At 48.9% G+C, this 71,409-nt stretch overlaps 2 protein-coding genes and 4 long non-coding RNA genes across 6 annotated transcripts; 3 read left to right on the top strand and 3 right to left on the bottom strand.

Annotated features, from left to right (window-relative positions):
• The first annotated feature begins 16,001 nt into the window (after window positions 1-16,001).
• Window positions 16,002-24,915, top strand: LOC135374399 (uncharacterized). The gene is made up of 3 exons (XR_010416883.1): window positions 16,002-16,065; window positions 24,149-24,384; window positions 24,730-24,915. It is a non-coding gene; the product is annotated as an uncharacterized LOC135374399 (long non-coding RNA).
• A 3,784-nt stretch (window positions 24,916-28,699) lies between these two features.
• Window positions 28,700-29,434, bottom strand: LOC135374400 (uncharacterized). The gene is made up of 2 exons (XR_010416884.1): window positions 29,326-29,434; window positions 28,700-28,860 (listed from the first exon to the last, which is right to left on the bottom strand). It is a non-coding gene; the product is annotated as an uncharacterized LOC135374400 (long non-coding RNA).
• Window positions 29,435-37,593: 8,159 nt separating this feature from the next.
• On the top strand, window positions 37,594-40,219 carry LOC135374407 (uncharacterized). Its single transcript, XM_064607371.1, has 4 exons — window positions 37,594-37,631; window positions 37,689-37,788; window positions 37,841-39,280; window positions 40,197-40,219. Coding segments are annotated over exons 2-4 (1,464 nt in total). The 5' UTR covers window positions 37,594-37,631; window positions 37,689-37,787.
• Window positions 40,220-42,753: 2,534 nt separating this feature from the next.
• Window positions 42,754-43,494, top strand: LOC135374422 (uncharacterized). The gene is made up of 2 exons (XR_010416897.1): window positions 42,754-42,868; window positions 43,334-43,494. It is a non-coding gene; the product is annotated as an uncharacterized LOC135374422 (long non-coding RNA).
• A 9,484-nt stretch (window positions 43,495-52,978) lies between these two features.
• On the bottom strand, window positions 52,979-59,109 carry LOC135374406 (uncharacterized protein K02A2.6-like). The gene is made up of 3 exons (XM_064607370.1): window positions 56,224-59,109; window positions 53,403-53,599; window positions 52,979-53,279 (listed from the first exon to the last, which is right to left on the bottom strand). The coding sequence occupies exons 1-3, from the start codon at window positions 59,107-59,109 to the stop codon at window positions 52,979-52,981; spliced, it is 3,384 nt and encodes a 1,127-aa protein (XP_064463440.1).
• Window positions 59,110-69,230: 10,121 nt separating this feature from the next.
• On the bottom strand, window positions 69,231-69,692 carry LOC135374416 (uncharacterized). The gene is made up of 2 exons (XR_010416890.1): window positions 69,398-69,692; window positions 69,231-69,334 (listed from the first exon to the last, which is right to left on the bottom strand). It is a non-coding gene; the product is annotated as an uncharacterized LOC135374416 (long non-coding RNA).
• Window positions 69,693-71,409: the final 1,717 nt, after the last annotated feature.

Raw genomic sequence — 71,409 nt, 5'->3', positions numbered from 1 at the left:
TGAGATCATGCCGAGTATTTCCAGCAGGGCAATGCAATTCAGACAATTAGTTGTAAATGGTTTTAACCAGATTGAAAGCTAATCCCTGTATCTATTTCGCTGACCTGGAAGGTACCGTCGTGGGAGTGCATGTAGATGGCATCTTTATTGTTGCGGTGGGTGAAGACAAAGTAAGAAAGCTCAAACAAAGTACCGGAACCACTTTTGATATCAAAGGTATCGGGGAAATTAGCCACATTCTCTCTATGAGAATACGGCGTGGTGCTGATCTGCGGCATTTTTTTTTCAGGATAAGATAGAAGGGAAACTACAACTGCAGCACGTAAACACGCCTGCGCACCAAGCGGATATCATGACTAAAGTCTGAAATGGGGTGAAAACCAGGCAAGTCTGCGGCGACATGGGACTCCGAAATTGAGTACAGATGGGGCATTGAGCGAGGGTGTTAGATACGTGCAATATGCCGTCAGCTGTTTGAGGCGTTAGGTTTCGTTTTTTGTGTCTGTTCTGCACTTCCTCTGCGCGTCATCGCGTCTCTCATGGCGTGCCTTGTTGTTCCTTCTTATCTCTACGCCACTAAAGGCTTCTGCGGATATGTTGGCACGCGTCTCGACTGCTTGTCTCTCATACTGCTACACCTGCGGTTACTGCTTAACGTCACCCCACTGACATTGTTATTTCCCCTGATTTGCTGAAAACGGGGGTGTCCATTGCCATCAAGCAAGCGAACTACCTAACTGGGTGTTTTGTAATCAAGCAGGAGAGCTACCTATGAGGGTATGGAGCAAGAGAACGAGATGTGCATTGGCATCATCGTGGAAGACCAGAACGAAATAACAACACTTTTTTTTCTTACTTCATGCCTATCCTGTTAGCCAAGTGCAGTACGCCATTAGCTGTTTGGCAGTGGTAGTTATCCAACGTTGCCGGTGTGGTGGAAGCTTCTCAATCAAAGTATTCGCCATCCCACACCACTAAGCGGTACGCAATGAGGACGACGTTCTACTTTTGAGAACTGAAATAAATGTTGATCATGGTGCACTTTTAGAAGTGAACTTCACCACATAGCACGCCACTTAGCCAACCATCATTCCCAGTGGCATCGTTCTTTCCCCCGATTTGCTGAAGACAGGGGCGTACGCTTTTTTCCTTACTTCATGACAATACTCTTAGGGAATAAAGCAAAACAAAACAAAATGCTCAACAAAAGACAGAAGAGCCTCTACCTCTAAGCCTTTAGCCTCTAAGAGAGCAGCCCCTGTGAGCACTGCCGATGTCTGAAAACTTCCCTCGGGTGCCACAAAGGCCAGACAAAGCAAGGCAAGCACGACAGACCACAGGGCCACCGGTGTCGCTATTGTGTACAGGAAATGAGGCACACTAACGATGATTGCCCTGATATGACGGGGATGGAAAAACGTTGGCGAATCATGCGGATGACACACCCAGGTATATGTCGTCAGCTCCTAGGTCCAAGGGATATCTAAACCCAGCTTCTAAGCACACAATAAGCAGTGAACCTGAGGTAGCTCTAAAAAAAAAGGACACATTCCTAGACACGTTCTACAGTAATTTCCTGACTGTCGTACTAACTCAAAGCCCCCTAACCACGCCCTTGAGTTGCACAGTTCTACCGCACCGTCCTAGCGTGAGGCCACGACCATTTTCACGCTGGGGTTCCCAGCGGGCAGATGGTCGTGGCCTCACTAGGACGGTTCCGGTAGAACCAGCTGCCAGGCGCAGTTGCACGCGGTAGCAGAATCACGTCTCCATCGTCATCCACGGGCCGCCACATCACTCACCCCTCAGTCGCGGAGGGTGCATGCGGTTGAGGTCCGCGTCGATACTATGTTCGGCGCAATTCGGCCCTTGCACCATCCAAAATCTGCCAACCTTCCCGCTACACCGCGTTCGATGCCATCTCCGAAGGTACCGTGCATCGTTCTACCGAGGAACGGCTAGGAGACGACGTCAATTCACAGCGGCTCATTCAACGTACATCATGGCACGTCGCAACGTCTGACCGCTCAACACGATCGTTCACTCTCCCTAGCTCACGTCGCCATGGTCTCGCACTCTACGTCACATCGCCAGATGCTTCGCGATAGCGCTCCTCGGGCCTTCACCAGCGACACCTTCCCGAGCATCGCGCTCCCGTACCAGTCTGGTGACAGCATGGCCCCGTCCTCATCGCCATGACAGTACCAAGAACTCTGCCCGCCTCGCCTTCCCATCAGGCTTGGATACAGAGTGCTGGCAGCCCATCCAGTTGCAATCACGGGGCACCGGGGACCTGCACGGAGGCCACTTAGTTCTACTAGCAGAAAAATCATCTTGTATTAAGGGCCCAATATTTTGCGAACAAGGTAGTAAAAAAAAAGGTGTCTGTTTAACTTTCGCCACGTTGGGATACCCGGAAATGAATCCGCGTATGCAGCAGCTGCACTTTCTTGTGCACTTTTTGACAGTCCCTCTGAAGACCTTAGGTCCGTTCTGAGGAGGCAAGTATAATGTAAAATGGCAACAGGAATGGGCTACACGAGAAAACAACAAGCTTTGGTTGTCAAAGAAACACAATTTTGGGAAGCGTACCCAGTTTTAAGCAATCGTTTAGATTCAGTGGTTTTAAGTCGTTGACGCTTCCGTCACACATCTCACATCCGCTTTTTTCCTGCGCCGGGAGGAACCACAGGAATGCACGCACTGTAAGGAACAGCTCTCTGTGCTGCACATCTTAATCACGTGTCCTTGAACCTCATCGTCACTATCACTTTCACGAGTTTTACCTATATCAGTTGCCACTTCACCTAGCCTTGTTGCTGGGTGATAAGCCTCTTTCACCCTTCATGAGAATTTATAATTACTTTAAAGATATCTGCTGTTTAAATGCTATATAGTATTACCCCGCTTTGCTCATGTATCATGTTTTATGTATGAATCCTTCTAAAACGTTCGTTTAGTTTAGAAGACGTTTAGTCGTTTTGGTTTAATGTAATTGCGTTTACGTGTCACCACCAACCACCATTGTCTTTTCACCACAACTTTGGCGCACTATGACCTTTGTTTTACGTGCGCCATAAAGACCCGAAGCATCATCATCATCATCAGCGAACCTCGTTCGGTGTATTTCAATTGGGACATGGCAGTGTACCAAAGTTACATGGCCCTGCCGCTGCGGGAGCCACTCACGCAGAAACAAAACGGGATCTGGTAGGACGCGACCTACGGTTGCCTAGCGGGAGCTAGACGCAACTGTGCCGTGACGAGCATATTGAGTTCACCATATGAAAATCTGAATGCACAGAAAGCAACCTTTGCATGGACATTATTATTATTTTTTTGCTATGTGGAGTTTTTACTGCGATTTATCTGCACCCAAGTCGCGCACATTGTTTGCATGGCAACAATTTCACATGGACAAAGTTGTCTTTCCCAATGCAGAACTACATGCGTTGTGATTGTGTGTATTGTCACCGAGCAAGCTGCCTATGGAGGTAGCCCGTTTTACAAAAACTCTGTCTTTAACACCAGGTAACAACGCTACAAATGGAGATTGCTTTTTGTACATGCCATACCCTGCGAACAATTCTGAAGCTCCGGAAGAGTCGCTACGTGTGTGTGTGGCGGGGGGGGGGGGGTACAGTCCTATAGGACTTACTAGAACTTGATATGCCACTTACGTTAGATCATGATCTAAGAGCCGAGTCGCTGTAAGCCAACGGCGACAGCACTCCACCGACCAAAACAATAATTGCTCACGGATGACATATGCACGTTGCCCGGCTCGCACTGCCTGAAAAATATCCATGCCCCCAACATATGGGCTGCCAGAGTCCATCCGGCACCGGCGAATCCAAATTTGGAAGTTGATTTCCGAAATCGGCAATGCTAACTGCTTCCGCTATGACGACCGGCAACGGTTCCAACGGTGACCCAATCAACTGCTGGCAGCCCAAATATTTGCGCCACCCTACTCCACAGTAAAATGGAATATGGCATCACAAAAAAAACGATATTCTGCACTCTCAGACATGCCACAAGACGGACAACCGTCTGTGCGACATATCCGGAAGCCGTGCAAGCGTTCACGCAGTGGAAGGTCACCATGGGTCAACTTCCACTGCGCAGTAGCGCGCCGTACATCAAGACAGCCAGCAGTGATACGCTGCCAGTCGAATTTCGTTGGCACTGCTGGCCTTGCGGGACCCGGTCGCATCTCCTTGTACGCGACGTAGAAATCACGGACGCTCCAAAAGAAATTGTCTTCACCTGGGCATTGAACACGAGAGCGCCGCATAACAGCAACACAAGAACTAAAATAAGCAGGGAGTACTTCCGCCCTGGGGCGAAGCTCGGGACTTTCTAGGAACCACCTGGCGGGCGTATCCTAGGAAATACTGCACTAATGCGCTGGCCCGGTGCCCTGACGCACGGAGCGCCTTAAAGAGAATATGCGATTCAAGCGCAAAGTACTTTTCTTGCACAGCTGGTACTCCCAAGCCACCCATATCACGGTTTCAGTGCAGTTGAGACCTAAATATCCATTCAAAGGATCCGCCCCACAGAAAGCGGAACGCGTGTTGTGCGATAGCAGCTTGTATTACGGCGGAGATGAAACAGCCGCTAAAAACCACAAGCGACTGTAATACCATGCTGCTAACATCCGTGCCTGAAAAGTATTCGGCACCTCAACAAACTTAAGCTCTCGCAGCACAGCACTACGTACATCGGCTGAATACTCGAGGTCAGTTGACAGCTAAGTTCCATGCACTGTCAGAAGCAACTCCTAGGATTTTAACCTGAGGTCTTACAGGAACTTGAAACGGTGCGGCACAGGTTGACTGAACATTTAAAAAACGCTACATATTTAGATCTGTTCAATCTTGCCCCGGAAACTCTACCGCAGTCTTCAAACGCTTTCAACCATGGCTCTAGGGAACTCTCGCGCGTTAGTGTGACGGAGACATCATCAGCGTGCGCAAACAGTGGCGGTGGGCATCTATATGAGGTGCCCATAGTGTAACTGAAAAGGAACACAGTCTCTCGATGAGAGGGTTGATTGCAAGGGCATACAAGGTGGGGGAGAGAGGGCATACTTTTCGTACGCCACACGGAACGACAAATGAAGACGATAGGCCACCAGCTACGGAAACGACACTCTTTGCGCCTTTGTATAGAACCTCAACAAAGTGCGCCCAACCATCGGCGAAACCATATACCCTCAGCGTGCAAAATAGATACATGTGGCGCACACGATCGAAGGACAAGTGCTGCTGTGAGCAAACACATTATCCAATGGATGGCATCACGTAGCACTATCATGTGTAGGTCTGACAACCTGCCAGGGACAGAACACGCCTGGCACGGGGGTAGCACCGTTTTTAAGTGCTGCAAAACACGCAAACGAAGTGCCTTGGCTAGGAATTTCTAGTCGAATGCCAGTAGAGTCATAAGCCGGTATGCATCCGGATCTCGTTCGCTGGACGGGTCCTTGCACAACAGGACAACAACCCCACTCTGTATGCGAGAACAGAATCCCTCGGGACAGGCAATGATTAAATACTCGAGTCAAGGAGTTACCAATTACCCTCCGGAAACGTTTGTAGAACTCAATTGAGAGGCCATCAACGCCAGGACACTTTCCGTTCGGCATTGAGGAGACAGCTGCTAGAATCTCTTGTTGCGTGAGCGGGCCCGAGTGGGCACTCTCGGCTAATAACGGGCTCGTCGGGTATATGACTCCTCGTAAAGGGCAGCACAATTCTCACGCATCAGATCGAGCCCAGATTTCCTGCAACATAGCGCCGCAATAGCATGCGGGAGCAATAAGCTTTCCGACACCAGCGCTCGACGTTTCTCAGCGCTACGAACTCGCGTCAAAAGTGCATACGAAGAGACGCAAGGCGTCTTTGCACATCCTCTATTTCAGAGGCAGTATCATGGCTGCGAGAGCCAGGGGGGCGAAGAATAGCTATTACGTGCGTGAATACATCTGAACACTGCCGATGTTCACGAGCGCGCTGTCTCCCCCGAGACCGAAGGCAGTGTGGCCCAAAATCGGGCCAAGCTTGCATATCACTTCTGATTTCGGGATCCTCGAGCAAGGACACGTTCGGTCGCCAAGAACAGCAACCAGAGCGAAAATTGAGCAGGCCAGATAGGGACAAAAGAACGCCATGATAGTCTGTCACATCCCCAGCACGTTCGGTCGCACAACTACAGATGAAGTCTGCCAAGCCTGGCGAGATATAAAATCTGCAACGGGGCAAATGTGCTACGGTGCGATACGCATCCGGGTCCTGTCTGTATTGTCATCAGCAGGAGAGCTACCTATGGATGTGGGGGGGGGGGGTATGTTTATTAAAAATAGAGTAAAGGGGGGAAGGTCAGACAGGCCAAGGCCGACTTGCTATTCCCAAAAGAGAAAAAAAAAAGCAAAAAAGGAAAAGAAAAATTGGCAGGTGACGATGGGGTGGCTCATGGGACTGTCCTTCAGGCAGCGCCGGAGTGCTCGAGTGACTGCCCACTGTCTGGAGTGCTAGACAGGTCCCAGCAGCGTCGCCTTGTGGCCTAGGGAAGTGAGACTTGTGGCGAGAACTGCTCGGGGGACGGCGTACCGCTTGCAGTGCAACGAAAGATGGCATATGTTGCGACTGCAGCACAGCATGGACACATCGCGGACGTCATTCTATCCATCTTAGAGAGGAGCATCGGGGTCAGGGCAACATCGAGGCGTAGGCGATGGAGGATCGACTCCTCCTGTCGCGACAGCCGCTGGGAGAGGGTGAGTTCCATCCTCGGGTAGATGGAGTGGAGGAACGTGTTTGCCGCTACAGCGTTTGAGCTAAACGCGAGGGTGCAGCGAGACGTTTGGATGTGGATCTGTATCAGGCAGGCCGATGGAGTGAGAGGAATGGTGGTGGTCATAGTGGTGGCAGCTGCACCGTGCGCGCCTATGTATGTATGTAGGCTGGACAACACTCCTAAGGAAGATTGCTGTTCTGTTGTTGCCTGATTGCTGGGTCGTATTGCTGACTGAAGGGATGCTGCTATGTACTGTCATCAAGCAATAACATTTTTTTATTTCTGGAAACGTTGTATTCAGAGTGATTACTTAGGTGTCACAGACGAAAATCAATCGCCGCCTATTTACACGAGGGTGGCATGCCCGTGCCGTCAAAACTACCATTCTCCTTGGATTTCTTTCCTTTCTACGGTGCACGTTCGCATGCACTGAAGTTATGCCATTCTCGTTAGAAAGTTGTTAACAGTTCCACCCGGGAGTTAGCAACCTCGACTATGTTGGCACAAGTCCACGCAGACGGAACTGCTTTCTCACTTATCATCAGCAACTGTCTTTCGAGGTACTGTTTCACCGCACTTCCAACACGGTCGACCAACATCATCACGGAGCACCACTGCTTGGATTGTATGGCGTCCCTGCGTCGGGCCTTCCAAAGAGCTGGTTCTGGAATTGCTGTGAACAGTAGTGCATGTAAGGCAGTACGCCATCGCAGATCTCAAACAGAATTTGGTAGCCATTGCGGCGCGACGGCGTCTCAGCAGTATCGAAGACAGGGTTCATCTGGAATTCGGGCCATAACAAGCGCCTCTCATATTTTTGTTGGAGGCGTTTTTTTGGCATCGATGCCCTCTAGGCGTTGTATTGTGGAGTAGTGACCTAGGACAACAACGTAATGAGAAGCCAGAGTTTCCGCTTTAGAAGACATGTTCAAGGAAGACCGAACGAAGACATCTCGGCCAAGGGGCCCCGTTCAGTATGCCATTAGTCTTCCAGCCGGATGACCAGGTACGTCCGCTACACGCAACACCTGTCGCAGGGCTATGGTTTTAGCCACTTTCTCTATTTCCGGTAAACCCCATCCACCCGCAAAGCTGTCCGTGGAGTCCGTATGGAGTCCGTTCAGTTATTCCGTATGACTTCTGTACGTTTTTTTTTTCTGCTAGGATGAACAACGGAGATATTGGCGTGCGACGTAATGTGCTTGACCACTCCAGAATAATTTGATGAGGGCTGAATGTAGTGAACGGACAACAGTACAAGGGGGAACGCTGACATGCGAGAGGTGCCACTGACGTGTCCTGAACACTCCTCGTATCAGGTACCCGTTATCTCTGCAGAGATTGCGAACCTGTTCGTCTAAGCTACTACAAAGGTTGCTTGTGTCCAGTTTGACCGTGATATTCCCCTAGTGTGTGTGTTGAGATCAAGCAGGAGAGCTATCTGTGGAGGTAGGCTATTGCTACGCCTGATGTGTGTGTATTGTCCTCAAACAAGGGAACTAGCTATGGAGAGCTATGGAGACTAGCTTTTCCACAAACTCTATCTTACATACCAGATAACAACGCTCCAAAGGATGATTGCTTTTTGTACGTGCCATACCTTGCGAACAATCCTGAAACACCGGAAGAGTCGCCACGGGGTGGGGGTGGGGGTGGGGTGGGCACTACAGTCCTAGTAGGCTTATTATAACCTCATATGCTACTCACCTTGATTATGATCAAAGAACGGCGCCAGCACTCCACGGACCCATAAAATGACTGCTCACGGATGATATGTGCACGCAGCCCGGCTCTCACTGCCTGAAAAATAGCCATGCTCCCAACCTCTGGGCCACAAAACGACAACCGGCACCGGCGAATCCGAACAACAAACAACTTTATTTTGAGATGGAGAGCGGGGAGGTATCGCCAGAGGCGATACTCTACCCCATTGCTGGTGGGGATGTGGAGAATGAAATAATGAGCTTCTTCACGATAACGATCGAAGTCCGATGGTGTCCAGAAATGTCAAAAGAGCTTTGAGCGCAGATCGGTGCTGGGCTGGATTGGGCCAGGGACCAAGCAATTTCGATAGGGAGAAGAGGCGAGAGTCCAGCTGACGAAGAGACTCGGAGAGTGCGGTTTGGGAAGGTTGGTATGGGGGCAATGAAGAAGAATGTGCTCCAGATCCTGAAGAGCACCACAGTGGCAGCAGGTGAGTGAGTCAACTTGTCTCAAGCGGTAACGCCACTGAGCTGTAAAGGCCACATTGAGTCGCATTCGGTGGATTAATGCAGCATCTTTTCGAGAGGTGTTTCCTGGCATGCGGAAAGCGAGCGTTGGATCCACTCTGCTCAACATAGATGGGGGCGAATGTCGGTTGCCCATTGGCGGGAAGCCAGGGGTGTCACGAGGCGTCGCAGAACGGAACGGCGGTCTCCTCTCAGCAGAACAATACTGGTCCGTTTCCGATACGAGAGGGCTGCTTCTGCGGCGCTGTCGGCCTGCTCGTTCCCCACGACATCACAATGTGCTGGAACCCACTGGAGAACTAGCCTGTGGCCTGCTGCGTAGACAGTGTGGTAAGCCATTAACACATCCGTGACTAGGGGTTCAGATGGGCCTCGTATGCCGGAATTTTCAAAAGCTTGAAGTGCAGATTTGGAGTCTGTGAAGACTGTCCATTCCAGCGGTGTAAAACCAGCGATGTGCTGTAGAAAGAAAAGGTTGGCATAGAGTTCCGCAGCTGTTGAGGAGCTTGGATCTGAAAGGCGTCGTCCTTGCACTACGCCTTCAGATGGTATGACGAATGCTGAGGCGGACTTGTTGTTTCGGAATGCACCATCTGTATATGCTGCCGCAAACGTAGAAAACGTCTCATCTACCAGAGCATGAAAATGGGCTCGGAGGACTTGAGGGGGGACCTGATCTCTTCTTTCCAGAAGGTTTGGAAGGCTTACGAAAGTCGGCGGTACCGGCGGAGACCAGGGGGCTTCCGGCGGTTAATTTGTCCTTAGCTATGAAGCCATTGAGAGTCTGGCGTCTCCTGTGCGCTACTCGATAGAAGTCGCTTTCAGGGCGTACCGGATTTTTTTGAGCAGCGGGTGACGGGGAATGTGAGCACGTAAACGTAGGAAGTGCCGAGCCGTTTCATGTTCACGTAGAACCTCAACCGGGAGTTCACCAGCTTCAGCCAGTGCTTGCCGTGTTTCAGTCATTCGTGGAACGCCGAGGCAGCGACGAATGCTACGAGCAAACAGGGGCCGAAGGGCATTTGATGATGAGGTTGATATCCTGTGCAGAATAGGAAGGCTGTAAAGCACAGTCGCCCTCATCAAACTGATGAACTGATGAAACTGATGAACTGTGAACTGCGAGCAGGGAACGCTGATCACAGCCCCATCCTGAGCAAGAAAGATGGTGAATTGCGGGGAGCCATCGCTGCACTTTAGTTTAAAGGTGTTTAATGTGCCGAGCCCAGCGGAAGTTCGAGTCGATTACCACGCGAAGGAAGCGGTGGAAGCGTACCGGCTCAAGCTTCCTGGCACCAACCCAAAGAGGGAAACTGGTCATAGCTTTGCGCGTGAAACGGAGATCGACGCACTTTTCGGGCGATAGGCCCATCCCAAGGTGCGTGAGGTACGTACGTACATTATTGAAAGCGAGCTGTCGGCGAACCCAAATTTGGAAGTTAATATCCGAAATCAGCAATGCTAGTTCTTCCGCTCTGCGCGTTCGGCCGGCAACGGCTCCAGGTATCTTACGGTGGCTCAATCAACTGTTGGGAGCCCAAATATTTGCGCCACCCTACTCCAGAATAAAAGTGAAATATGGCATCGCCAAAATCAATGTTCTCAGATATGGCACAAGACGGACAACCGTGCGTGCGACGTATCCGAAAACGGTGCACACGTTCACGCACTGGGAGGATAGCATCCACTGTGTGGACAGCTTCTACTGTGGACAAGTGCGCCGTGCATCAAGCCAGCCAGCAGTGGTAAGCCGCCAAGTGAATTTCGTTGGCACTGCTGGCCCTGTGGGACCCTGTCGCATTTCCCTGTAGGTGGCGTAAAAATCACGGACGTTCCACAAGGAAATGTCTTCCTGGGCATTGGACACCCAAGCGCCGCACAATACCAACACAAGGACAAAAATAAGCAGGGAGTATTTCCGCCCTGGGGCGAAGCTCGGCACTTTCTAGGAACCATAGATCGAGAAGTTACCTGTCAAAATGAACTCGTTACAAGTTAAGTTACCGTGTGGAAAATGTAACTACGTTAATAACGAAGTTCTTCTGCTTAAAATGTAACGCGCAGTTACGGAGATACTTAAAAAAATAACGAGTTACTTCCAAGTTACTTCGGACACAAAAGAGCACTACACAGGTGCAGCGCGCGTGAGCAGTTGAGTTAGACCTTGAGTTGCCTGCAGAGGAGTGCAACACGCTTACATCGTTTTCGTTTATGTCCAACAGTTCGAACGCTCTACATCTTACTCCATGTGGGCGCAGAATGGTTCAGCTTCATTTCAATGGCAGTGGTTCCTACTTCCTGAATAAAATACTGTCATTGATTGAATATCACGCTTTATGGTATAAAATGCCATGAAAGAATCGGAGAGAAAGCAAGAAAATATGTGGACGTGAGTGAAAAGCGAATTAAAAGTAACTTGGAACTTACTTTAAGTTACTTTGGCAGAGTTACCTGAAAAAGGAACGAGTTCCTCTGAAAGTTACCACGGCGCAAAAGTACCGAGTAAAGTTTTAAGTTACCGTAAAAAGGAACTTAGTTACAGTAACGAGTTACTTGTAACGAGTTACCTCGAACTCTGCTAGGAACCACCTGGCGACGTATCCTACACTCTTAGAAATGAACTTCACCACATCGCACGTTCCTAGCCAACCATCATCCCGAATGACAACGTTCTCGCCCCTCATTTGTTGAAAACGAGAGGAGGAGCCTATTTTGTGTTCATTATGCACGGCGCAAAATATGCTCCTCCTCCCGTTTTCAACAAATCCAGGGCGAGAACGTTGTCATTCGGGATGATGGTTGGCTAGGAACGTGCTATGTGGTGAAGTTCATTTCTAAGAGTGTAGGATACGTCGCCAGGTGGTTCCTAGCAGAGTTCGAGGTAACTCGTTACAAGTAACTCGTTACTGTAACTAAGTTCCTTTTTACGGTAACTTAAGGTGAGGCCGACAACGGCAAGCCCTTTCACCATCACCACCACCACCATCATTTCTAAGAGTGTACGGAATACTGCACTAATGCGCAGGCCGGGTGCTCTGACGCACGGAGCTCCTCAACGAGAATACGCGATTGAAGCGCCAAGCGCTTTTCTGGCACAGCTGGTACTCCTAAGCCACGGCCACGGTGTAGTTGAGACCTACAGACCCATTCAGCGGATCCGCCCAACAGAAAGCGGAACGCGTGTCGTGCGATAGCAGCTTGTACTACACTCTAAAAACGGTGACACTTTAGTGACACATGAAATTGGTGTGACACTTTTGGGCGAGCTCAAACTTGAATTTTAAAAGTGTCACAGAGCGGACTTAGTCCCTATACAACTACCGGAAACTTGTTTACGGTTCTCAGCGAGGCGGTTGCGGTGTCAATGCTGATTACTCAAGCCTCGGAGGGCGTCTGACACTTGAGTTGTGACACTTGCCGCAGCTGCGGCCGTTGCCCGTGACGCATGTTTTGATATTTTCGCTGTTGGAACGCTTCGGATCTCTATGTTTTCTCAATCAGTTGCCAACAATGGGCAAGTCTTGGTCAGTTCAAGCGAGGAACGCGCACGGGGTTTCTCGCGTCCGGCTCTATCTGCTAAAAATCCTTATTTTAATCGCTAATCTACCGCTCATTTAACTCGCTTTCGAGAATACTCGGTGGAGTCAGATGTTGATGTTACTGGAACACCTCGAGCAATCTGTGTGTATGATCTATGCGAGTGCCTTTCATCTGTGACATCATACCGTTCGGATCCGTGTGCTTCAACTTTCGCTCAGCCATCATTATTTACGCGAAAATGGGATGTTTCGTCGCTAACGTTAGGCCTAGTTAAGACCGTGATACCAAGAAAATAGTCAGAAAGTCAGGCATCGGTAACATTATCGGAGAGGGAGATTTTCTTCCTTGATAGCAGCGCATGGAGGCCACTTATCTCTGTTTCGGATGACCCTGATTGAGGCTGTTGCTGCCGTAGGTGGCGTCGCGATGTGCGCGAGTGTGTCTTTTGGTCACATTAAAATAAAGTTGTGAGTAGCGCTGGTATTGTCGTCTTCTTCTAGTCCGTGTTTTTGTGCGCTTTCTACCACGTCGTTTGAATCGTACTGCCGATAAAAAGGTCGACGGGGCAGTACCGCTTGCGGTGGTGCGGTCGGATTCACAAACGCGATCGTAAGTTACGCTAAGATGCGCTAAGACGTCGTACCCTGCGACGTGCGTACGACGGCGTCGTAGTGGAGAGGTAGTGGAGAGTCGTAGTGGAGAGGGTACACCCTTTGACGAGGAACAGGAAGTTGCTCGCTTCCTGTCACGTGCGCCTCAGAGAGAAACAGCCAAAGGGTGCGAGACTATGTTTTCGCTATGGTAACGATGACGAAAATTTTTAATCGCACCAATAAGAGTCATCCCATTAGAAGAAGACGAAGTTGTTCGTCCCCAAATGTTTTGTTACTGCACGTGTTCTCGGTCTTTCGGTAGCCATAATGGAGGCCATGCAATCACAGGCGAAACGCGTTCGATGACACAGCAAATATATTTCCAGTATGGTCGTCTCGGGGAGGGGGTGTGTGAGGGTGTTTTGTAAGCGGTGTGTGGCGCCCAGTTTTGCAGGTTTTATGGCTTCTTTTGCTTTTCTTGCAGGCAATTTGGAGGGGTTGTGGGGGTGTCTTAGTGGCGTGTAGGGGATGCTTGAAAATCCCTGCGACCCGATTTTACGGAGCACAAAGTTGAAGCATTTGTTGAAGGTTACCAAGCAAAAAAGTGCCTCAATATCACTTCGAGGTTATGTTGCAAAGTGCAATGCGTTGGCGCGTATTACGGAGTCTTTGTTTGCCGTCTCCAAATCCACCGCTGCCAAATACGCCGCCATCTTTCTTCGTAAGACTGCTTTGGGGCTCTCGCAGGATTCTGCCGTAAGCTGCGAATATTTTGCGACGCGCGCCCTTCGTGAATTTACACTTCGTCGTAACTTTCCCGTACGACGGAGATACGACAGATTCCGTCGCAGAGCTCTTTGTGAATCCGACCCCTGTTCCGGGAAATAATTTTTCTTTCGCTTTTCAAGTCCGCGTACGCGATGGAGGGAGGCGAAAGCGAGCTGCTCCTTCAGATCTTGGAGAAGGGCCCCTGGATAACGCGATGCGCCCCCGGGTGTGCCGTCTTTGAATGCGTGGCCGTTAAAAACGTCGTCGGGGCAGTATCGCTTGCGGTACTATCCCTGGAAGATTTTTTTCTTAAAATCAAATTTGGTAGGTCCTCTTGTATGACTTTTGTCCATTCGGTTCCGTCAGGCACTCACAGTGCTTATTCCACAGTTCTTGGATCAAGCACGAAATCGCTTCTTTTTACTGCAAAGCACGAATAACTTCGCCGCTCGGAACGCCTAGGCAGCGGCATAGCAGTCGCTGACAGCGGACCACGTTGAGAGCTTGAGTCAGTGAGGACGTCAACAGTTGGAGGGCACACGTCTCCAGTCGCTAGTTCAACCGTCGACGGATCCTCAGGCGCTTTCTTTGGAACTTTGCCGTCAATGTCATCACAGTCCAAGTGTAAACTCACGGCGCCATCGCTGAATTCAGGTTTACAAGGTGGCGTCAACGTGCCCTTTATGCCCTTGCACGGAAAGTAATCTTCGTCAAAGAAAAACGTCACGGCTGACGAAGAAACTGTCGGTTACTCTGTCCCAGAACTTGTACCCTCCTTTTACGCCCTCGAGGTTCCCGACGAACATACATTCTACTGCCTTTGGGTCCAGTTTGAATGGTGGACGCTGCTTGTTTATAGCCCAGGGATCTGCAATCAGATACCTTTATGTGTCCGCGATGAGATTCCATTTCAAACCACGCCTGGTGTGGCACCAGCCCGCCCACCGACCTTGATGAACACCTATTTTGTACGTAACCGGAAGTTACAAGAGCGTCCGGCCAGAGTGTTTTGAGAATACCAAACTCTGTTTCCAGAGGTTTTACCAGACGTGTTCCATGAAGGAAATATAGATAACGCCTGCCTTTTGAAGAGGAGTTGGTACGGGTTACGTCAGTCCGGCAGGCAGTGGAATGTGAGACTTCACGACTTTCTCAAGAGCGTGGGCTTAACCAGGTGGAAAGCGGATCCCTGTATCTATTTGCACAACCTGGAAAGTCCCTATCTTCCTTTCGTCCCCACTCCTTCCTGTTTCATTTTTCTTAGCTTAATCTTTTCGTCCCCTCCCTTGGAAATGTAACTGCCGCCACTTTTATGAGCAGGCAGACTACTGCAGACTTGTTTTCCTAATAAACGTCGCTACCACCACCACCATCCTGCGTTGCAACGTTCTCTCCGTTGATTTGATGGCAATTTTGTGCCACAAAAATGGTGTATTGTCATCAAGTAAATAAAAGGTGGTGTTGGTGTCGGTGGAAGCGCTCGCTGTTGTCGGCCTCACAGAGGTGGGCAACGTCACGACTGACGCCCTGGGGGAATCTGCGTCCTGGGCGGACTTCTAAGGGAACTGTGCCGACATATGTCTGAAAGCGTCTGAGGAAAACCCAGGAAAAACCCCAGACAGCACAGTCGGCAAGTATGAAAAAAAAGCGTACGAGGCTAGATGCGTGCTATGCGGTGGAGTTCATTTGTAAGGATGCACCATGATCAACTTTTATTTCAGTTGTCAAAAGTGGAACGTCGTCTTCATTGCGTACCGCTAAGTGGCGTGAGAGGGGACACGTTTATTGTTAAGCCTCCAGGACACCGACAAAGTTGGATAACTAGCACTGCAGTGGGCCGACAGCGACGCAGTGTTTGCGGTAGTGGTCCTACTAACAATGCATCTTGAACACCGTCGCAATAGGGGACTACTTGCATAGGTAACTCTCCTGCTTGATGACAATACACGCAATACACCTTGCTTGATGACAATACAATTGATACAATACAATACATACAATACAATACAATACGAAGGCTGTTATTCGCTAATAACAATCTGCTCTGTTATCTTGCTCGTATAACCCAGGACTTCATAAAAAGGATCGGCATCGGCATCGGCAGGCTGTAGCTTCGTTCCATATTTCGGGTGAGTGATTTTTGGTTTTTGGGTGGTTTCTTCTGTTTGTGTTGCTGATTTCTTTGCGTGGTTGCCTCACTATGTGAGGAGAGTACAGTGTGTCGTTTTTTGGCGTCTTCGCCACCTATTCCTATGGCCAGTCGGCCGTTAGCGTTTTCCGTGACGCTGCCTCCGGCAGTATCACGAGTGGACTTCCTACTTCCTCTTGTCCAGAAGGTAGGAAAAGTCGTGAAAAGCATGCGCCACATTGGTGGTGGAGCATGTGATCTGATTGTGAAGACCAGGTCTGGTGCTGAGAAGCTTAAATCCCTGGGGTCGCTCACAGTGAAGGGCAATGTGATCGAGTTGGTCTCGTTGGAGTCCAACTTGGTCACAGTTTCAGTCATATCGGTGCCAGATGGCATCCCTGATGTAGCAGTGGAGGCCGTTCTTACTGAGTACGGTCCTGTCACCAAAGTAGCCCGCGAGACATTCCCTCAGAAGGAGCTAGAGGGTATTGAAACGGGCAACCGGAGCGCTCTTATGGAATGCGGACCCCAGTTCCGAACTTCATAAGTGTGCGTGGTAAGCGTGTGACCGTCAACTATGACGGTATCAAACGAGTTTGTATGCGGTGTGGCGGAGAGGGCCACTCCAAAAAAGACTGCGTGGTTCCTGTGTGTGCTCGCTGTGGCGACTTTGGGCACGAGAGGTGTGCTGCTTCGTGTAAGCGCTGTGGCGGGGATCATGCTTTGTCCGAATGTTTGGCCACAACTTGGGCGTCCCGTGTTTCTGGTAGCGGTGTGCTATCAACTGCTCCCGTTGGAGCGCCTCCCGTGTAGGCGTGTAGTGTGTTGTGTCCCGTGTAGCGCCACGGCTGAGGTGGGAGTGCGTTCAGTGGGAGTGCCTCACGATGCCGTTAGTGTGGCGGAAGAGCCTTTCGCTGTTAGTGCTGGCAGTGATAATGGTAGTAGAGACGCAGTTGGTGGTGACAGAGCAGATACCGATGACACCGTTGCAGGTGTCTCTGCTGTTAGCGCCGTTACCAGTTCTGCTTGTGCTGTTGCAGTGTTGTAGTGTTGCAGCCGTAGTAGTCAGAGGCGGTGCTCTTGATGCAACAGATGCTTCTCCAGTTGAGCGCGCGAGTGCTGTCGTTGCTGGCACTGTGGCAGGGTGTAACTCCCAGATTTCCGAGGCTACCGGTGAGGACGATGACAGTGTTGCGTCCTCAGACTCTGAACGCTTGGTAATTGATGAGGACCCCAAGATAGTGCACGTGGGTGATATGGATTTTCCGGCCTCTGTCACTAAACGTATGCGTGTGTCCTCGGACGGCTCCGAAGTGCATGATGACTCTCAAATGGACGATGAGTCCTAGTGTTCAACTCGCTGCATTTCCTTTCCTTTTAATGTCTCTGTTCAGTCTTAGTCAACCTTAAACGTCCAGGGGTTTAGCAGGGAGGCCAAGCAGGTGGAGGTTGTCGGTTGGGCAAAGTTGGCGGGTGCGGACATCATCCTTCTTCAAGAGACTGGTTGCCTTTCCGGGCGTGCGATCAAGTCCCTTGAAGATTCACATGGGCTCAGAGCTTTCTTCAGTCCTGGCTCGCCACACAGAGCAGGCGTGGGTATTCTAGTGTTCCCGTCATTACGGGGTACCGTCCGGTGGTTCGACACAGACACCGAAGGTAGGGTTGTGGCGGTGGAGTTAGAGTACGGCAGGAGTGCTTTTCGGATTGTTAATGTTTACGCCCCTACCCGTCGCAGTGAGCGCTCACATTTCTTTCGCACAATCGATCCTTTTTTCTATGGTAACCAAAATCTACTCTTTGCGGGCGACTTCAACTGCACGATAGACAGACAGCACGGCAGACAAGCGAATAGAGAACTTGAGCGCTTAGTGAATTCTTGCTTGGTCGCACGTCAACGGGAATGCCTATGAATTCACCTGGGTTGATTCCCGGGGTCGCCACAGCCGATTGGACAGATTTTACGTCTCGCCAGGGCTGTCGGGTTTCATCTCCCGCTGTATGACGCGACCTGCTGGGGATCTCACGGATCATGTTGGTGTTCTGTTATCTTTATCCGGCCTATGAAATTTTCGCTTTGGCTCCAGTTTTTTGGCGCCTGAACGTGTCTTTGCTCAACGACCCCGAAATTAAAAACGACGTAAAAAATTGGCTTGCGGATGTTTGTTCCGCGCCCGATTTCGGGCCTAGTCACTGGGAGGCTCTAAAGCTGGATGTAGCACACCGTTTTCGGCATTGGGGCAGACAGCGCGCGCGTGAACACCGGCAGTGTAGAGATGCACGCAGGCAGGTGTTAGCTGTGCTTCGCCACCCTGACTCACGCAGTCCTGAATCTACGTCCGATATTGAGGACGTGCGGAGGCGCCTAGCCTCTCTGCGAATGCAGTCCTGGCGCAAATTTGTTGCGCAACGCAATGTGGTGCGCTGGTGCCGGGAGTCATATTGCTCCCGTGTGTTGCTCAAGCGCTATGTGGCAGAAAATCCGGACTTCAGAATTACTGAGCCCCGGTCAGCTGACGGCTCAATTCTGGCTGATCCCGGTGACATTCAGGAAGCAATGCGTGAGCATTGCGCGGCCCTTTATCAGGAGTCACCTCACGACGAGCCTGTTGTCAGCCGAGAGTGCACACTGCCGGCCAAACAAATGGAGCATGTTGACTCAGGGCCGCTCACGCAAAATGAAGTTTTTACGTCTGTCTCCTCAATGACGTGCGGAAAGTGCCCTGGCATTGATGGCCTCCTAGTTGAGTTCTATAAGCGCTTCTAGAGCCTGATTGGTTTTAACATCTGCTTAACCCAGGGGTTGCTATGCCCCAGCATGCAGAATGGTGTTGTTGATGTTTTGAGCAAAGACAGTCTGGAAAACTGGACCCAGATGCTTATCGTCCGGTTACTTTACTGACGAATGATTATAAGATCTTAGCTGAAACTCTTCTATTGCGCGTTTCACCTCTGTTGGAGAAGGTGTTACATCCTTGCCAAGCATGTTTAGTCTCAGGCAGGTCCTAGGACCTTCATAGAATCGCTCTTCGCGATGCCATCTACTGAATTAACAGTGGCCATGCCCCCGCTGTGCTGGCGTTCTTCGATTAGTCTAAAGCCTTTGATCGTGTGCGCCACACGTACCTGTTCTCTCGGCTGAGGGCATATGGGTTCGCCGTTGCATGGGTCAGGTATGTGGAAACGTATAGGGGCCCTAGAAGCGTTGCATCTGTCGCTGGCGGACTGTCGTCCCCCTTTGATGTAACTTGTGGGGTCCGTCAAGGATGCCCTCTCTCCCGGCTTGTACGCCATCGCCATCAGCCCTCTACTCGAGAGACTGTGCTCGCTTCCTGTTACATTGCGACTGCCCAATGGATGCCCTCCATCTGTTTTTGCGTTAGCGGACGACATCTCTGTGGTCGTTTCCCGCGAGTGTTCCCTAGGGCCTGTTTTGAAGGCGTTTGAGGATTACGGAGCTGTTTCAGGGGAAAGACTGAATGGATAAAAAGTGCTCCCGGAACCTCCGCGACAGTCACTCTGAAGACCACAGTCAATCGCTCCCCCAAACGCATTCTACTTCAGACCGCCACAGCCTGGGCACACGCAACAAAGGAGGAAGTCTTCACACGCCTAATCTTCGACGGCGGCAGTCAGCGCACGTTCATCACTCGTCAGTTGTCGCAAGCACTCGGCTGTCAGATCGTTCGCACAGAGCACATCTCCATCGGGGCATTCGGAGTTCAACACACACGTCCAGAAGTACTGGAAGCAGTTGAGTTCAGTTTAAGGACTACGCATGAAAGAGGTGAACATCAAAAGATAACAGCCCTTGTGGTGGAACAGATCCGTTCTCAAGTCTTGGAAGTTCCACCTGATGCAATCAAAGACCATATGCAGCAGTACAAGCTGGCAACAGCCGACTGTTGCGACGGTGCCCTACGTCAACAAATAGAGATCCTGATTGGTGCGGACCACTACTGGGAATTTGTTACCGGGCGCACTCTTACGGTGTATCAAGGTGTACAAGCCGTCGAAACGACACTTGGCTGGACGCTACAAGGACTATACTCTCTACCGAACGTGGTGCGCACAGCAAGCTGTCATACGGTGACTGTGTTGCACGCAAGCCAACATCGCGAAGTGGTGAACGATATGATGGAGCGAATTTGGAACTTGGACAGCATCGGCATACGTTGCGATGAGACAGACGAAGCACAGCATCACTTTGTCCTCGATAACTTCAAAATGTCCATTCAGTTGAAGAACGACAGGTATTCAGTTGCCTTGCCGTGGAAACCAGTTGTGTCTATGCAAGACAACAAGCACATTGCGGAGAAACTTCTTTCACAAGTCACGAGGCGTCTAACCAAGTCACAAGGGTTAATGGCGAGATACGACGCAGCCATACGTGAATATCTTGTCTCTGGACTAGCAGAAAAGGTTAACCAGGAAATGGATCGGGCTCAAAATACAGCACACATATATTACATGCTGCATCATGCAGTCATCAGGGAGGATCGAATAACTACAAAGATAAGGATCGTCTTCGACGCAACCTCTCATGAACCTGGCACCAGCTCGCTCAAAGATAATCTGAACGCGGGCCCCAACCTAAATCCGGATATCATGCCACTACTTATGAACTTCCGCCTTTATCCTGCAGCCTTGGTATCGGATGTACAGAAGGCATTCCTCCAGATCGCCATACACGAGGATGACAGAGACGCGCTTAGGTTGCTGTGGTACAGCACCACTCCGGTAGACGGCCTGCCACTACCTAACGTTTAAACGTGGCGCATGACTAGGGTGACTTTCGGCACGGCCCCTAGCACGTTCCTCCTGGCAGCCAGGTTACAGCACCACATCCAGCGGCACGCCAGCGAGCATCCGAGACTAGCAAGGCTACTTGAAAATTCCAATTACGTGGACGACATCATTTTTGGTGCGGCGAACGAGGAGGAGGCAGCGGATATGTACACCGAAACCTGACAGCTGTTTGGCAAGGCTTCCATGAAGCTTCAAAAATGGGGTTCGAACAGTTATGCGATGCGTGAGAAGTTTATTTTTGTAGCTGATGCTGCATTAATTGGAAACACAACGAAAGTACTTGGCATTCCTTGGAACCAGGAGCAGGACACGCTGTCTCCCCTTGACTTGTCCTTGACTTCCACTGCACTTCCGGAGAGTACAACGGCATGACCACGAAACGACAGGTGCTGCGCTCGGTGGCACAAATATATGATCCAGTGGGCTTCATTCTGCCGTACACACTCACCGCAAAGATGCTCCCACAGGAAATCTGGAAGCACGGGTTGGAGCAGGATGCTCCGCTACCAGATGATCTCGCTCGTAAATGGGGCGCTTGGCACAAAGACCTGCAGGATCTCAAAGACATTGAAATACCACGTTGTTACTTACCGGACATGAGCACTGAGATCCAGCCACAGCTACACTTTTTCTCTGATGCTAGCCCCGGCGCGTACGGTACCGTTGTTTATCTACGTCACGGCGGCTGCGCGGAGGGATACAAAACGCAACTGATCGCAGCAAAATCAAGAATAGCACCAGTGACGGAGGTTACTCTAGCTCGTATGGAACTACTTGGTGCACTGATGTCAGCTCGTCTCAACAGTTACTTGCGGGACAATTTCAAGCTCCGATTACTTTTGGACAGATTCAATGATTGCCTTGCAATGGATACGAGGGGACGCAAACCGCAGTTTGTGCGCAACAGGGTCACAGAAATGCAACAGAAGGTAGAGAAAAACCGATTGAGACACGTGGGAACAGAATCAAATCCCGCCGACTTGTTGACGCGAGAAACAAGTCCCAAGAAATTGCTACAGTCGAAGCTGTGGTGGAAAGGACCATCATGGCTGGTGGAATCTGATGACAAGTGGCCATCTCCTCAAGTCAATGAGATGACAGACTCACGTTCATAAAGAGCAGGTTGTGCTCCAGACCATCGCACCATCGTGCTCGGATCCGGTGATGAATCTGGGACGATTCAGCAATGTCAATCACCTCAATCGTGTAACAGCGTGAATAATTCGATACACCAAGAACTCCAGAGCAACAGGTCGGCTCAATGGTCCCTTAAGCGTTAGTGAGATTCAACAGGCCGAATGCTACTGGGTAAGGCAAGAACAAGAATCTGCATTCGCGGACGAAATCAGCGCAATCGGAAGCAACAGGGCACTTAAGCGAACATTGAAGTTGAAAGATCTAAGGCCATTTACTGACGACGACGGCATCCGCAGACTTGGAGGACGAATGGGTGGTAGTCGGCAAACACTTTCGGAACGTCATCCAATCATACTGCCAACTCACTCGCATTATGCACGCCTTTTAATTTTACAGTCCCATCGACAAGTTTTCCACTCCGGAGTGCGTGACACTTTAGTGCAGCTACGCGAAAGGTTCTGGATACTCCGAGCACGCCAACAAGTCAAACGAATACTACGAGGTTGCGTGACATGCAGAAGGAACGACGCAAGGCATCTGACACAACCTGATGGCCAACTTCCACCTGACAGAGTGACGATGAGTCATCCCTTCAAGGGCACCGGCATCGATTTTGCGGGACCATTAACGTTGAAGCGAAGGAGGAACCACCACAACGGCTACATTGTCCTCTTCACTTGTGTCGTCACAAGCGCTGTGCACCTTGAGCTGTGCGAGGACATGTCGGCGATGAAGTTCTTGCAAGCCCTTCCGAAGATTTACAGCTCGTAGGGGAATCTGCCAAACCATCTACTCAGACAATGCCTTGACGTTCAAAAAGGTCGCAAAAGAAATTCGGGACATACAGAGGATCTTAACGAACCCACTGGTGCAGGACTATTCTTCACGAAACGGAATCCGCTGGAAATTCATACTGGAGCGCGCACCATGGTGGGGTGGCTTTTATGAAAGACTAATAAGATCCGTAAAATCAGCATTGAGGAAAACCCTGTCCAGGAACGTCGTAGACTTCATCGAAATGCAAACTCTGCTGGCTGAGATGGAGGCGATGAACTCAAGACCTATAGCCTTTGTTATATGCCTGTCCTTTTGGCAGATATTATTTTTCCAACAGACGAGGTGTGGCAACTCTTCCTTCTCCTTCGTGATATTGTGAACCTCGTTTGTGCAAAGAAGATCTCACAGACTCAAATTTTGTACTTGGACGAGCTCATTCAGCTGTACCTTGAACTTATTACAGAACTATTTCGAAGAGTGCCATTGAAACCAAAACATCACTTCCTGTTACACTACCCAGAACTGGTTTTGAAGTATGGCCCACTGATCTGGCTGTGGACGCTACGATTTGAGTCCAAGCATTCATACTCAAAGAGGTGGCAAGAGTTTCCAATAATTTCGTAAACCTGACATCGACGCTGGCAAGGAAACAAGAGCTGCTGCAGTGTTATCTCTCCACTGGCACTATGTTTGGAGCTGATGTCATCGTTACATCAACCAACTCTTCACAGAAGCACACATTTCCTCACTACGTACTAGAATACTGCAGGTCAGCACATCCTAGGCCTTCAGAAATGTGCCGGAGTGCGCAGTGTTTTGGCACGACTTACAGTGTGGGCCTTTATGTAGCCATCAGGCGAGAAGAAATGGTGATTATATTTGCAAGGATAGAAGCTCTAGCTGTGTGCAAAGATGACAACCCCTTCTTGATTGTGACAGGAACACCAGAATTGGGTGTATATGCTGTGGAAGACGTTGCCGAAACAACTCTCTTCACTTGTGTGAAGGATACAGGCCTCCTGGACTACTATTCGTTGCCCCTGTACAATTGCCTCAATTTCAAGACCCTTGTACTGAAACAGTATATTTGATGACTACGCAACAGTGCCAAGTGCCACTTGATGTGAGTGCTGCAGTGACAGGTGTGCATTCCGTAGAGTAGGTTAAGTTGAATGCCGCCGGCATACAGGGCAGGGTGTGTGCTTCCTGGCAATATATGCCAACATTTTCTTTTTCTTTATTTGCGATGGGAAATCAGATCTTTTAGGTTTTGATAAACTTGCTTGCAGAAGCTGGGGTTCCTTTGTTATCCTAGCTTGCAAGGTGCCAAGCCTGTGTTACATTCTTGCTGTTGCTTTCCCCAGTACAAGGCCGTCCAAGATATGTGTCAGCTGTCTGCAGATATCAAATCAAGACTGAACCAACCTCTCCCAGAGCTTTGCTGTCTACCTTTCGAGAGAAAAGGAAGCCCTGCTACATCAATGCCTATGGGACTTGGGAGTTCGCAGCACTGGTGATGTTACATATGTTCAAGAGAGGGAATTATCAACTATCCTAAACCCCATCCAAAGCAGGAAATTTTTGCAGCTCTGGAATGATTGTAAGCAGGTGTACCATTCAGTGCATAGGTTGTGCAAAACATAAGTGCTTCACTAGTACATTACATAGCAATTTTCATTTGTATTTGCAAATAATGTTGCAAGGTTACAAAGCCTGTATCTTTGAAATGCAGCTGTGGTAAATTTTGATTGCTGCTGTAGCACTATATTATTGTGCATTAACATGAAAATGTTTGATCATAATTACGTGGTGATGTCAAGCTTGAAATTATAATTATATAATGTATATTTTCAACTAATATTTGCGGCAAGAATGTTTTTGTATCCTTTGCATATTTATACAGCTGGGTAGGAAACATTTCATTTACTTTACGTTGAACTTCCAGTTGACAGCGCTGCTCTAACTGTGCCACAACCTCCGGGCAACAACACAGAGTCACAGCCTCTGGAGAACGTACGACCGTCAGTTCCACAACGCGTCAGTGCTGACTGGCCAACAACATTTTCAATACCGTTTCATCGTGCAAACGCTGGCTTCCTGCGTGATTTGGATCAGAAAAAGCGCCCGAAAAAGAAACATCTTCTGGAATTTGTGCGGCTGGTGTGCAGTGACATTCACAATATTTGTGCCAGGACGGGCAGCCCTTGCTGAAGTTGCCAGGCGGATTGTGGAGGTGCACCCAGTCTCACTGTCAGATACTCTAGGTGGAGCTGTTGTTGGCTCAGGGTATGACTCTTTGCGTGCAAAACTTGAGAACAGACTCGACAACCTAAATCGTGGCTCTGCGGAGGCAGTACCGGTGGCTCGTGCATCACACAGAAAACGCGTAGCCAGTGACAAGTGTGGTTGTATTGAATGGAACTGCTCCACACCAGCAGGTGAGACTGCTGAAACACAAGAAGACAAAACAGTTGAACTGGAAGAAATGTTCGCCATCGAAAATGCAAGCCTTAGCCGTGCAATAGACATGACGCAGCAGACTAATTTTCTACCAAGGGAAACCGATCAATCAAGGACTATCAGTTTCTCAGGTCCAAGACAAATGGCCGTGGTTGTTAACGACTGAATGCCAACTCAATCATTTCAAGAGGCTCACTGGTATTGATTGTACAGAACGATTTGGTAATGCTATGTCTCAGAAGGTAAAGGTGTACTTGAGTTCCTAACGACAAGTCAAAATGAAGAGGTGCAGTCAAGCCTTTCATGAATCTCAAACTCATTACGGAGACCCCGTAGGGATGCTTCTTGCGACCATAGCAAGCTTGAATGAGGACTCGTCCTACCTGATTGTGGGGCTTGGGGTGAGATGGTTATTTGAAGCACAGTTGCATGCATTATGCATCATCTTCACCAGCTCGGTTGCTTCCTAGCCATTTTTTCACAGTTGCATGATTCTTTACGCAATGAAATTCAATACTGGACAGTGATGCTCCTGCTGCTTGCATTAGTCTAGAGAATAGATTAAGGCGTTTGCTTTGTTTTGCTTGCCCAAGCTGGTTTCGGCACTGTTGAGGCTATGTATACTGTCACCTTCTGTGTTTCCTTTCTCATTTACTATCGAGTTGGCTTGAGACCCAATTGAGCATGTGTTCCAGTGAGGCATACGTTTTCATCTGCAGTCAACGCATTCAGCTCTATTTTACTGCAGAGTAGATCACCTTACGTCTGCAAGCTAATTTTTCTGCCAAGCTGAGCCCTGCGTCTAGCAATGTGCTGCTAAAATTTTGAATGAAATAACCTTCGTTCCCAGTAACACAAACTTCCACGCAACCTGCTGATCGCCAATTCTTGCCTGGCGTGGGCAATTTTGCCATTCCCTTTCATGTCTTTTTTTTTTCAGACCGATATGCTTATCCAAGATGCTCCTCTTCCCCTGACACCAGTGATTGTGTGTGCTGATAGGTGTCTTACAATCTGTGGCTGTGGCGCGTTAGGGGTATTTATCTTATGATGTCCTGAAATGAAATTTGTCCATAATAAAATATTACATTTTTACTATAACAGGTTTAGCACCAACTGTACAATTAGCTTGCTACAGTAATAGTCCTATCGCTATTGCAATAGGAGACCGCCAAAAAAGGTCATGACTTACTACTGGGCGGGGTATTATGAGTGAAAGGCTTGTAATTCCCATCACAGTTCACAATTGAAAATACTATACTGTCAGTCGGTCTGAACCTACGAACGCATTTTCAGTGTCGAAGGATCCCTTGGAGTTGATCATGTTTCCTCTTCTGACAGGGAGCCCCTACACCTGCCGTACCTTCATGGTTGCAGCTGATCAGCAGATTGTGATGACTGCTATCTCTGATTTTACAAATGCTATCTGCGCCCTGATGGCTCTGTACTTCGTGTTCAACATCGCTTACCCTCGCCGGGCAGAAGCTACGCTTGACTTCCTTCAGAGGTAAAATAATGTCAAATCACAAAAGAAAGTTGCAAAAGCAACAGTCCAATAGTGCACGTCTCTTGATTTTCGCCATGTAACGTATGGGACTGCACAGGGCATGATTGTGATGAAACCAATTTACATAATTTTATACGTGAAATAGTTTCCTGCAATTTTTCTCGAGAGCTTCTGGGGGTCTCAGTGTAAATAGACATATGTGATGTCACAAAAAGAAGGAAAGCAAAAGGGCCCGGAGAAATAGAAAAAAAAAGTTTTTGTAAAGACTAAGTGGCTAGCTGACAGCTTTGTTTGGCTGCACGTACAGTGTTTTCCACGTTGCCCTTTGTTCTGACTTGCTTTCGGTATGACTCTCCACACGTTCATTCCCAGCCCTGCTCTAACAATAACCCCTAAGGACTTGCAGTTGTTTACCCACACCTGAGGTCGTGCACTAAGGTTTTTCTTCTTGTACACATTCCTTTTGACACGTCATCAACCTAGCCGTTAAATACGATACCCACGAAAAGGGTGGTGCCCCCAAGAAGAACAGTTTGTGTTCGAAGTAATTGCGGCTCCCCACTGAGGCTTTCTCTCATTTAGTGTTCACTATTTTACATTATCGTTGTAAAGTAACTAAGCTACTTATCTCTCTTTTATACTTTTAATTTTTTTACTGTGATTTTCCTTTTGCCCTCATTGTACTCATCACAAGCTGCAATCGGCTTATTAAAGATGTATTTTGTACAAGTTGTACTTCATCAGCATTTGCTTTGCAGGTGCTTCCTCCAGATAGATCCTGAAAGAGGAACAAAAGCCAAAAGCAAGAGGCGTGGACCTGGAGTTGTGACGCAAAAAGTGCTTTCATTTGTGGAAAAAATCAAGCAATACGAGGCTATGAGCTGGGTGTTTTATTAAGACAGACCTGCATGCATGACAGACAGACCTTGGACCTGTATGCATAAGTTTTTATTCCGATAACCATTCCAATTACAAGCTGTAAGCGGAGACCATCACCACGCAGATGGTATGTCGGTTTACTTGGCTTATGCTGCTCCATTCTGACATTATCACAGTGATCATTCTAGCAAGGCCTACAAGTACTATTCTTATATTTGTTATACCTCTTTCACAATGCATAGTTGAAGCGCAAAATGAGCGCACCCCTAAGACACAAGCAGCAACTCTTCAAATGACCCCGATGCAAGAAATTTCCCAATGAAGAAAATAAAATACATATTCATTTGTTGTTGCAGAAATAGGTTCCTTGTGGTTTCTGATAGGGCACAGGACAGCAATCTAACGTAATAATTCCAGAAACATGCTCCAGTCCAAGTGTAACAACTTTTATGTACATGTAATTCCATGTTTCAGACATTGTACAGGGTGTCCGTTTTTATTGGAAGCTCGACAGTTCACAAACACAGCAATGAAAGAAAATTGGCAATGTTTTTGTGGTACTTGTACCTTTAGCAGGGGGTATTTTTCTGTTGTCCCTGTTGGTAAAACAAATACCACAAAAGTAGTGTCACCCTTTTTTTTATAGCTCTGTCCGTGAAGTGTTCTGTTTTCAATAAAAATAGACACTGTTAGTTAAATCTCTCCTGGACCTACAACCAGACAACGCGAGAGTGTTCAGGGTTTATTCTCCCAGTTACAAGTCCAGGCTCGAACTGCCAGTCTGTTCTTCCATTCTCTTCCTCGTCACCTCTCCACGAGCAGTCAGTCGATGCCACTGCCAGTAGTAATGTATCAGCTCAAGTATCCGGAAACTCACATCTTCGCCTGGACGCCATTAATTAGCAATTAGAGCTAATTGGGACCCCCCACATTAATCAGGACCCACCAGGGAGTCATTACACTAATTGGGGATCATCTAAGACACGTCCAGACGAAGATGTGAGTTTCCGGATACTTGAGCTGATAAAAAATAAAAAAATAGGTAGAAAATAAAATGAAAAGATAGAAATAGAGTGGAGAGAAACAATTTATTCGAAAATCAACGATGCCGCGGCGAAGAAACGGCTCCGGGGTGACCAGTGCTTGTTGACGTCGGGTAGTTGCAGAGATCGACGACAGGTGGCCACTTAGTTGCAAGGCATCACACCAGATGGCGCCACCATCATAGCTCTAGAGGAGAGAGACAGAGAACAAGATACTAGCGGCAGGTAAAAATGACAGCACTGCTAAACAAGTCTAGGCATGCGAGAGAAAAGGTCTAACCGCTACTGCTAAACAGAAAACAGTACACATCGGGGGAAAAAGGCTTACGGGGGGACGATCGCTTAGGCCTAACCACAACACTACGCACCTAACACAAGGCGGGAACCACACATCGCTAAACATGCGAGAAAAGGCTTAACACGAGCGCGGTCACCGCTAAACACGGCAAACATATGAGAAAAGGAGCGCGCTTAGGCCTAACCTCAACACTACGCAGCTAACACAAGGCGGGAACCACACATCGCTAAACATGCGTGAACAGGCTTGGACACCGCAAAACAAGTCTAAACATGCGAGAAAAGGCTTAACACGAGCGCGGTCACCGCTAAACACGGCAAACATATGAGAAAACGAGCGCGTCAAATCACTCACCTTTTCCCCCGCGGCAACTTCCAGGCAGAAACTGAGCGAGCGCGGAGAACACACACGTCTGCTCTCTACGAGATCCAGCCAGAAAGTGAGCGAGCGCGCGGAGCGCACGTCCGTCTTCCGCGACGGTCCGAGAGAAACTGAGAGAGGCGACGCGCAGCGGCCGCTATGGATGCGCGCGCGCACGCTGCTAGCTCGCTCTGCGCCGGCCGCGGGTGTTTTCGGTTTCGGCTCTCTGCTGCGCGCGCGCGCGCTCCTAGCGGCGACGGGTGGCTTTTCAGTTTCGCTTTCATTCTCCGTTCTTTGCGCGCGCGCGTTTATCTGTATAAAGGCAGCGCGCACCGCGCTCGCGTCATCATTCTAACTGATACGTGGAAAACGCCATGTGTGGTTTATTCTCCTGCGTTTCTCGTCGTCGCAAGGAAAAGACAAAAAACGAAGAACTTCGCGAATTTATACGCGGCATCGTGGAGGAAGCCTTTCAAGTCCACCGTCTGGAATGGTTGCAAGCGCGTCAAGAAATGTGTCAGGACAAGATGAAGACGCTCGACCGCATCTTAGCGGCGGACAGACTGGCGAAAAAGAAGAACTTTAGCCTGGACAATCTGTATTGGGAACGCAGTTCCGATGTAGAGGACGACGACGAGGATGTGTAAATAAAAGCGATACATTTCTCTTCGAGTCTCAGTCTCTTCTTTCTCTTTGTGCAACGTGTACGCACGCAACATGTCTTCCCCCGAACCTTTTCGTTTCCGTCATCCCTTTCGCTGTATCTTAAGCGGCCCCTCCATGTGCGGCAAATCTACGTTTGTTGCTAACGTGTTGAGGAACCTGAACGACGTGGTAGACAAGCCTCCGTCACAAATATTCTACGTGCAGAAATATGCTTCGCCGAGCATGCAGGACGAATTCGGGGACTCCGTAAAATTTACCAAGGAGCTACCGCGAGAGTGGGACACGTCGCGCGCTACGCTGATCGTCGTCGACGATCACATGACCGACGCCGGTTCCTTGAAGGAGGTGACCGATCTTTTCATTCGGGGTTGTCACCACGCCAACGCGTCGATCTTCTTACTCGTTCAAAACATCTTTTTCGACAGTAGCCATTTTAGAACAATATCCTACAACGCCAGTTACGTCGTCCTGTGGCGCACCGTGCGCAGCGTGCACCAGATGGAACATTTCGGCCAACAGCTATTTGGCAGAAAAAGATTGGAGTATTTTCTGGACGCATATAAACAAGCGATGTCGTCGCCCCACGCATATTTACTCGTGGATCTTCACAACTATACGCACGAGGATCACAGGTTGCGTAGCAATATCTTTCTGGGAGAACGTCAATATATCTACGCTCCGAAATGAATCTCCGCCCTCACCTCACTTTACTCAAAGTACTCTCCACTCTACCCCCTCCATGCCGCCGCGACGTCTTGAGACGTTCGTCCTCATCCGAGATGAAACACCTCTCCGAAATTTGCCTCAATGTATTGAACGGAAAGGTGGTTCTAGCTCCAGATACGTTCGCGCGTTTGAAGAAGCACAAACGCTTTTTACGACGGCTCGCCTACAAAAAGATTCACAAGAATCCGCAACGTTTGAAGCGCTATCTGTCTCAGCAGCGAGGACAGGGCGTTCTTTCGTCGGTGGTTCCTCTCCTGCTTTCCGCCGTGTTGAACCTTTTCGCCAATGGCCAAGAGAATTGAAGTGACCACCTCCTCCATCGGAAACATTCTTTCCTCGAAGGAGAGTGACGACGTCAAAGTGAAACTCATACTGCAAGCACTGTATCGCATACTCAAGCAGTACGGATTTGACCCCTACGACAATAAAAACAAGGCGTCCGATGCTACAAATGACTTTGACTATTCGCTCCTCTCTCCAGAGGTGGACGAAGAGGAAGCGGAAAGGGTCGTCTCGGAATTAAAGAAGGTTCTTTCCTGGGATCGCGAGGGTTGGGTCTCCGTGTCGGGCAAGCCCATCAGACACTCCTCCGTTTACGAACTCGTCAATTATTTGTTGCAACGTAAGACGGGAAAGAAACCTTCCTGGTTCCCCAAAGTCTCGAAACTATTGCGTCTGATTTCTCTACCCAAATCTCGCGAGCCTCAACAGCAGCAGCAGCAAGCCTCCATTGCGTGGACGACTTATGGAGGGATATGAGAAACCAGAGGGTGGTTTGGGGGGTGTGGAACGTTATAGAAAAGCGCATCACTTGAGCAAAAAGAAGGCTCTCGCCATTCTCAGAAAGCTGGATGCCTACACGCTCCACCATCCGGTCAGAAGAAAGTTTAACAGGAGACGCGTCATCGCGCTCAAGATCAACGACGTGTGGCAAATGGACATCGCCGATTTTTCAAAATACAAGAGATTCAACGGTGGCTACCGCTACATTCTCGTGGCAATCGATTCCCTCTCCCGCTTTCTGCGCACCCTCCCGCTAAAGACGAAGCGCCCCGCCGAAATGAAAAGGGCCATGATAAGACTTTTTCGGGGAGGTAACGTACCTACACGCATCTTTTGCGACAGAGGCGGGGAATTCTACAACAAGACCGTCAAGGAGTATCTCTCACGAAAGAAGGTACACATGTATTCTACCTTCTCTCCAGTAATCAAAGCATCGCAGGCAGAGCGCGTCATACGCACTTTACGCGACAGAATATTCCGTTATTTTAGAGTAACGGGAAAATACCACTTCGTTTCCGCGCTTCCCAAGATCGTGCGCGACTACAACACCACCAAACACAGGACTTTGGGCATCAGCCCGTCCGAAGTCACGCCCGAAAACGAATTGGAGCTGTTCAATAAGATAAATGGGAAGCCCGTCGTACCCTCCGTGAAAAAGAAGCTCAAACTGGGGGATAAAGTGAGGGTCCTACTTCACAGAAAAGGTTTTCATAAGAGCTCGGAAGGGAGTTGGTCGCCTCAGATTTTCACCGTCTCCCGCCTGAGAGACACCTCTCCTCCCGTCGTACACCTGGAAGATTACCGGGGTAAGGAAGTGGACGGATCTTTCTACCCGGAGGAGGTACTCGTCGTAACCCGAGACGCCAATCAGCCTTGGCCAGTAACGAAAGTGCTGAGAAAGAAGCAACTGAACGGTCAGAGCTTCTCCTTGGTTCGCTGGTTCGGTTACGACAAAGAACACGACAGTTGGGTTCCGAGCAGCGACGTGGTCAAGATTGGGAAATGATGTGAGACATCTACGTCCACCTGCTCTCGAACGCCAGCATGGATAAGTTTCCCTCGAATAAACTCAACGCCTTCACGGTAGCTTTCGATAGTCCGCTTCAGCTCTCGAATCGGTATAAAGTCGGTCTGATGGATCTCAGCATAAGTAACGATTTTTTAAATATCGGGTACGAAATGCAAGATGCGAAAATCGAGGTTTCTTTCGAGGACACGGTCGAAGCCGGCAGAACTTTTCGTGTCACCTCGGATCTCGAGAGGGATTTGGGAAAAGCCCTTTCGGAATTCAACGTTTCTTTCGCGTGCAATAAATCGCGATACGACTTCGTCTTACCCGTGGACGTGAAAGCCGTGGAATTGGACCCTCGGCTCGCACAGGCGCTCGACGCCTCGCTAGCGTCCCGCGAAGCAGGTCGTGCGGTGAAACCCCCCAAATTGAGCGAACGCGAAGCCACCTCCATCTTATTGGAGCACGTCGCACCCGTCGCTTTCGGCGACGTCACTCTGAATTCGGAAACCACGTCCCTACAGAACACACTCAACAAGTATTTCCAGACGCTCAAGCTGGACGCCTCGCTAGAATTCGCGGATAACGTCTACTCTCTGAAAACACCGAAAGGGTTGCACGTGCCGGAACCCTTTGTCAAGCTGCTACATCTCACAGCCGTCGAGGGACACGAAGAAACGCTACGCGTCTCTCTCCCCATAGCGCGCCAATTTTCTTTCACGATCAAGATGAAAATTCCTCGATCTTTGCAAGTACATGTGCCTCCCGGCTATTATGCGACGCCGCAAGCACTTCTAAATGCGATTAATCAGTGCGTAGGCGAACGCGCGCGCTTCAGCTTCGACGGAACCGAACAGAAATGTAAAATTCGGCTTTCCGAGGGCACCTCCACCCTAAGACTTTCCGAGTACCTGGCCGTGCTTTTGGGCTTCGAATCGCGTACCGTGTTCACGGGGGATGAGGATGCCACGAGCTCCGTCGAGGTACTCCTGGAACCCCCGTTTCACAACATAATCGTGTACACGGATATCGTGGAACCCACGTATTTTAACCTGTCCAGTATTTTAACCTGTCTCAATTCGAAATTCCCTCAGTGACGATCGTTCTCGCGGACGAAACGGGAAGACGTTTGCCGTTGCGGTCCAAAGGCAGAACCAATCTAACGTTGCATTTCAAATATGTACCGTAATTCACCCAAAATAATTCCCGTGTACACAGGACCCCTTTTCCAACGAGGGGGCGGTGTGTTGAGCAACATATCCAAGTTTATCGTTCCCATCTGGCAGCAAATAAAACCGATCGCCAAGAGAACGTTGAAGCGCTTGGCGCGGAATTTGGCCGAAGGCGAAGGAATATCGCGCGCAGTAAAAAAGACGGCCATAGCAACGGGGAGAGACGTGCTGGATTCCATGGAGGGCTCTGGAAACAACAATGGGAAGAAACGCCGCAAACGACAACAAAAGGCGCCGACACACGACGCACCTGCAGATATCTTTGGTACGCCGTGAAGGTCACACATCCGCTGTGCGCGCTCCGTCATGACGTCAACGAAAGGAAAAATACAGACGCCGATCTGTCTAACGAGTGATGTGATGATATTCGAACCCCCTTCCATTCAATACGGCGTGGAAGATACTTCGTACCAACTTTTTTACCGGTCAACGGAGTAAATAATTCCGTGATCGAGTTTTGTATTCAAAATTTGCAAAGGGCACACTTGGATCTCTATGGCAGTTTCGTGTCTTTGACCGTGCGCATTGTTCGCGACGACGGGGAAGAAATGGACGAGAAAGATGTCGTTTTCCCAATAAACCACCTGTTGAGCGGCATGTTTAAGACGGTCACCGTTTATGCGAACAACAAGCTCGTCAGTTCCAACGAGTTGTACGCCTACAGGAGTATTTTGGACGTCGTGCTTCATTCCACGCCCATGGCTCAAGAAACAGTGCACGCGGCTGGACTTTATGTCGAGGACGACGAACATTTAAAGGACGATTACGACGTCTCGTCTCGCGGTCCGAAACAACGTTACGAAGCGACCAAGGGTGGAAAATACTTTAACCTGGTCGGACAGATCAATACCGACCTGTTTCAACAGCCGCGCCTGATGGTACCTGCCGTCGAAATTCGCATCGTTTTCCTGTTAAACAACGACGAATTTAAACTCGTATCGGTCCCCAAAGACAAGAAAACGTACAATTACGAGGTGGACATTAAAGAAATGACGTTACACTTGAAAAAGGTGACGCTGTCACCTTCCCTATTTTTGGAATACGAGCGGCGGCTTCAGACCACGCCGGCCATCTACGTGTTACGCGGATTGGAAACCAAGGTGCGGAGCTTGAGTGCCGGGAGCTTGGACGCTCACTTTGAAAACGTTTACCCCGAAAGGGTGCCTTCCAAATTATGCGTCGCCCTGCTCGCCACGTCCGACTTTCTCGGCGACATCCAATCGAACCCCTACAAATTCCGTCATTACGACCTGTCTCATTCGATGCTCTCCGTGGACGGTCAGCAAGTGCGAGCCGAGTACGACTTTCAGAACGACCTCGTCAAAATTCCCTACTTTAACTTCTTGCAAGAACTGGGAGAGAAACATTTCAAGTATAGCTACGAGCGATTTAAAACGAACGGGTTCCTTCTCTACTTTAACTTGGACGTGGACAGGTGTTCTTCTCCTTCGCATTTGAACGAGTGGCGAAAAGGAAACGTTCGCCTGCAATTACGCTTCGCTAAAGCCCTTCCACACGCGGTCACCGTCCTCTTGATTTCCGAGTGTCCCAAGCTCATGTACGTCGACAAGGACCGTACGGTCACCTTCCCATAAGAAAAGATGTACGAGAGCGACATCTTGGAACTCGTGTCCCTGAACCCCCTCGCTTCCTCCATGCTGAGAGGCATTTGCGCTTCCGACGAAGCCTTCGTTTTACGCAAGCCCGGTTATTTAATCATCAATACGGAAGAGCGAAGAAGGCGCGGGCAGCACTGGGTGCTCTACCTGAAAAACTACGACGGGTCTGCCGTGTTTTTCGACAGCTACGAACTACTCCCCATCGAAGCAAACCTTCGAAGGACTTTACCTGTAGTGGACGAGTATAACGACAAGTGTATTCAATCGCCTTTTTCGCCTTCCTGCGGGCTTTTTTGTATCTACGTAGCCACGCGCATGTCGAAACGCTACAGCTTGAAAAGTTGTGTATCCATGTTTTCCTGTAACCTCGAAGAGAATGATGAAACAATAAAACGTCTCCTCGTGAGCGAACTCGTTTCGTAAAAAATAGACTTTTTATTTTTTCACGACATACACAAGACCCTTGCGAGACGATCTTCCAACGTGCTGACCCGACGCTCGCCGTCGTCGCCGGTATGCACCGTGACGTCGAGGGATGTGTGGAGAAGCCAGTAGCGACGGACGATAGGTCGGTTGAAACCCGCGTTGATGAGACACGGGTCGACTGTCTCTCCTCGTCTATACTTTTCCAACAGCTCGAGCTTGTAATCTACGAAACGCTTCATTTTCTTCGCAATCTTCCCACTGACGGTGAACAGACGTAAGGGTATCGTCTTGAGAATCGAGCGAAAGTCTCCCTCGCAGCTATCGCCGTGAATATAATCGCGTAATCGCAGCAAGTCCCGATACATTCGCGTTTGCACAAAGGTGGCAAACCTCTGCTCGGGCGTCATCATGACTGAGACGGAATGAGAGTAGACAACCTTTTTTTATTTCTCGTTACACATGAATTAGGCTCCAGCTTTGGTTTCGTAGCCGGGAAGGCAGCCCAAATACGGACGAAGGCTCGAGTCTAACCAATGGCTGGGGTTTCTCGACCAGAGTCCACCGCAACGACAGGTAGTCAGTTGATCGCCGATTCGCAAAAAGAAGGTCTTTGGAGGAGGCTTGAAGGTTAGGACCAGGGGTAGATCTCCCGTCAGTAGCCATTCGTAATCTGCAACGAAAGGAGTGTGAGAAACGCATGTTTTTTTTTTTTAAACTCAAACACACACACACACACACGTACAATCTTCTTCAGTCACAGAGTGACTCTGATGGTCCATCTTCTCCATCTTCCTTCAATAGTCGAAGTCCTTCGCAACGTACGTCGAACGGTACCGTCCGACAGCCGAGAAACGGGCGAATCAATCGGTCCGTCCAATGCTTTTGCTCTGAAAAAATGAGAACGATTATAGAACGTATTAAAAAAATAACGAGGAAGCGTACCTTTGGACCACAATCCACCGCAATTGGTGCAGAAGAAGCGGGCGCTGCCAATCTCCCGAAATATGTGAGGCGGGAAAAAACCGACTTCACGCGCAGCAAAAGTGTTGTACACTGGAAACGAAACTCTTCAAACATTTCGACGATGATGACGTCATGGGTATTACTTACGAGGATCTACCAAGCTGATCATGATGGAATGACGATCGAACGTTCGCTTCGACATTTATAGTAAAGCTTTGCCTCTCACTCTCTATGACGTCATTGAACGTGTTTGAACATGTTAAGACGTGTTTGAACATGTTCGGACACGGGCGGCGAAGTCGCCCCTGGACACACTCGTTCCTCTCTCTTCCTCTTTATGACGTCATTGAACGTGTCTGAACATGTTTGGACGTGTTTAGACACAGGCGTCGAAGTCGTCCCTGGACACACTACTTCCTCTCTCTCTCTCTCTATGACGTCATTGAACGTGTTTGAACATGTTTGAACGTGTTTGAACATGTTGTGACGTGTGTAGACACGAACCCCGCAATACGAAAAACATCACGCAGTACGAATTAGATTGGTGGTTAGTGTGTCGCGCCCAGTGTAGAATGATCCTGGGTTCGAATCCCACTCTGGGTATTTCTTGTCGTCATGTACAAGTCGTCCCAGAGTGTTAGCTTGAAATTAGTGTAATGTTTTATTCAACGCCGATGACATCATTGTCATATGCGACATCGCAAAAAGGCGCGAAAGACGGAAGGCGGGGTGTTCAAAGTACAGACGACACCGTCGCAATGCGAGGAGGAGGAGAGCGGTGTAGCGACTATAAAAGGTGCGCTGGTTCTACGACGATTGATCGACAGCCCATGAGGGGCATTCATCCACGACGTGAGTCGTTTCGTGGACCAAAATGTAAGTTGACCGTCTCTGCTGTGAGAGTGTATTCTATGCATGACATTGTTTTTTCAGGAACCAATAGCCGCTGTCACCGCATGACACTGAACACAGGAACTCATCCCATCCTCTCTCATCATCATCAATCTCAAGCGTTCCTCAACTGAAGGGAAAAGTGAGCATTGTTTCGTGAGGGGGAATCTCGTACTGATTTTGTTTGACCGCAGTGCCGCGCTGTCTCGTATGTCAGTACGACCCCATCGATGCCATGCTCGTGGCCGTAGAAAGAGAGCACGAAGCTAGAATAGAGAATCTCGGTAATAGCCCAGTCGTCCTTTCAGATGACGACGACAACAGAGTCAGTAGTCCGCCTTTCGTAATACCTGAAACGGACGACGACGAATCCCTAGATGGACATGACAATGCAGACGAATTGCTCATGTGGGAAGGGGATCAGTCGTATGCAGATTTCATTCCTCTGTCTGGTAGGGTTCGAGATGAATCACCAGATGCAAGCCCAGAATTTCGAAACGAAGCTGAGCCTGTCCAGGGTCGTAGAATCGTTGAATTGAGAGAACACGTCGTAGAGAATCATCCCTCCGTCACGGAGAGACGATTCCTTCCTTTCTTTGTCACAGATGAGGCATTTGACGGAACGGCTACTAGGTACACGCTTCTCTGTTCCCCGCACGACGACAACGTCGACGATTTGCGACTCTATCTACCGAGCATAGCTCCAGTAATCACGCGCGTCCTCGAAGCATATCCCATGCCTTTCAAATTTTGTCTGTGCTCGAAAGCGCTCATGGTTAAGGACGGAGCCGACGGGTTGACTTCTCATCTCCTTCACGTGAACCTTCACATGAGAGTGGTTCATAACCGTCAAGAAATCGAAGGCGCGATAAATGCTGCTATCGCAGAATCCTCGCAACGCGTAGAAAACTATGCGAGAGAAGGGTCTGGTTTCACCTCGAACGACGTCCAATGTGTCGACTTAAAACTAACGCGTTTGAAACCGAAGCGGATTGGGTGCACGATCGAGCTTCCCGAAATGTTGAAGAAAAAAACAAAGACTCTCACAAACGTCAAACTTCCACCGAATCACGAAAACGAGTGTTTCAAGTACAGCGTGCTGGCACTCTTGCATCCGTTGAGGAGCAAACCAAACCTTCATGTTAGATACCACAAATACATGAATCCTTCGAATCCGGAGACGCGCGTAACGTACTGGCCACCCTGCTTCCCAGTCACTTACGAAGACATTGCCCTGTGGGAGAGAAAAAACAAAATCTCCGTGTACATCTACGTGTTCGACGAGCAGACGAGTTCGATATCTACCGGACGGGTTCCCTGCACGCTCTATCAGGACAAAGTCCACCTGCTCGAGGTTAGGGAGCATTTCTATGGGATCCGAAAATTTAGCACTTTCATGGGGCGAGGTGACTATTTTTATTGCGAGAAATGCACGAGCGGTTATAGGACGAGAGGGGCGTTGGAGCAGCACGAACGTTTGTGTCGAGACGTAAACGAAGTAATTCTCGAAATGCCAAAAGCGGGGGAGAGCGTTTCCTTCACCAAGATACAGTACATGCATCCCTATCCCTATTTCGCGGTGTTGGACACGGAAAGCATGCTGGAAAAGGATGCGCTCGTTAAGGACGCCTCGAGTATGCACAGGATGAGCTCGTATAGCATTGTGCTAGTGAGAAGTTGTGATGGGAAAATAATGGACGTAGATGGCTATTTGGGACTCAACGCGGCAGAAAAATGCTTGCTCTCGCTCAAGCGATTTAGCGAACAAATCGATAGGCTGAACCGTCTTCCCTCACCGTTGGTCATGAGTATGGAAGACCACTTTCGGCACGCGAGCGCTACGCACTGCGAATTTTGTGGAATCGAATTTAACCGACATACGCGGAAGGTGTCGCATCACGACCACACCCGTTTCGTAGACCCCGGTTCCTCGAATTTTGTAGCGACGCTGTGTGATACGTGTAACCTTACGTGTCGTAACACCAAAGAACTCGTCGTGTGCGTGCACAACCTGCAGTACGATTTGAGCTCCCTTCTCCGCCACATGCACGTTCTAAATCTGGGCGAACCGTGGATCTTAGCTTCGAGCTCGGAAAAGATAAGAGGGTTCAATATTGGAGATCTCTGTTTCCGCGATACCACGCAGTTTTTCAACCTGTCCTTGTCGAACCTGGTGGAAACCCTTCTCGCCAGCGGTGGCGAGAGTGCGTTTCATTGTACCCGTCAAATGTTTGGTGACCGTTTCCGACGGCTTCTCAAGAAGGGAATTTACCCGTACACCTTCGTCGACAGTTTCGAAGCATACAATTTGCCCGCACTACCGCCAAAGGAAGCTTTCAAAAGTGACCTGAACGATGAAGAGATCACGGACGAGGACTATCAGTACGCCCTCGAGATTTTCGAATTGTTCAAATGCGAGAACCTAGGAGATTACACGCGTCTCTACGTCACGCTCGACACCTGTCAGCTCTGCGACGTCGTACTGTATTTCAGGAAGATTGCGCTAGAGACGGATGGGATGGATATCTTACGTGCCATGTCCCTCGCCAGTTACGCGTGGAGCAGCGCTCTGAAGCTCACCAATGTCAAACTCGAGCTCACCAAAACTCGACCAAGAGATGTACGAAACGATCGAGAAGGGAATCAGGGGAGGCATTTGTAACAGCTTCCACAGATACTGTCGGGCTAATCACGAGGGGTGCGACGATTACGATCCCCAGCAAGAAAAGACTTTTATCCAGTACCTCGACGTGAACAGTTTGTACCCGTACGCGATGACTTTCCATCTCCCAACAGGAGGTTTTGAGTGGGTCGATCCTTCGAGGTGGAGCGAGATTGATTTTCTCAACATTCCTCACGATTCGGAAGTGGGTTACGTCTACGTAGTAGATTTGTCGTATCCCGAAGAACTGCACGCGCTCACCAGGGATTTTCCCCTGGCACCCGAACACAGGTGCGTGGACGAGAACGAACTGTCCCCCTACCAACACCACCTGAAAGATGCGTTGTCGCTGAACGCCCCTCCCACCAAGAAACTCTTGCTGACGTGCCACGACAAAGAACGCTATGTCGTTCATTATGCATTGCTCGCTCTGTACGTGAGGTTGGGCATGAAAATAAAACGTGTTCACAACATCCTCTCGTTCCACCAAGACAACTTTTTGCGAACCTTCGTGCAGAGAAACGTCGCGTTGAGGAATGCCGCGACCACGAAATTCGAGCGACTTCTGTACAAAACCATGTCGAACAGCACGTTCGGTAAGTCGATACAAAATGTGAGACGCATGAAAAGGTACGCTATAGCCTACGACAAAGAAAGCGCGCTCCGAAAAGCTAGCTCCGTCGACAGTCAGCATTTTCACATTCTGAGTGATAAGTGCATCTTATACGAGATGAAGCAACGCCGCATCAAATGCACGCACCCCCTTTACGCGGGCTTTGCCATTCTTGAAATATCCAAAGTCCGAATGTACAGCTTCATCTACGAGTCGCTCTTTTCTCGCTTGACATGTCCAGTGCAATTGATCTATTGCGACACGGACAGCATAATTTTTTCTCTCACGTGTGAAAGCCTGGAAGAGCAGCTGATGAAGATTGAGAGTGCGTTAGATCTATCTTCCTATCCGCCGGACCACCCACTTTTCAACGACGAGCACGCGAACCAGATGGGGTTCTTCAAAGACGAGACGGGAGGTGGTGTTATTCAGGAAGTCGTAGTCATCCGAGCGAAAATGTACAGCATTCTCTTGGCTGGGTCACACAAACAGATCGCGAGAGCGAAAGGAGTTAAGAAGGACGTGGTGAGGAAACATTTATTGCACGAAGTGTACCGAGATTCTCTGTTCAATGAAAAGGCGGTCTCTCAGAAGCAGTGCACCATCCAGAGTATAAAGCAAACGATGTACACCATTTCGAGACTCAAGAAGAGCTTGGTCCCCTACGACGACAAGCGCTATCTCGTGGATGCCGTACACTCCTTCCCTTATGGGAGCTGCGAATACGGTAAGCTTTGTTATGTTTTGACGCGTATAGGATTACGATAGTGCTCTCTCTTTGTGCAGCAACGGAAAACCCGGAAGAGAGCCCGAGAGCGTCGTCGTCAGGCATCGAGTAACCGCGGAACAAAGAGCTGCACGCACATGTAATCGAGAATAAAAGTTCTAGTCGAGACATGCTTCTCTCTCTCTCTCTCTCTCTCGCAGACGGGAGAAGTACGGGTCATCGTGGCAGTGTGGTAGCGGAATGGGTGTACGAAAAGAATTACCATTCCGTCATCGTGCTGGTGCAGTGACCCGCGCAATGACGACGCTGCGATGAAGATACCCCATATCCTTTCTCTTGAGGCAAGTCAGGGAGGGTGCAGGCATCTATCGACCAAGTCCTTTGTATGTATTCAATAAAGATGTTTCAGTGAAAGAACACACAGAGTCTCGTCAAAGTTATTCGGACTGTTTAATGCGTTGCATGTCAATAACCAAGCGGTATTTCAATAAATCAGTGACAAAGTTGGCGATGTAGACTGCTTGCAAATGTCGCTGCTTCCGTAGAGCGTGCTTAATATGAGCGATGGCACGAGCGAGAAGGTCCACGATGTCTGGAACCGTCCGGAACCGTTATGCAGACGTTCTTGTAACGGGCGTAAATTCGACGCACCATCTCCTGCAGCGGCCCCGGCGAGATCTCTCCTATATTGCCAAAGCCTACCATGTCTATCATGTAGCGAAAAGCAGTGATGACGAGCTTGTTGCGGGGACTTTCGCCGTTGAAACATTCCTTCTCCACTTCTTCCCAAGAAGCGTGGGTGCGGGAACAATTTTGTAAAGAGTGGTAGCTGAACATCTTCACGTAGTGATGACGCGAGCGCGGTGCGCGGTGCCTTTATAGAGATAAACGCGCGCGCAAAGAAACGAGAGTAAAACTCAGAAGCCACCCGTCGCCGCTAGGAGCGCGCGCGCAGCGGAGAGCCGAAACCGAAAACACCCGCGGCCGGCGCAGAGGGAGCTAGCAGCGCGCGCGCGCATGCGCGGACGGGTGAAGCAGAGGGCGCGCGCGCATCCATAGTGGGCGCTGCGCGTCGCCTCACTCAGTTTCTCTCGGACCGTCGCGGAAGACGGACGTGCGCTCCGCGCGCTCGCTCAGTTTCTGGCTGCCTCTCGTAGAGAGCAGACGTATGTTCTCCGCGCTCGCTCAGTTTCTGCCTGGAAGTTGCCGCGGGGGAAAAGGTGAGTGATTTGACGCGCTCCTTTTCTCGTATGTTTGCCGTGTTTAGCGGTGACCGCGCTCGTGCTAAGCCTTTTCTCGCATGTTTAGACATGTTTTGCGGTGTCCAAGCCTGTTGACGCATGTTTAGCGATGTGTGGTTCCCGTCTTGTGTTAGCTGCGTAGTGTTGAGGTTATGCCCAAGCGCGCTCCTTTTCTCGTATGTTTGCCGTGTTTAGCGGTGACCGCGCTCGTGTTAAGCCTTTTCTCGCATGTTTAGCGATGTGTGGTTCCCGCCTTGTGTTAGGTGCGTAGTGTTGTGGTTAGGCCTAAGCGATCGTCCCCCCGTAAGCCTTTTTCCCCCGATGTGTACTGTTTTCTGTTTAGCAGTAGCGGTTAGACCTTTTCTCTCGCATGCCTAGACTTGTTTAGCAGTGCTGTCATTTTTACCTGCCGCTAGTATCTTGTTCTCTGTCTCTCTCCTCTAGAGCTATGATGGTGGCGCCATCTGGTGTGATGCCTTGCAACTAAGTGGCCACCTGTCGTCGATCTCTGCAACTACCCGACGTCAACAAGCACTGGTCACCCCGGAGCCGTTTCTTCGCCGCGGCATCGTTGATTTTCGAATAAATTGTTTCTCTCCACTCTATTTCTATCTTTTCATTTTATTTTCTACCTATTTTTTTATTTTTTATCAGCTCAAGTATCCGGAAACTCACATCTTCGTCTGGACGTGTCTTAGATGATCCCCAATTAGTGTAATGACTCCCTGGTGGGTCCTGATTAATGTGGGGGGTCCCAATTAGCTCTAATTGCTAATTAATGGCGTCCAGGCGAAGATGTGAGTTTCCGGATACTTGAGCTGATACATTACTACTACTGCCTCGTCGTCGTTGCTGTTTGCCGGAGCTGACAACATGACACCTCCCTCCTTTCGAGTATGAAACCGTGTCCATGTTTCATGCGTGCTGATGAAGGCTGGCTGGCGAATACACATGAGGCGACGCGAGACACTGCGGACTTAGAGGCGACATAACCCTGAACCGGTTAGCACCTCAACTGATACGTTCCACGAACGACCAGTATATAATGTAAATTCACCCCCATCAAGTTAAACCCCAGCAAAAAGCAAAGCACAGTTAACGTTAACGCTATACTAAAATCCCGCAACCGTCCCGAGCAGGGAGCACACGTTGCTCCCCACAATTAAACCCTCGATCACTGCATATATTTCTCCAACCCTCGGCCAGATCAAGTGCACGATCTAGAGCTACAGCAGCTACATTATCCTTTCCCCGAATGTAGTCCAGCTCTACGCAATACTTTTGCAATGCGAGTGCCCACCGGGTTAACCGCGCACTGGAGGGGGCGGCACGCGTGAGGTAAGTCAACGGGTTGTGGTCAGTCCTGACCTTTACCCTGTTCCCGAATACCCACGTGTCCAGCTGCACGAGTGCCCACACAATTGCGTATGCCTCGCGCTCGATCGTTGCCCACTTAACCTGCGGGGAAGTTCAAGTTTCTTACTCAGAAACGCTATGGGCTTTTCGGCCTCGCCCTCTTCCTGTGAGAGACAGCCAGCTACAGCCTTCCGAGACGCGTCGTTAGTGAGGATAAAATCGAGGTCTAGCCGGGGGACGGCTCACTCCGTCACTGCTGCCAGGACTTTATCTCATCGAATGCCCTATCCAGTTGTTCATTCCAGAGCAATGTGTTGGGAAACTGTTTTTTGGTTAGGTCTGTCAACGGGCCTACAAGTTCGGCAAAGTGCGGGATATAATTCCTATGGTAATTCAACATTCCCAAAACTCGACGCAACTCTGTCTTCGTCGTAACCGGAGCACCGATTCGATCCTAGCAGGGTCCGGTGAGTGGCTACCCGATCCCACCGTGTGTCCTAGGTATTTAACCTTGCTCTGTGCGAATCTGCACTTTTTCAAGTTCGCCTTCAACCCTGCCTTCCGCAGAGCTTTGAATACCCCGCGTAAGTGTATTAAGTGTTGTTCCCAAGTTAATGAGTATACCGCTACATCATCGATATAGGCCGCGCAGCAGCCTCTGTGTCCCCTTAGACCCTCATTCATAACGCGTTGGAAGGTAGCTGCCGCATTACGAAATCCGAACGGCATGACCTTCCACGCAAAAAGACCGTTAGGAGCCACGAAAGCGGTGAACTTCTGGGAATCTGGGTCGACGGAAATCTGCCAGTACCCTCGAGTCATGTCGAGAACGGTTATAAATTGTGCCTTTGCTACCTCATAAAGTAACTCCGTGACAGTTTGCATGGGGTACCGATCCTGTTGCGTTACCGCGTTCAGCTGTCTATAGTCAACACACATGCGCACCGACCCATCCTTCTTCGCCACGCATACGATGGGATGCGCGTACATACTTTCTGTCGTAAAAATGAAATCCCACTGTAATAACTGCGCAATCTGACGCTCCACCTCGGCCCGCATGGCCATCGGAACTTTGTACGGGGGTCGCGGGGCTTTCGGGGGGTTGCGGGGAACTTTGTACTTAGCGGGGCTCGGCGTCGGGGATCAGATGTATTTTGTGTTCTCCCACCGTGCACCTGCCGGGTTGTTCTGAAAAACAGTCTGCTGCCTCCTGGATGACATGCTTCAACTGAACTGCTTGCTCGGCCTCAAGTGTTGAGGACATCTGCTCTAATTCCAAGAAAATTCGGTTCAAGCCTCCCCCTGATCTGTCACAGCGGGTGCGTTCACAACCTGCCCGAACTCTTCATCAGCCTCAAAGATAACAGATACCTGATCAACCTGGGCCATGTAGGGTCTTAAATGGTTCGCATGCACCAACTGCTTTTTACCGTCCGCATGTTCAATTACATAACTATTATTTCTCCTGCGTTCCGTAACTTTCACTGGCCCATGCCATCGGGCTTGTAATTTGTTCAGTGTCCGAGAATCCAAGACCAACACCTTGTCTCCCACACAGAACGTTTTGGCGTGAGCCCTCAAATTATATCGGTCAACGTAACTTCTCTGCATGCGTCCTCTCTGTTCTGTAACAGAGTTAGCGGCGTCTACCATCCGGCGGCGAAGAGTGTCTAGGTATTGAGCAGCGGAGCGATTTAGTGCGCGGGGAGATGTCCACTCTCCCGACCATGACTTTCGGAGGATGTCCAAGGGCCCGTGTGATGTCCGACCGAACATCAACTCGAAAGGTGTGAAACCTGTTATCTGATGTGGCACATCGCGATACGCCCATAGAATTCCCTTGTAAGGGCAGAGGTGAAATTTGTCCCTTGATCACAGCAGATCAGTTCGGGCGTACCATATCTGGTAAAAATCTCAAGCAGCGCTTGACACTTAGCTTTTGCTGTTAAGGCTCGAAGAGGAATCACTTCTGCCCAACGAGTGCAGAGGTCTACTAAGCACAAGGCGTAACGATGACCTCTCGCGGACGCCGGTTCCAGCGGACCTATGCAGTCTAGATACACGATTTGAAACGGTTGTTCCGGTCTGGTGAGCGGGTTGGTTGGAACACGATCCGATACGCGGGGGTGGGCAAACGTCTGACACAAATGACAGCTCGCGCAATATTTGTTCACATCTGCTACTAGCGTTGACCAATAGAAGGAACACCTAATTCGGGTTCCGTTTTCTTTCCTGATAAATGGCTTCCTATCGGTCTGTCATGCGCTAACTGTAAGACTGTCTCCCTCCGAGACTGTGGTAGAACAAGTTGCATTTGTCATTTACCATTGACATCTTCGATATGAAAGAACACTCCATTCTCAATGAGCATGCCATGGGTCTTGCTCCGGACTTGCTCCCACGCGTCCGAAAGGGTCGTGTCTTCCCGTTGCCGTGTCATTCGCCCGCTACCCCTACACTGTTTGCGCCTACAACTGCGCCGGCTTCCCTTGACTCCTCCGCTACGCTGTCTTCCAATTCTACGCGCTCATCCATCGTGGTCATCCCTGCACCTGCATCCACCCGGCGTTCTATAACGAACATCTCTTCCGCTTCCGATTTGGCCATTCGGGCAACCCTGGTGAGCTCCTCGTAATCTTGAGGCGTGATCAGGGCACCGACGTCATCCGACAACTCACTGGTAACCGCACACAAGATCCTACATTGAGAAACTCCCACTCCCCCATTCTCCCCTTTCAACGCGATATCCAAATATCGCAGTTCTGCCTCAACCGGAGCTCCGAAAGCACCCTTTAAATGTACAACACCCCCCGCTTGTGCCCAACACTTCGCTGGTACATCTCTTGGGTGCACCAGCGTTACATCCGCGCCCGAGTCTACTCTGGCTGTGACCGTTCTGTCTTCTATGGCAATGTCCACCCAGTCCGCACCATCCCGAACTGTTACGGCTGTACCCCGGAACCCAACCGTTGCCTCCGTGGACCATCCGTCTGGGATACAGACCGTTGCCCCGCTGAAGCTCCGGGCAAGCCCTACGCATGTGGCCGGACCTCCCGCACTGGAAGCAGCGTCTCGGGTTCCCATCGTCACCAGAGGTGGGCACCCTCGCGAGGGCTTGTGAGGGTGAGGGCTCCTTCACCCTCACCTCACGGAATTTGAGGTGAGGTGAGGCGAGGAGCATCTTTTGGAGCAATGGTTGAGGTGAGGTGAGGAAAAATCTTCCTAGAAGACGGTGAGGTGAAGTGAGTGAAATTTTCTTTGGGAAAGACTGAGGTGAGGTGAGGAAAATTTTCTGAAACTTTTTGATGTGAGGTGAGGTCAGGGGAATTTTGTTGAAATTTTCTGAGGTGAGGATTTCTTTTTCATGGGAGGTGAGGACTTTTTTTCGTGTGTCGAGAGAAGAAAAGGGAAAATTTTTAGGTGATATGAGGCAAGTTGGCAAAAGGTAGTTGTTAGGGCTGTCTTCTTTACTTTATTTGTTTTTTCAGTGACTGTTGTAAACTGAACGACGCGAGTCGTTGCACTTCACTATCAATAATCGCTGGTTATTGGCTGGTCCTGAGTCCTGACGATGGGTCTAGACTCTGGCTGCACAACCCACAAAAAGTAGGGGGCAATATGGGCACGACATTGGGTGCACTGATGACGTGACACTCATACGATTATGATTCACAAAGCTGCGCTTCGATTCGACCACCACTGTAGCGCTCAACCTATCGGATGCCATGCGAAGGCGGTGAACGAGACAATTAACAATGTACCGGCCATCCCACTAGCTGATGGCGAGCGGCCATGATATAATGCGTAGGACATGATCCGTAAATAATTTTAGCTATCATCGCCATTCATCAGGTACTCACCGCAGTCGTGGCGCTTTCTGGCCTCTGTTGCACTTGCGCCACAAACACCTACAGTCATAATCTACCGCTGAAGCAGAGAGTCAGGACCTGATGCTTTAGTCTCGATACTTGCTTTACGCTGCATACTTTCGTCATTTAAAAAAGTGAGAAGCGTCGACCTTGAGCAGGGAGGGGCACCCTCCTAACTGCAAGTGAGGTGAGGGAGCCTTGAACCTCCTCACCTTACGGAATTTGAGGTGAGGTGAGGTGAGGGAAAATTTTTTTATGCAAGGCTGAGGTGAGGTGAGGTGAGGGAAATTCTCTGAAAAGTTTTTGAGGTGAGCTGAGGAAAGATTTTTTCAGGAAAGGCTGAGGTGAGGTGAGGAAATTTTTCTGATAATGTTTTGAGGTGAGGTGAGGCGAGGAAAATTTTTTGAAAAATTATTTGAGGTGAGGGCAGGCGAGGAAAATTCTCTGAATTTTTTTTGAGGTGAGGTGAGGGAACTTCTCCGAAAAGTAGTTGAGGTGAGGACAAACCTCTGTCCAGGAAAATCGAGGTGAGGGCAAAGACCGTGAGGAGTTTTGCCCACCTCAGATCGTCACTGTCCTCTGTCCGACGCGGTCGTGCGGTATCCCTGTTCGACCTAGCATGGCCGTTCGGATAATCTCGCGTGGCCCCACCGCGTCTTCTTGCGTCAACTAAATCCTGCCACGACTCCTCGAAATTTTCTGCAGCTGAAACCAGCTCCCTAGGACGTAGCCACTGATTTACTTCACCCTGCAAGACAAACCTTTGCATTTCCTCAGACATTTCCTCCTTCAGTCTGTCTGATATCATCACTTTCCTGAGGTCATCCAGCGTCAGAACGCCTCGACTGTCCAAGTAGTACCTGAACAACGTCTCTACCCTAGTTGCAAACTAATTCCAAGACTCGTCCGCCGTCTTGGTAGCGCTGTTAAGGCGGAATCAACCCAATGTATTCTCTATGGGCATTGCTTTGGGAAGTTCATCTCGAAAACTACCGCAGTAATGGAGCAGTACGCCGAGCTGGTAATACATGGGCAAATTCTGCACGTCCTGACATATTTTTTATCTGAATACAGCAAATAGGCGAATTTAGACGATTTTTTGTTTCTGTGAATGCGAATACTGGAGTCCTATGGGAGCAGCAGAAATCGCTTCCTCAGATCTTTCAGCGACGAAATAAACGCCTGAAAAATATGTCAGGACGTGCATCTGTGTCCCCTGATGACAGTACAAGCTAAGTTGCAACGTTAACCTTCGTATTATTCAAGATGAACGGGACAAATGTGTGGACATTTGTCGTCTGCTAGCATGGGCTGCATTGTGCTGCCCCCAGTGGGCTTCCGCTCCGGGAGAGGGGATACATCGAGATGGGAGGTGCGAGAGCGAGAGGGAAGGCAAACGGCTACGTGCACTGCATGAGGTTGTTGTTTCAACCTGCCTTGGCGACGGGACAGAACGGCGCGTGTCTTATCGTGGTGAATGACTTTGCCTGCTCTATCCGGCGTCAGCGTCGTGCATCGATATTCCTCACGCATGGCCTGTTACTGCGACCTCGGCTGCAATCAGTAGGACATAAATTGGCGTAATCGTGGCGTAATGGACGATACAAATAGGTGTTGAAGAGAAGGTACGTCTTGTACTTTCTGTGTGTCAGTTGCGTGATGTTTTCGGGGGTGCGCTTGTTTTATTACACTGGTTCACGACCCAGTATATGCTTCAGCCTAAATATGGAGCGAAGGACAGTATTCATAGCTGAATCTGGCATGGTCAAGATGTGCTGACATCTCATGCGACCAACACAAGTGCACGATAACATGAGGTGTGCGTGATAAGGTGTCCAGGATGTTACTAAGCTGCCGCTACGGGAAGGATCGCCGTGAAATGTGGCTTGAGAACGAGAAGACGTGCCTTGATTTTGAACAAGTCTGTCGGAAAGACGCTTGAATTGTGTACCATTATTATGGTGTAGCATTCCACTCATGAGGACCTTTCGAACGCCGTGTGCGGCTGTCCTTATATACAACAGCAGGTTCTGTTCGTCATAAATCAGACCATCTGTTTATGGAATTTTATCGTGCATGTGCTTCTCTTCGTTCCTTAGTGCCACTTCTATGTACTCTGGGTCATTCCTAAGTGTGGGAGCTATGTGTACTAGTTGTCAAGAGGACAAAATTAAAGGCAATCAAATGGACTGTTCATCTGCATAGACAAGTGTTATTCATTTCTGCTTAGTTGCACCACGTACACACAGGTGAGCGCAAATAACATGTATGCGGGTGACCGTGACTACAAGAGGTACAAAAAATCCAGCTAAAGTTATTGACACTGGGCATATAAGACGACGGTTGATCTTGCCTGCGCCTTGCTCGTTATGGATATGAAAGAACTGATGTTCTGAGGCTGGAACAACATAGAAGGGACAAATACATACAATCCAGAAGATGTGGGTTCGAGTCCTAGAGCTGGCTAACCTTTTCAGTGACTTTCATCTTTCATCGTTATGGATGTCCGTTGAGTTTTTCCGGGTCTAGCTACAGGATTTGTGTGAGACCAACCACACGGCTTCATCCACAGTTATTCGCGTGCTTGCACCGATGGTTCAGCACATCATATTTTCGGCCGTGTACCTATGTTGAATTATGCGATCATGATACGTGAAATAACAGACGCAGGCAAGTCATGGGAATATTCCTGCCGTCACCCTATCCCCATGGTGTGATTTGCAAACATTTCGATGGGGGGATGGGGGGAGGGCGGATATATTGAAAGGAATATATATATATATAAAGAATGAAAGGGAAGCGCCAGCCATGCACAGTCCGATTGCTCCCGCAGTGCGCTCACCAACAGGAGCGTATACAGGGTGTTTCAAAAAACGTGTCATTCGGACTTTATAAAAAAACGGGGCGACGGAAAAATACGGGGTAAACGGCATTTGTGTGGTAACTGAATTTGCCACCTTGTAAAAATATTTTCATTTGATTTTAATTAAAAGAAATTGAATTTCTTTAATTGAACTCCAAAATTTCCCAAGTCAACCTAACGTGTTTTTTTACAGAATTAGAGAGTCCGTAGCGAACTTAGTCAGATCCACCAAGAAATCCGCTCGATATTGCAAATGGAACTGCCCAAAAAAAGTCCCGAAGTTGAAGCTTCGGAGTTTCGGGTATTCAACGGCGCACCAAATCAGTCGCAAAGATGCGCCAAGGGCAGGACATGTTCCTGCCCCCATGGAGCTAGAACAGTTTATCGCCGGACCGGCGTCCAGCACAAGACGCGCCGATAACAAGGCGGGTGACATTCCACCATACGTTGATAAGTGGCAAACAAAAATGATTCCGCCTCTTTTTTCCCGCCCTGCTTTTTTTTTCGACCTTCTATCTTTCATGTGGGCAGGAGCAAGTCCTCCTCTCCACAAATCTTTGCGTCTGATTTCGTGCGCCGTTGAATACCCGAAACTTTGAAGCCTCAATTTCGGGACTTTTTTTGGGCAGTTCCATTTGCAATATCGAGCGGATTTCTTGGTGGATCTGACTAAGTTCGCTACAGGCTCTCTAATTCTGTAAAAAAAAAAACGTTAGGTTGACTTGGGAAATTTTGGAGTTCAATTAAAGACATTCAATTTATTTTAATTAAAATCAAATGAAAATATTTTTGCAAGATGGCAAATTCAGTTGCCACACAAATGCCGTTTGCCCCGTATTTTTCCATCGCCCCGTTTTTTTATAAAGTACGAATGACACGTTTTTTGAAGCACCCTGTATACAGTTGTGCATAGCCCGGGATTGCATTGCATGCAGACTGAGTCAGACGTGTACAAGATACTCGAAAATGTATTTAATAAAATACGATAAATACTAACGTTAGATTGTAATTAAGATAGAGTATAAGCACATGAAAATCGAAGTATTTAAGATAGAGTAAAATACTTCATACGGTATTTGAAATACAATTAAGATACTATTCATCGTTGAACGCAAAAAGTCACTGGTCAATGTGGCAAGTTGCTGCTATGTGACATGACTCACCTAAACTCCGCGCACTACGCTAGCCGCCTCTGTGTGGTAGAAGTCATCTAAACATAAGTGCCAAAAAGATGACAAAGAGGTACCACATAACTCCACTAAGTATATGTGACCCAAAACAAAGCCAACTTCTAGCAGGTCCCTGCTCGACGAGGTCAGAATTCGGCGTCACCGCGTCAGGGCACACATAATTGAACCCTCACTGGCCAAGGATTAGTACACACAGGGCAAGATCGCTAAATGGAGACTTCCAAGAAGGGCCAATTTCCGGGTCAAGTCCGAGGCACTCAGGAAATTTCCACTGAATAAGCAAGATAATAGAAAGACGAGACACAGAAAGTCAGAGAGGGAGATCTAAAATATGTAATTAGGGTATGGAGTAAAAAATACCATAACATGCATTTTAAATAGCGTACAAATACACAAAACAAAACGTATTAAGTAGAGTGCCAAAATACCGCTAATGGTATTTGAAAGACATTATTTTAAATACCGTACTCAAAATACGTGCACGTTTGGACTGACCGTATACAGACACGATATCTACACTCACTGCACGCGAATAGCATTCTTATGCAGCTTGCCAGGATGATGAAGTTGCCACAGAATTTAAAAAGTTCGTCCAGTTCGCTCATGTCCACTGCTTTATCCCGTAGTTCCATGTGTCTCGTGAATCGTGGATCAACTAGCTCAGGAATCATGTATCCTACATAAAAGTTCCTAATGTCAGGCAATATTTTTTGCCAGAACGCAAGGTTCCTATTGATGGTTACAACTTGCAGGTTCGTCGACGACCACACTGCGAGTGTGCAGTAGCTCCTCTTCGCAATGTTTAGCTGAGCTAGTATTTGATAGAAGTACTTGTGTGATTCTGGAAGATAAAGCTGCCGTCTTTCCATATTTTTACGCCGATGGAATGGTTGCGAGCGGTTTCTGCGATGGTCATGTAATTCTGTGCTGTTACAGCGCATCTTATTTCTAGGACTCCGTCGTTGTTGATAAGGCTGTCAGGAGTGGTGCATACGTAGGGTATATCAGGGTCGACGAAAAGGCCACATTTTTTCACTTCAACGTTCGGGCATCTCGCTTGGAATGATGATGCTGCGTTTTCCTCGTGGTCGGTGACGTACTGACAATCTTTGCTGCGGAACGACTTGGGATACATTATGACCTTCACTAAAGAAGAGTGCTTGAATGTTTTTCTATGTGGGGGACATATACTATGTATTCAGGTTGATGATATCCTCATCTTTCTTTGTGAGTGCCATAGGTCGGACTTGTTCTGTTCTAGTGTAGACTTCTGCAGACTGTGAGCTTCCTGGCTGGTCAACTGTATGCCACGCACAAAGTCTTTAGCTTTCTCAATAAAAATTGTCCTGTCCAGATCGGGTCTTTGAGACTGTCCTCCATAGTCCTTGTCTTCAACGGTGCTTGCGAATTTGGTTGTTCTCGACATTGGAGCCTTGTTGAACCGCAATTGCATTTTGCATTTTTGTTCGTTGCGCGTTTGTCTTGATGTTATTCGTTACTGTTGCGGTAGTAGGTAACGTGTTAGTAACGCCGTTACTTCTGATAAGTAATGCCGTTACTTTTGCATTACTTCATGAGGTTTTGCTTATAACATGTACCATTTTTGGTTGAGTCATAGAAGTGCATTCCGCAAATCAATACAAGCAATGTTGGGCACAAACAAGGGTCACGCATGAACACAACTTACACGTACGAGTTATTGCAACGCAGAAGTAGTTGATGTTCAAAATTTTCTTCTGTGAGCTTCGCCCGTAGGGCTGAGAGGACGCCTAATGACCAGTGAGTGCTCCTTGTCAAGGTTGATAGAGACGGTGACCTTTTATCTCACATAGTAAAAATCCAAACAGCCAATCCCGTGGTACTTTGTTACTTGTTCAGAGGGTAGAGGCTATTTTTCTGCCGCTTTTGCCCCATTCGTCCGAAAAACACCAGAGGGAGTGGAAAACAGAGGTGGTAAACAAAGGTGACATCTCAACCAGGGTATAGGTCAATAACCCTTCTTTTGCGTTCTTTGTGGGTGTCGATGTGACATTAATTCTTGTCATTGTTGAAGATGAACAGAAAAAATCGGGGATTTTCCCGGATTCTGCAGGCACGCTCCTCGCTCAAGCTTTCAAGTTTAGACGATAAAGCAATGTTCCCGAACACGCAGTAACGTTCCGCGTTAGTTATTAAAAATGTAATGACGTTACGTTACTCATTACTTTTCTCCCAAATGTAATGCGTTACCATATTTCACTACTCGAATGTAACGCGTTACGGGTAACGCACTACTTTGTAACGCGTTACTCCCCACCTATGTGTAGGAGCAAACGATACGTGAATCATACCTCAAGGTCAGGCCGCAACCCGCTTGCTCTCGACGGCTCCGCGCTTACTAGGAGGAAACCGTCACCTCCATAAAGAGAGCAAGGAGCGTGAAAAAAAAAAGCGAAGCATAAAAAAATAGCTTTTTATACACCGATTGTTTTTTTTTTTATCTACAGCCTTACATCACAAGCCTAGGGGATCCCACTTACTGGTCGTGTGTTCGAAAGAACGATTCTCAAAGGGCCACCAAGGCCATTGCATTTTGTTGAAGCAGCGGTATGCGTATATTCCCCCTCTCTTGATACTGTCACCATTTCATTCCACCCTCTAAAAATCAATATTTCCCGAATCGTTCAAACTCCAGAGTTTCAAGTCCACAAACAGCCACAACAACACATACGGGATGATGATGACTGAGGAAATTCCACACTACAATATTGGACCACTACCCCATGGCTCACAGGGGGGTTATGAGATCTGTAATGATGATCATAATGAGAATGTGATGCGCAGAGCAGAAACTTGAGTTACGAGCCCAGGGTTGATGTAACACGCTGGACGCATGCACGACGTCATGGCCGACGAAAACAAAGTCCGCAAACTTGGACTGCATATTGCAGAAAACGAAAAGGCGCCAATGAAACGAGAAAAGTTTCGGCGCAATAGCGGCGTCAGGAGAGTTTCTCGTCTGTGCGCTTCACAGACGCAACACGGATCCCATTGAAACATATGGAATTGAGAACAGCAGTTGTGTGAACAGTCCCATACACATAAATATGCTCGTGCTCGGCCCATGAAAACTTGTGTGAAACCAGCCTCGTTGCCACGTTCCCTCCGAGCGAAGGTTTCGGAAAGACCGCCGCGCGAGAGACAGAAGACAATTTCCTCCAAAGCCACTGCCACTGCGATCTGCGACAGCGACACATGGGACATGCGCAAGCGGGATGCTCCGCCCCCAGCGCCGAGGGAAAAAAAATATGAAGAAAACAATTTCGCAGCGGTGCTGCCATCCCTCGATGGTAGCGCGCAAACAAGGAGCGGAGAGGACCCCCTTAAATAAACGCTTGTACATGTTCGTTGTTAGCCTTAACTCTTTAAGAATTAACGTCTTCAACTACACATAGGTTAGGATTTCTGTGGCCGTCTGGGAAGCTACGAAAGCTCGCATCCGCTCATTCAAGAAAGGGAGAATCACAGCGCCCTCCCTTACCTTTCGCCAACCTGTGTGTTGTTATACAAGTTGTTGTTATATAAGTGTTTATTATACGTATTGCGTACGAACTACAAGTACAACAAAACATGTGCACACAGACGTGCAACGACGAGCGACGGACTTGCTGGCATACGTCAGCTTGAATGTGTGTCACACACGGGATAGTCTGGCCCGACCGCCAACATCCACCAAGCGGCATAGGGGGCGCTAGTAACATGCACCCAACTAAACAGATACATGACATGCCCTTTTTTTTTTTCTTTGCTAACAAACCCCTCAAGCTTTCTCTAGCTTTAAGATACTACATAACATCAGTCCAACAAAAGTTAACGCTAAAGTTAAGAAACAACTCCAACAATATTAATAACTCCAAAACGTACTATACCCAGTTCTCAGTAAACTCTCAAACACAAAAACTGAAGATATCTATTTCTTCTACGGACACCACCACTTGACAACTTCACCAGATAGCTTCTTGGTTGGGGTCCAACCTGTAGAACGACTGCAGCCATCCACTTGGTACCTCGCCTTACCCACACAGGTTGTCCTGCATCCAGTTGAGACAACTGGGCACTTCTATCATACCGGTGCTGCTGCTTCTGTCTCAACTCTAGGCCTTTCTGATGGTCTTCGCAGGGGTAATTTGGCTTGTACATGGTCGGAAGTGCTGGCAGCAATGTTCTAACTCTTCGTCCCATCAACATCTCGGAAGGAGATGGCAAGTGTTCTGTCGGTGTCGCACGATAATTAAGTAGAGCAATATGAACATCTTGTTCATCATCCAACGTTTTCGTCAAGGTGGACTTAATGGTCTGCACACTTCTCTCCACCAGTCCATTGGATCTTGGAAAGTGAGGGCTAGAGGTTATGTGACAAATGCCCCACTCCTTGTTGAAGGAAGCGAACAGTGCAGAATTAAAGGGAGGTCCATTGTCGGAAATCACCTCAGACGGAATCCCGTGGCGTGCATACACGGACTTCAAAAAGTTTATGACACACTTGGCGGTCACATTTGGCATTTCCTGCAACTCAACATACTTGGAATAATAGTCAATGACGAGTAGATAAGTTAATCCTTGGTGATAGAAAAAGTCAAGGGCAAGCTTCTGCCACGGCAGTGACGGTAAGGGTACACTAAGCAGTGTCTCTTGAGGGTTGCTCCTGTAGTTTACTTGGCATGTCGTACACTGTTGTACCTTGCTCTCAATGTCTCTTGACATTCCTGGCCAGTATAGGGCTTCTCGTGCCCGTATCTTGGATGCTACCATACCTCGATGACCTTCATGAAGTCTGTTTAGGGTATGTTCCCTGCAACTCTTGGGAATCACCAAACGTCTTCCTCGGCAAAGTAAGCCTTCCTTCACGTGCAACTCATCTCTGCAATCCCAGTACAGTTTTGCTCCAAGCTCAACCTGCTTACGACACAGTGGCCAGCCCTGCTGGCAATATCTAACAACTTGCTGCAACGTCTCATCTTTCGCTGTTGCACCTCTGATGGCGTCCAAAGTAAGTGACGATGCTTGCACAAGAAGACACAATGAGGCTGGTACCTCACAACTCGCCTCCCTAGTCACTTCCTGCAGTGGTGCCCGCGACAACGCATCAGCAACAGCAAGATCCTTTCCAGGAACATAAACAAGCTGCGCTTGATAATGTTGCAGTCTCAGTAACAGTCGTTGCAATCTCGGTGATATGGAGTCGAAAGGCTTTTGCGAGAGTCCGACTAGGGGCTTATGGTCTGTCTGTACTTCAACAACCCTACCATAGGTGAAATAGTGAAAATGCTCCGCCGCAAACACGACTGCCAAAAGTTCTTTTTCTATCTGTGAATATCGTTGTTGTGTCTCCGTCAGCGACACTGACGCATAGGCTACAGGGTGGTCATTTTGAAGAAGTACAGCGCCCAATCCATAAGAGCTAGCATCCACTGACAGTGTCACCGGACAGTTCGCGTCGAAGTATGACAACACAGGAGCAGTCACCAGAAGTTGCTTGAGGTGTTCAAAACATTGTTGACAATTTTCATCCCAGACCCACTCAACGTCTTTCCGTAGCAGCTGCCTTAGCACACGAGTACTTTCTGACATTTTTGGAACAAATCTAGTGAGGTACGTCACCATTCCGATGAACCGTTGCAGCTGCTGCTTACTTGTCGGCACAGGATAGTCCGTAATGGCCTTCACCTTCTGTGGATCAGGCTCCACGCCTTGCGATGTCAGCACGTGGCCAAGGTACTTAACTCTTTGCACTGCTAGCTGTAGCTTTTCCTTATTAAGCTTCAGGTTTGATTTCCTTGCCACTTCAAGAACCTTTCGAAGCTGTTGGCAATGCTCCCCCATGTCCCGAGACGCCAGCAGAATGTCGTCAAAATATGGGTGAACGTCTGGAAGCTCAGCAAACAGTTGGTCCACAGACTGCTGAAACGCTTCTGGGGCACAGTTCAACCCATAGGGCATCACCAAGAAGCGATAACGACCGTAGGGCGTAGCAAACGTACATAACCGAGAACTTCCTTCATCCAGCTGCAGGTGGTGAAAGGCGTGTGATGCATCCATGACCGTAAATACTGTAGACCCGTGAAGTCTTGCAAACTGCCTTTCCTGTGTTGGAATCTGGTAATGAGGTCTCTTGATTGCCTCGTTTAACTTCCGAGGATCCAAACATACACGAATGTCTCCATTAGGTTTCGGCACAATTATAAGCGGACTGCACCAGTCAGTAGGCTCTGTCACTCTTGCAATGACACCGTCTCGTTCCATTCTCTCGAGCTCCAACTTGAGCTTCTCCTCTAAGGCCAAAGGCACTTTCCTGGGCGGTGAAATAGACGGCTTCACATCTTCCTTTAGTATGATCTTATGAGTTCCTGGCAGTCGTCCAACACCTTGAAAAACATCTTCATATTCTTCAACAACTTGCTCTGGTGTCTCCCTGATACTCTCATGTCGAGCCACTTCACCTTTAACCTCGCAAACTCTCTTGAGAAGGTTGAACATCTGACATGCTTGAAGACCCAGTATGGGCGACGACGACAAGTCGACGACCAGAAACGTCACAGGGCACGTAAGTCCATTAGCAGTGCAGCTCAAGACTGTCTCTCCGACCACAGGAAGCTGCTCCCCAGAATACGTTGTGACACGGCGTTGAGACCTTCTGACAAGAGGTCTAGGATTCCAAGCTCGGACAATCTCTTTTGAAATCACATTCACCTCGGACCCTGTGTCAAGCTTGAAGTTGAGAAGGTGGCCTTCTACTCTGACGTCTTCTGTCCAGAATGCAGACCCTTCAAGGCTGTTAACAGTCAGGACATCAAGGGACACGAAGTCGCCCAATGTCCCTTGCATATGATCACCCGTGAGAACGTGCAGTTGAGAGTCATGCTTGTTATGACCACGGTTGGGACAGTTTGGAACACAGGCCATCACTTGATTAGGGTTACGTTGTCCTGCTCTGCAGACTTGCGCGAAGTGGTTCAATTTTCCACACTTTCCACAACGCTGCCCATACGCTGGACAGTTGCGAGGGGGATGAGTCCTGCCACACCTTCCACACGGTTCTGTATTGCCCTGCTGGGGTTTCGTAGTTAGTCCTCTGCCTAGGCCTCTTCCACGCCAGTGTTTGTAGGCTCCTTTCTTTTGACCTGTCATATACAGTTCATCAACGTGACCCTCCTGGACGGTGACTGCTTGAGAGTGACTCTGAAAGTTCCGCGCTCTTGCACTGAAGAACGACACTTTGTAGTGTAATGGCGGCATCGCGTAGCAAACGCTCTCGAAGGGCGTTATCCTTTATGCCAAGAATAAGACGGTCCTTGACATTGCGCTCGTACGCCGGCCCAAACTCGCAAAGCTCTGCTTGCAGCTTGACTTCCTGAAGGAATTGATCAAATGGCTGTCCAGGCTTCGGACACAAGTTATTAAACACGAACGACGCATGCGTGAGATTCCTGTACGCCCTGAAGTACTTGTCTAATGCGTCCCAAACGCTCTTCATCGTCCTCGCCTTTTCTTGAGCTTTGCCACCGGCCTCTGTTGTCTCCTCCTTTGGGAACTCCAACGTGCGATAAACACTGTTAAGTTCTTTTCCTCCCACATGAAGCAGAAGAGATAGCCGTGTTTCGTCATCTTCCTTGTGGTATTTTAGTGCACGTTCATACGTCTCGTACTCGCGGCGCCACTCCGACCATGCTTCAGCAGGGTTCGACGTAGTTTCAAAGGGGCGTACCTGCTTCAGGAACGTAGCCATCTTGTCAACCCTACTTGACAGTCAATCCTCGTTGTCAACCGGTCGACCCCACTTCTGACACCATGTCATAGTTCAAAGCGGCAACCGTCACAGCATGAAGGGGCATCTTGAAGTGTTTATTATACGTATTGCGTACGAACTACAAGTACAACAAAACATGTGCACACAGACGTGCAACGACGAGCGACGGACTTGCTGGCATACGTCAGCTTGAATGTGTGTCACACACGGGATAGTCTGGCCCGACCGCCAACATCAACCAAGCGGCATAGGGGGCGCTAGTAACATGCACCCAACTAAACAGATACATGACATAACCTTTGCAACTCAATCTGCAACCTAAGGGCCTCCAAGTCCCTTCGATCCGCCCCCAGATCAGCGGTCGCATTTACCATCTCACCACTACTCTGCCTCACAGGGTCTCCGCGCATGCTGTCCTGCTCAGAATCGGTCAACCCTTCCATATGTCCAGGAGACAATGGCGTCTGATGTGCCCCTTTCAGCGCGAGATCCCTACCCTGTTCTGCCCTTTCCATTCCCATCGTCCTCACCATTGACCTGGTCCTTCGGGAGAAAATCAATTGAGGTTCTCACCCGTCCCTGGACTCGCCACCTGTCCGCCCCTGCAAGATTTCTGCTGCTACAGTCGATGCCACGCAGCCCACGGTGGTTGCCGTTGCCTTAGATCGGTAGGCCAGATGTCCGGTCCGCCGTGCTGCCCCTGCTTCGGAGTGGTCCGAGTAGTGACGTAGGTTGGCCGGAACACTCCGTCCACCTGTCCTGCCAGGAGCGTGAGGTTGGGTGATCCTGTTGGGTATCCTGTCGACTGCGCCGTTAAATCTCTCCCGGACCTACAACCAGACAACGTGAGTGTGTTCAGGGTTTATTCTCCCAGTTCCAAGTCCAGGCTCGAACTGCCAGTCTGTTCTTCCATTCTCTTCCTCGTCACCTCTCCACGAGCAGTCACTCGATGTCACTGCTTCGTCGTCGTTGCTGTTTGCCGGAGCTGACATGACACTGTTACACAAACAAAACAAGCTTTCCGTAAATGTAACGGATAAACCTGTTACAACAACAGGTTCCGTTGTTGGGTTAAAACTGGCGTTCTGTAAAAGCAACAGATGAAGCTGTATTGGCACGGCATCCCAAGGAAGATGAGGGATGCCGCGTGCGCACGCACCACCCGCACCCAAGCTTCGCTCCACCGCCATTAAGCCATTCTCATGCCAACCGTCAGCCTGTGTGGTTGTCCCTTCATTATCCCTCGTCGCGACAACCCACAATTGGTGACCCGAACTACCCTGCTGATCCAACTGCATGCCCTCCGCTGATCGCTTTTGCCATGCAGGAGTCCTCGTCCACCAGCAACGTCAGTCGCGTCGCCGTGAGACTACTGCCATTTTGGCCTGCGACTGGCGGCCATGCGGGGATGCGGCTATGCGGGGATTACCGCGCCCTGAACATCGCTACGAAACCGGACCGCTACCCGCTGCCCAATATACAGGATTTGACCATGAACCTAGCCGGGGCCAAGTATTTCAGCAAAATCGATCTCACTAAGGCATACCACCAAATTCCCGTAGCGCCAGAGGACGTTCCGAAAACAGCCATTGTGACACCTTTCGGGCTCTTTGAATTCCTGCGCATGCCTTTCGGCTTGAGGAACGCTGCGCAGACGTTCCAGCGTTTTATTGATTCGATACTGCGTTACCTCCCCCGCGATACCTCCCCTTCGTTTTCGCGTACATGGATGACCTCCTCATCGTCAGCGAAACAAGGGAGCAGCACTTCCACCACCTCCGCGAAGTCTTTGCCCGCCTCGAACACCACGGCGTTGTCATCAACACCCAGAAGTGCGAGTTTGGCAAGCCCTCTCTTGAATTCTTGGGCCATCTCGTATCCTCTGCCGGAATCTCGCCGCTGCCCAAGAAGATCCAGACCATCGCAGAATTTCCGACCCCCACTTCAATCCCTCAGCTGCGCCGCTTCCTCGGCTTGGTCAAGTTTTATCGGCGTTTTGTGCCATCCTGCGCAGCGATACTCCGGCCACTGGAGGACCTCCTGCAGTCCCCAGGGCACGGCTAAGTTTCCAAGGCAGAGGCTCACGAGGCAGCTTTGGACGCCATCAAGAAGGCCCTCGCGCGCGCGACACTTCTTGCTCACTCTCGTTCCGATGCTTCTTTTTCGTTGATGGTCGATGCCTCCGACCGGGCCTTGGGCGCTGTTCTTCAACAAGAAGTCGATCACTGCACCCAACCTCTTGGCTTCTTTTCACGCAAGATGTCTCCAACAGAGGCCCGCTACAGCGCTTTCGGCAAGGAACTGCTGGCAGCTTATGCGGCCGTGCGCCACTTTCGCCACTTTTTGGAGGGACGGCGTTTTGTTATCTGGACAGACCATAAGCCCCTCGTCGGAGCCTTCACGTCCGCCGGCCAAAATTATTCCCCCCGCGAGATTCGCCACCTTGCGTACATCGCGGAACTTTCCACGGACGCACGCCACGTGAAGGGCTCCGCCAACGTAGCCGCCGATGCACTCAGCCGCGTCCACGCTGTACCCGGCCAGCCCGTCCTCAGCATCGACAACCTGGCAGCCGCACAAAAGTCGGACGACCAGCTCTGCCAGCTCCGCGCGTCCTCGCGCGCGTCCCTCAAGCTCGCTGACATTCTCCTGCCCGGTTCAGCCATCCCCATCCTCTGCGACACGTCAGGCTCGTCACCCCGCCCTGTCGTCCCTTCTACTCTCCGCCGCGTATTTTTTGCAGCGTCCACTGCCTCGCCCATCCCGGAGTTCGCACCACCATCAAGTTGGTTACCGACCGTTTCGTCTGGCCAGGGGTACAGCAGGACATCCGCCGCTGGGTGCGCGCCTGCACGCCTTGCCAGATCAGCAAGTGCCACCGCCACACCATCTCACCGCTTGGCCAGTTCGCCCCACCAACAAGCCGTTTCTCGAAGGTCCATATTGACATAGTTGGACCCCTGCCCCTCTGTGACCGTCATCGCTACCTTCTAACATGCGTCGACAGATTCACCAGATGGCCTGAGGCAGCACCCATGCAGGACAGCACATCTGAAACTGTCGCAGCGACTTTTCTTCAGACGTGGATTGCCCGATTCGGCGTGCCAGAAGAAATCGTCACCGACCGGGGCCCGCAATTTGAAAGCAGACTTTTCACTGCCTTCACCACCCTTCTCGGCACGAAGCGTTTGAGCACGACCGCTTACCATGCGGCGTGTAACGGCCTGGTAGAAAGATTCCACCGGCACCTCAAGCAGGCACTTATGTCTCATTTGGACGGTTCCCACTGGACCGAGCACCTGCCATTGGTGCTCCTCGGAATCAGAGCTGCCGTGAAGCACGACCTCGTCAGCACAGCTTGTGTACGGCATGTCCATCCGGCTTCCTGCCGACATTTTCAACCATCGGCCATCCTCGCAACCATCACCCCTACCCCCATCAGACTACGCCCAACGCTTAAAGGCTGCTCTCTCCCGGCTGCGCACAACACCTACGAGAGCTGTTTCCTCCTCTTCTCCGTACGTCGCCCAGGACCTCACCAGCTCCTCCCACGTATTCCTGCGCACCGACTCCATCCGGCGCTCTCTCCAGCCCCCTTATTCCGGCCCCCACAAGGTCATCCACCGGGGTGCAAAAGCCTTTGTCATCGACGTCAACGGTCGCGAGGTAGTCGTGTCGATCGACCCGCTTACGTGGAAGCAACCAGCTCTGCCTTTTGTCATCCCACCCTCCTTCCGCCAGACGTCCCCCCTGAGCCAGACCGCCGGCTGCCCAAAACTGTCACCTGGGCCGACGCTAGGACACCGGCCGTTTCCTTCACCTGTTCATCCTTCACGCTTCACCCATCTCGAAAAGGGGGGGGGGAAGTAGCTGTAGTGGCACGGCATCCCAAGGAAGATGAGGGATGCCGTGTGCGCACGCACCACCCGCACCCAAGCTTCGCTCCACCGCCATTAAACCATTCTCATGCCAACCGTCAGCCTGTGTGGTCGTCCCTTCATTATCCCTCGTCGCGACAACCCACAAACCTGTTATATCAACAGCCTTCTGTTCTTGAGATAAAACGGGTCGTCCATTAAGCCAACACGTGAGCCTGTCAGCTCAACAACCGTGCGTTATTTAAAAAAACGGAAACCTCTGCAAAATAACAGCAGGATATGTTTATCGACAGACACTGTAATGCTTATTTAACGAAACACCCGTTTTGCACAACGGAATGTATGGGGTATAGATTTCCGGTAATTTTCCGTTGAAACAACAGAGAATTTTTTCTCAGTGTACATAAATCATGATAAAATCCACGCTGTCGAAATAAACTCCTGAAAATAAACTTTGAAGAATAAACGTTTCGAAATAAATGTCTTGAAATCCACCGTCCATGATTGGTGGACAGCCGACAGCTGCAGCAGTCCGCCGCGGATAATCCAGGGCGTGAGTCGTGACGTTGCCCACATACGTGAGGCCGACAACGGCAAGCCCTATCACCACCACCACCACCACCCCCACCGCCGCGGATAATAGTGCTCTCATCGCGCTTGGGGCTAGCCAGGGCTAGAACTGTGAACGAGGATTTCGCTACACCGGAAGTATGTGACCGGTGCCCGTATTCACCAGTCCCACTTAGCCACTGGTTTAGTGACGTCTGGTTTAAGTTGATCACGTGATCTCTCCGGCTCTGAAGTCCGTTTGACCACAACGCATGCGCATTATTCACATTGTCACGAGATGGGTGAGGGGAGGGAGAAATTAGCAGACGACGGAAGAGCCGCAAAGAGGAAGACTCCCTTTCTTTTTGTTTGTTTGTTTGTTATGAGGTTGATAAAGAATAGTTCAGGCGCCGCTGGCTGGCGCTGCTACAGGTGGTTGCGGGATGGTGTGTGGGTGGCCGGCGGTTAAGCCTGCCTTTGTGTTTGTTAATATGACCGGTAAAACAATGTACAAAGAGCGCGTTTGCCATGTTTTTGAAGAGGCAGGAGTACGTATTCTCGTGGAGGCGATCGTTGTACTTTTGTCAGTGTTCGGTCGTCGATTGTGGTTGCGTATAATAACTGCACCTCCATGGACCATCGCTTGTTTATCGTTTGTTGTGCTGCATATGTGGTGAATTGCAACGACAGCCTTTCGATCGCTGGGGCATGTCAGCAGCGTGTTTTTACGCTTTCAAGTCTTGTGTCATGTGCGCAGCGTGTGTGCAGGCGCATCGTAACGGTAGGCTGCCTGTAAGTAAACAGCAATAACATTGGTGCAAGGGTGGCCATATCCTGCATCGGGCTCCCACACGCATAACTTTTATAGCGTTATGCTTTCAAGAAATTGACGTGGTACTTTACAAGGTGTCACAAATCTGCAACGCGTTAAAGCATCGCTTCGCTGGCTGCGTTTGTTCGGGCGCACGACTGAAAACGAACTGTGCAGTCCTGTTTACATCCGCGTCCTGTGTGTGTGCGTGTTAGCGCTGTTTTCGTTATGTTACCCAGGGTGCCCCTGCCTGTGAGTTGTGTGGAAGTTGCCAGTTTCGTGACCTCCTGTCGTTCTATCAGTGCGGTGCTATGGTTAATTGTGACCTCCTTTATCTCCGTATCTCTGCATATAGCATTCTTGTACAAATCATCAAGCACTGAAGTGATTTATTCTGTTCAGCTAATAAAGACTGGCTGTGCTGTGACTGTCAGTTGCTGGAATTTAACAGAATGGGAATGTACACACTTGTCCTACAGTCATATATTGAGCGCACTTGACATCACAGATGCCATATCTGCAAAAATAAAAGGGCACACTTTAGTGTCGTTACAATAGATCCGAGCCATTCAGAGTTTGTTGTTTATTGATACCACATACACAAAATACAAACAATCTTCTCTTTGCTGTTAAAATTGGTCAAATATCTCGTACAGAAGGTCTTATTTGTCTCAATAATGGTGTTTCAAGGGTGGAGCAAACATACAATGGACACAGGCAAACACATACAACAACAGCTGCAACATCAGCTACAAGCAAATCCGTGCTGCTATTTGCATTGTGCTTGCTTGTTCAGAGTCATATATTATTGAGGAAACGCTTACATACCTGGTCAGGGACTTTTTCTGCGCTCATTCTTTATAAGCTCCTCTCTTGACTTCATACTGGCATTGTAAACAATCTCACTTCCATTATCATTGCACCATTACATGCCAAACAATCACCACCACCAACGCCTAAAAACTCCCCACAGCTGATGCCATGCTATAATATGCCAGCTGAGGCTTTTAATTTAGACTTTTTGTTCAGAACGAATTTCTATGGTGATGCAGTTGCAGTTACCACTTCAATCTGACACAGATAGCTCAACTTTGACAGTAAAATCACATGAGAGGCCCGTGTGAGCTCTGCTTCTCCTTTGGCAAGGCTGCTCTGAGAACTGCCACAGTCCAATTGTGCAAATTAAGGTATTGCACGATTACATCAGCAGCTCTATACAGCGTTCTTGAGAATTTTCTTTTTTAGCTTTTAAGCCATGCTATAGTTCCCTGACTGTTCCCAGTTTTCTACACTGTCCTGTATTGCAGACAACCTGAAATACAGATGGTAAAGCTCTGAAAAATTTGTGCATGTGCCCCATGCATTTGTGCACTGCGTAGTTACGCAGTTATAAACTGCACAGCTGTGTGTTGAGAGACTGTGCTATTTCTTGAGAAACAACACCATGGAATATCAAAGCAAACAGCAGCACTGATCATTGTCTGCTAGCTTTCTGCATTGATATGTAATGGACAGTAAGTGGAAGGCTGCAATGGACAAATGAATGCAATGCAAATAAGCTCATATAAAGAAAAGAATGAAACTTGAAATCAGATGCATCTTATCTACAATGTGCTGCTATTATTTTTTAGGAAATACAGGATTGTATATCTTTCTTCCACATTTTATGTTATCTTTTGAGACACTTTGGCAGTTGTAACTTTGCAAAAGCCGACATATTCATTCAGCTGTGTCAGCACAAAGCTACACAACCAGACAGTATATTAGGGTAGTGAACGCGGTGTACTGCATCATCAAGGACAAAGTCTGGGAGCAGAAATGTGGGACATTGCTTGATATTCAGAAAAATAACATAGATGTTTTTGCATGGCTGACCACCTAACTTCAATAGCCAGTGATGAACATGCGATGTCTTCAGCTGGTGTATTCTGGAAATTAATAGGTGACGTATGGGGAGGGGGGGATGGTTTGCAAGTTAACAGCACCCAACAGCAACAACAGTTTCACAGATTTTGGGCAAACACATCTATGTTGGCACACAGGAAGGGCATATAGTTATTTCATTACTCTTTGTTGAACTTTATGTACCCATAAGGGTGCATTACAAAAAAAAATGAGAGCGGGCAGGGTTACAAAAAGAAACAGAGGTAGAGGTAGTGCAAAACTCCTCTTTAGAAGAAAGGAAAAATTCTGCATACACAACCGCAATATTCCTGAAGCAATGGTTTCTACTCTTACAATGACATGTTTTTCATGCATTTAAGCAGGGTTAGTCACGCTCCAGCCACATATCTGTACGACAATTAGTTTTCTTCACGTTTTGCATTGAAGAACTGCTTTCCTGAAACAAACTAAATAAGAAGGTGTAACATATGTCACAGGCATTTTGTGCCAGTTATGCAGTAAAACTAGTATGCTTGAGGCGCCACATATTCTCCTGGTGATGATGTGAAGGAAGGAAGCTTCAATCTTTCGAAATGTAAATGAGTGCCATAGTGTCTTGCATTGTAACAGCATCTATAGGCACTCTTTCCTGTGGGCTTTCGAGTGACAGATTCATACATATTAGAATCATTTGTAATGATGCTGATAACAACACCCTTAATTACATCAGAATTTTGTGACGGTAGTATGCCCATATTGCGTTCATTCTTCATTCACTGCTGTGCATTTAGGAGTGGAGTGTGAGTCAAGGCAGAGGTGAGCTAGTAAGCAATGGGAGTACCTGTTCCTATCAGGTAATATACAGGACATGTAAAAAAGGAAGAACCGTGGGCACTTAGCACGTACCTGTACTGGTGTAAGGAGAACGAAGTTGCAACATAATTGAAAGTACAGTGAAGTGAAGTGTATATTAGAAGTGACCATTGGTTTGGTTCATGCAGTATTACTACAATTTCTACTATTTTATACTTATTGCTCGAACTCAGCTATTTAGAACACATTGAAGACAGACACAACAGAACGAAATTACAGGCATTTGGGCATTCATGATAAATAGAGGCATGGTTGCAATGTGGATGTGAATGCAGATGTATAGAATAAATCTTGTGACCTGATTACACAGGGGCGTGTTTTTCTATTCTTAAGATTTGCGCCTTACAGCATATGAGACTACACAACAAGTGCACAGATCACACCAGTGTAAAGCTGGAGTGTCGTTGACATCCGTGTCGCCACCATGTCATGACATCAGTATCATGACAGCTGTCAACAATGCATAGCATGTGAGATTTACAAGGAAATCTTGCAAAAAATGAGCATGCCTTGGTTCTCAGATCACATGATCTGTCATACATCTGCAGTCACATCATAATGATACCCATGATTTAGCACAGACAATACAAATGTCAATCTGCCACGTGGTGACTGTCCTCAGCCTAGCTGCGTTTCAGACAGATCAATGTACTTGTGCGCCGCAGTACAAGGTGGAAAAACAGCACTACAAATAACAACAGGTCCCTGTGATCTACATATATTTCACAGTACTGGTAATTGTGTTACTGGTTCTCTTTGCACCGGCTCAGACACGCCCTACATGTCCTTCCATCACAGTTCCCTTTTTCATGATCTCTATTTGCTCGTTATGTGTAACAGATAGCATTTCCGATATTCAATCACTCTTCATGTCCAATGTACAGCAGTAATTTCAACTCTTCAGTGTTGGTACTTCCTGTGCAGTAAGAGTGTCAGCTAGTGGTTCTGCTTTTCATGCTAAACTGCCCAATGGAATTCCGCTCTGTTGCACTATCAATGCATTGGAGTTGTGTCTCCATGCACAATGTAGTAAATATTTCTTTTTTCCATAGCATGTGGCATGGGACAAACATCTGTACTTCACAACAAATACTTGATATCCTTAATAATAATAATCCTTATGGAAATGCGTAACAAGTTTTATTGATTTAATGCAAAGAAACAACTCAAAAGCATGAGGTACAGGCACTGCTGTGCCCATAACAGATAATTTGGAAGAAAAGAAACAAAGTGTTGGACATACACAGTGCTGCTCACACAATGAAGGGGAACACTGTGTGAATCATGGTCATGGGCTTGTATTGGCAGTAATCGCATCCCAGAAATATGTTGCTTTGATAAAGTCTGCAGCCAGGTTCCTTGTGTTTTGTCTCTTGCGGTGGCAGTCTACAAAGCCACATCTACTGTTAGCAGATGATAAATGTGAGCATAAAAGCAAGTAGCTGTCACCTTGAATATTTTCTATTATTACGGTACATCATCATTGCAGAAATGGTGGTTGTTGGCATATTTGCCCTCCCCTTCTGGTGTGGTGTGCTGGAAGTGGTAGCGCACACATTTTAGCTACACATGTACTTACATGTGCGTCCTTATAAAATTTTGAGACCTTCACTTCTCTGTGGATTTTCTCCTGAACCGGCAAGGTGAAACCTGCTCACAATTTTGCATGCAGCATCTGCACACACCTGACAGTGGTATCGACATCATGACTACATGGGCTGCTTGACACTCTAGTGTTGTGTTTATATGCTCCGTGAAGGCTCTTATTTGTCCATACAAATTCGTCGACACAAAACATTGCTCACAATATTTCCTTGTATGCCTCTGCGGGATATTTCTACCTGTACTTTTATCGAATAACAAAGTCTGATATCCTAAATACACGCTATTTTGTCAAAATTTCTCCCAGTCGACATATACAGCAGCACTCTGCATTGAAGCCGATAAGCATAGCCAGATCTCACCAGCACAAAATTGCGCCAACAAACATGCTCATAGTGATTTCCAAAAAACATTAGTGCTTTCATAATGACAGAACACAATAGTGCTTTCCTATAGGGCTTGCATCTTTCTGGGCAAGCAAATCAAGCTTCCAAGGGGATCTAGAGCTTCCTCCATATGGTGTCCTTTCCAGAGTCGGATCTGAAATATTGTACCTTGTTAATGCACTGGGACATCCAACATATAACTCCAGGTACCCTCTCAATGCTACTATTTTGGAATGTCACTCATAGCATTTCAAAGGCGAGCTACGTGCTTGATATTTGTGCCTCTACATGCTGGGTAACATGTACCATACTCCGCTGTATAGCTGTAAGGCACATGGAGGTATAACTGCTCCATGGAACCTCCCCTCCCTCTTGTGACCTCCGTTTAGTTTAGAAGACAAACACGATGGATGCATTTTTAACAGGAAACACTTAACAGTAATCTAGGAACACAAAGCTCGTTCACAAGTATCGGCGATCACTGAAGTGTGCAGCAAGTCGTTAAATGTATCAATCAGAACCAGTAACGGCAGCACAGTACGAACTATTGTTAGTGATGTATAACAGAGGCACTAGGGGCTGTATTAAAAGTACCACGCATAATCAGCGTCGTTTTTGTTGCTGGAAGTAACAGCTGTTTGTGCACGACTTCCTGTCAGCTTTGGATCGGAAAGTGACTTGTGTCTAGCTGCCAATGTTGACATCACTAAATTTGACGATATTGGTCCTAAATTAGGAGAGCGGATTTCAAAATTTCACTTCATACCGATCGTTAACTTTTAACTCACTGGCGGGTTTATTACTTCACTTACTTCGCTCACCTGTTCCTCACAACGTTCTTTTTGCTTAATTTGCGCAATTTCGACTTGAAAACTATTGAAAACTTGAAAACAGCGTCCAGCAAAAACTATTTTTGGGTTGTTTCTCGAAAGGCTCATTCACAGCTGCTCCGCGGTAGACCGGCTTTAAACTACCCCCATCCCTAGTTTAAATCAGTCCTATGCAAATACATGGGAGTTAGACCATCGCTAGGCCGCCGGGTTTACGTCGTGTGAACGACGAACGAAATGAGACGTTGAGGGCAAATATTGATTGGAGTGCAACAACATTCGCCTTACAAACGCTTCTAGTAGCTTTATAAGTCAAAACTTACCTGTATTTCGCCGAAAAATTTCCGTCGAAGCGTAGATTAGGCCTATGTGTTGTGCACACAAACTCCATGGAGGCCGCCATGGGCCTCACGGTAGCCGGGTTAGACCAGCGGGCGAACCAGCGGGGGTGAGTTAGATTGGCGGACGAAGTACTCACGTGATCAACTTAAACCAGACGTCACTAAACCAGTGGCTAAGTGGGACTGGTGAATACGGGCACGGTTGTCTGTATGTGACCTGTGGCCTGTGTTGCTAATTTAGGGGGGGGGGGGCGGGGTGTTTTCTGATTTGGCTGCTGGTGATATTTTTTTTTGTCGTGTAA

This window comes from Ornithodoros turicata, unplaced genomic scaffold (genome assembly GCF_037126465.1).
Source record: "Ornithodoros turicata isolate Travis unplaced genomic scaffold, ASM3712646v1 Chromosome56, whole genome shotgun sequence".
Lineage (NCBI taxonomy): Eukaryota > Metazoa > Arthropoda > Arachnida > Ixodida > Argasidae > Ornithodoros > Ornithodoros turicata.
The sequence above is the reverse complement of the archived record's forward strand: the minus strand, read 5'-3'. Positions and strand labels throughout refer to the sequence as shown.

Excerpts from the sequence above, each read along its gene's own strand:
- LOC135374407 (XM_064607371.1), top strand. Across the intron at positions 39,281-40,196 it reads GCTCGTTAAGGACGCCTCGA|TTACGCGTGGAGCAGCGCTC; the intron begins GTATGCACAGGA and ends GTCCCTCGCCAG.
- LOC135374406 (XM_064607370.1), bottom strand. The coding sequence starts at position 59,109 with ATGGCCTGTGTTCCAAACTGTCCCAACCGTGGTCATAACAAGCATGAC. Across the intron at positions 53,600-56,223 it reads ATGCAGGACAACCTGTGTGG|GCTCCAATGTCGAGAACAAC; the intron begins GTAAGGCGAGGT and ends CGGTTCAACAAG. Across the intron at positions 53,280-53,402 it reads CAGAACAAGTCCGACCTATG|CAAAGATTGTCAGTACGTCA; the intron begins GCACTCACAAAG and ends GTCGTTCCGCAG.